Here is a 62,716-nt window from a genome sequence, read left to right on the forward strand (position 1 = left end):
CAACATTCGAATTGTGCGTGTTGCAATACTCAGCAGCTATGACAGATTAACGATGTTCATATGAACACATCGGGTGTTCTTGAACTTCTTTTGAGTGGTGTTTATTGATGTTCCCACCAGACATCACCCGGAAGGGGTTTTAAATGCTTCTTACAAACCTAACATGAGTCTCAAGTATCATTCTTTCAAATATATCCTCTTGGATGAAGATGGTATGTTTCAAGAGCATCAATTCGTCAATTCTTAACTTAAACCAATCGGTATAGTCCATAGTGTCATCCATTCCCCCTCGATCAATGGTCGTAAAATACGTAACATCATCATTAGAAGTGTAGTACCTTCTACCACAACATAAATCGACACATTCATCTTCTAATTGGCATTTGTGGACAGCATCAACCTTCTCCTGTCAATGCACAACACAAATTGATTTTGAGACGACAAGCCAGAAGCATTGTCCGTTGTCGAACAACCTGAAACCTATTAACCAAGTTAAATGAAATCCCGAAGGACTCCTGACGTCACAATTGACGTCATCAAGTGTCAACATCTCAGTAATGGGATTCAAGAATGGCAATCGATATAATATTTACAGTCAAACCAAAACAAATGTGCCTGTGTGACTGAAAAAAACCAACGTTGATCCCCGCCTTCCTGATGTGATGGACTTCGACTTGGCGTTGAAAAGGGCATGCTGAGTCTCCGGAGAAAACGAATTACGCCGGGCTTTGTGTGGACGGATTCCCCCCAAGGAGGAAACAGTGTTGCAGATGTCAAACCTGTTTAACGTATGGCGCAACAGGGAAGGCCGTCACTATTCGTAGCCGCCAGAAGTATTCAAGTTTCAATGTAGAACGGTTTCATGATGTTTTGATTAATTGTAGAGTCTGACTTTGATGTATTTATGTAATTACATGCTCAAACGTCTGTGTGTTATTCGTAATTTCAATTTCAATGACCAATATATTTAATTGCATTCTCAGATGTATAGATGCGATGACAACAGGATATTTCTGTTTCATAACACGCAATGGTTGCATTCATAACGGCGCTACAGTTGTAATTGTGACAGCAGCCATTGGGAGGTATAATTGCGTTCTTACTTTGGATGCTTTAGCACAGGTCTTGAACTACAATATATTTAAGGAAGAGAATTCATGGATATCAGATTCTTTATTATGAGGAACACAACGTTTCGGAGTATGTACTAGTACACACTCCTTCATTAGGTGAATAAAAGGTGTGAGTGAGTGAGTGAGTTGGGTTTAACGCCGCTTTTAACAGTATTCCAGTTATATCACGGCGTGTCAGCTTAATTATAATGTGGGAGGAAAGCCCGAAGTGATGCAGGTCTCAGACGTTAACCACTTCGGTGAAACCCACGAGCACGGGTGCTGACAAACCTAGAAACATAATGGGGCGAACCGGGATTCGAACCCACAATCATAGGTTTCTGGCGTGCCGAAGGGACGCAACTCTGCACAGCGAATCGCGGCGCCTTAGACGACTGGGCCACCCGTGCCCCCGAATGAATGCTGTGATGCAGAGAACATATATATGTACCTGTAAGAACAACAAAAGTGATAAGATAACAAAGGCCAACAGGTAATTGGTGCTGATAGGTGTCTAGCAATGGACACATGGAAGCCAACACTTAACAGTAAATTAGCACTGATAGCTGATAGCGATGGACAATGTTATCTGTTCTCATAGCATTTATTCACCTGATGAAGGCGTAAGTATATACCCGAAACGTTGTGTTCCTCATAATAAAGAAGTTATCCATAAATTCTCTTCCTTATGTGTAACACTTCTAAATGCCTTAAAATATATTTCATTTGGCAAGATATTTAACATACTATTAAACGTAACCGACAGGTAACAGTCACACTCGGGTATCTGCTGAACTGATTCCACTGGCGTAAAAGGCAAACTAGAGTTTAACATGATATGGGTTGATTATATATGCTTAAAATGCAATAGTGACACATTTGAACATGCCATGCATTACGCGACCACAAAGACAAGTGACTTCAGCTGATAGCGAAATCGTATTGTACAGTGGAATCTTTCAAATCGGACCCTTGTGGGTCCAACAGTTAAGCCCCGTAATAAACATAGGTCCGGATTAGTAAGATTTTAACGTTTCTTGATTACTCTCGCGATGGAAACGCTCAAGATCGAATACACGATATAGTTAAGATTACGCCTCATCCCCTTGCCTGCATCTATAATGGTAAATTAAGAAGTATCTTTACAGACCTTTGCTGAAACACGTAATCCATTCTCTTTAATTGACGTCTTGTGAAAAATAGGAGCACTAATTTCGAAAATGTAATTGTTTACAAACGCCTTAGAAATTAAGGGCTCAGCCATGGTTGTTTTCAAGCCTTGCTTATTGGCGCTAAATCATCGGAATACAGATACAGTTTTCAAAATGGTCATTCATTAAAATAGTGTGTATTGGATTAGAAATGAAGAAAACTTTACCAGGCTTGATCAATTGTCATTTGAGTTTCTTGTAAAAGTAACTTCTCCCGCTTCACACGTTGTCTTATTGATGAGAACAGCTCACAGGATGCGTAATACGGATGTTTGTAAAGTTAATCCGGATCACAGAACGCCAGTTACGTGACGGATTAGTCCGGATGGGTGTAGTCTGGATTAGGCGGATTTTACATGATGATAAATTGAAGCCGTGAATTCGGAGCCGACAATTTGGTCCGGTAATGACAGGGATAGTTTCAAAGAGATAGTATAGGTTCGACAACGACTCTAAGTATTTAGTCACGTTCAGTCCCCAACCGGACACTCCTGCATATTCCTTTCCAAAGTAGAGTTATATGTCTAGGTAAGGGGGAAAGTAGCCCATCTTTTGAACCGTTGGCCATAGGTCAACGGCGTGTAATGAGCGGTCTTGTGTCGATGTTCATACGGTTGACCAAAATACTGCCCGCCGGAAGATAAGAGCGGTCATTAGTCCGGCTGATTCCTATTACCGGCCCTGGATGCTTCGACAAAGTTGTATTAAGCCAATTAGGCAGTATGCTTGTCCAATACTTACTGCGAGCGTTGTACAGAGCCAGTTCCTCGTATACGTACGGTTCAGGGTGAATCAGGATGGGTCAGGATAAGTCATGGTGGTTAGGGTGGGTCATGGTGGTTAGGGTGGGTCATGGTGGTTAGGGTGGGTCATGGTGGTTAGGGTGGGTCATGGTGGTTAGGCTGGGTCATGGTGGTTAGGGTGGGTGAGGATAGATCATGGTGGGTTATGGTGGTTAGGTTGGTGAAGGATGGGTTATGGTGGGTTATGGTGGTTAGGGTGGTGAAGGATGGGTTATGGTGGGTTATGGTGGTTAGGTTGGTGAAGGATGGGTTATGGTGGGTTATGGTGGTTAGGTTGGTGAAGGATGGGTTATGGTGGGTTATGGTGGTTAGGTTGGTGAAGGATGAGTTATGGTGGGTTATGGTGGTTAGGTTGGTGAAAGATGGGTTATGGTGGGTTATGGTGGTTAGGTTGGTGAAAGATGGGTTATGGTGGGTTATGGTGGTTAGGGTGGTGAAAGATGATTTATGGTGGGATAGGGTGGGTTAGGATAGATCATGGTGGGTCATGGTGGGTTATGGTGGTTAGGGTGGGTGAGGATAGATCATGGTGGGTTATGGTGGTTAGGTTGGTGAAGGATAGATCATGGTGGGTCATGGTGGGTTAGGGTGGTTAGGGTTGTCGAGGATAGATCATGGTGGGTCATGGTGGGTGATGGTGGTTAGGTGGATGAGGATAGATCATGGTGGGTCATGGTGGGTTATGGTGGTTAGGTGGATGAGGATAGATCATGGTGGTTAGGGTTGTCGAGGATAGATCATGGTGGGTCATGGTGGGTTATGGTGGTTAGGTGGATGAGGATAGATCATGGTGGGTCATGGTGGGTTATGGTGGTTAGGTGGATGAGGATAGATCATGGTGGGTTATGGTGGGTCATGGTGGTTAGGGTTGTCGAGGATAGATCATGGTGGGTGATGGTAGTGCGGAATGGGTAAGGGTGGGTAAAGATGGGTCATGGTTGGTTAGGGTGGGTAAGGGTGGGTGAGGATGGGTAAGTCTGGGTGAAGATGGGTCATGGTGGTTTGGTGGATGAGGATAGATCATGGTGGGTCATGGTGGGTCATGGTGGTTAGGGTGGGTGAGGGTAGATCATGGTGGGTGATTGTGGTGAAGGATGGGTAAGGGTGGGTAAAGATGGGTCATGGTTGGTTAGGGTGGGTAAGGGTGGGTGAGGATGGGTAAGTCTGGGTGAAGATGGGTCATGGTGGTTAGGGTGGGTGAGGGTAGATCATGGTGGTGAAGGATGGGTAAGGGTGGGTGAAGATTGGTCATAGTGGGTTAGGTTGGATCAGGATGGGTCATGGTGGGTTAAGGTGGGTGAGGATGGGATGGGACTGCTATTATTAAGCTATTTTAGTAAAAACATTACGGGTCTATCGTAGTGATCAGATATACTTTCATTGTCAGCTGACCCGTAAAGTTCCGGGGTAGAATTATAGGTCTTCAGCAACCCATGTTTGCCGTAAAAGGTGACTGTGCTTGTTGTAAGAGGCAACTAACGGGATCGGGTGGTCAGATTTTTAACGCTCGCGGGGATACGTATTTGCAACCTCTTGATTTATAGGTCTTCACGTTACCACCTGTGCTGTGGAAACTGTTGTCGTACCAGTATGAGTTTTCTCAGCCACCTTTAGGGGGCACGGGTGGCCGTCGTCTAAGGCGCCGCGATTCGCTGTGCAGACTTGCGTCCCTTGGGCACGCCAGAAACCTATGATTGTGGGTTCGAATCCCTGTTCGCCCCGATTATGTTTCTAGGTTTGTCAGCACCATACCCGTGCTCGTGGGTTTCACCGAAGAGGTAAACGCCTGAGACCTGCATCACGTCGGGCTTTCCTCCCACATTAAGCTGACACGCCGCGATATAACAGGAATTCTGTTAAGGGCGGCGTTAAACCCAACTCACTCACTCACTCAGCCACCTTTAACCGAGTTTGGTTACGTAGTAAATTCTTAGGGTTAATAATGTACCAAGTTCGTTGCGCTCGTGGTAATTGTGTTATGCAAGTGCCCGTGAATCTGATTTGCACATCTTATTTCACTTTATATCATACATTTTGTAAATCTGGATCAAGAACATTGGTCTCCAGCAACCTGTGCTTGTCGTGGGGATCGACAAGATGGAGCGGGTGGCCAGGCACGAAGACTTCATGTCATCTGTACCAAATGCGTGCTCTTGTGTCAATTACTGAATTGTCTGGCCCAGACTCCATTATTTACTACAGACAGACGTCATCTAGCTAGAATAGTGCAGCGTCAAACAAACACAAACAAACTACTATTTCAAACAGATGTGTCTGTGGTAGGAACCACTGGCAGAGTCGTGTATCCTATCCTATCTAAGGGAGACAATCTGTTCATCTGTGGTTCATTACATGGAGTGGGGCTATCCTCAAGGGCCGAATTGCTTAAAAAAAAGGAATGACATGTGTCTCTAAATGTACACCTGATTCTAGCCTGTTTACAGACCCTGATACAAATATATCAAATACAGCCCATGCAAGTCTATAATGTTTGGCAAGTCTAGATCACTGCAGTATCTGAAAATGAAGAGAGTCACTGGGCTCCCTTTACTATATTTTTATTGAGATAACTGAACAACTGTTTTTTTTCTGTACGATGTGTTCGTTTCAGAGACTAGATGTTAGTCTAACCTGATTCTTAATTGAACACATTCCTGTATGCTTTTTGTTTTATTTATATCATGAGATGGATGGGCTGCTGCTGATGCTATCAAAGTGGATAATCGAATCTGGACCAGACAATCCAGTGAATGAAAGCATGAGCAATGATCAATAGGGGTCCGAGACGCATTCAGTCAAGTCGTCGACTTTAAAGTGCTACATGTCTCTGGATCTCATTACCCTGACACGTCGTGATATAATAAGAACATAAGAACATATCGACTGTTTAAAACGTCTTTAAGTACCTCCAAATATGTCATTAATTTAGCCAACAGAGAACATCGTAGTATATTTGCTAAATTTAGATGTGGTACCCTCCCTCTAGAAATTGAACTTGGTCGTTTCTTGAAACCAAAAATTCCCTTACATAATCGTATTTGTAAACACTGTCAAAACAGTATCGAAGACGAGGTTCATTTCTTAACAATGTGTAAACTTTATGCAGATCAACGAGAATATGTTTGGGGTTATGCCTCGTCTCTTTGCCCAAGTTTTTGTCTCATGACCCCTATCAAACCACATTCCTTATGAAGTGCGATAATTTATCCTATTCTGTAGCTGCACTAATTAAATCCATGTACAAACGTAGGTTATATAACAACGTGTCATAAACCCATTCTAGTATTGTATGCCTCTGTATATTTTATAAAACATGCCATTGTATGGCAATGCTTGTTATAAATTTACGAGTATTTTATTTTTATCACGTATTTTGTGCACCATTAATAAATAAATTCATCACTGTCCACTCTAACTATTTTAGCACTTGCAGTGCTTTTAAGAACATTAGTGTCTAATAGGCCCACGCTGGCCGGGCGATGTATATCTTTTGATATATTTTACCTCCTGTGTAAATTGATGTAATTTTATGTATACACCGCTGGACACTTAAATGAACTATTTTTCTTCTTCTTCTTCTCCTTCTATAATCGGAAAACTGTTCCCGTCATGCACTCATACCTAAGGATCACTCACTGACTAGACACTTATAGAAAACAAATCATATTTCGTTTTCTCTTGGTCACACAGCAGATGGAAATGGTTATGTCAAATTGGCTGAGTATTTCTCTGATTGACAGCATGGCCTGCAATAGAATCACCAATCATTGGTAAATAACTGGAGACAGACTAAAACAATAACTTTAGGTCACCATATCACGAATTTAGCACGGCAGAGTGTAAATTCTCATCAATTCATGAACAATCCAATCGTCAGTGTGACCTTATAGCGCGAGTGTTTATCAAATTCCAAGCGAAAAATCCCATTTAATCATCACTGCTATTTTTTCTGTGTTGTCTATCAATATATATTTATGTTTTTAACGATTATGTATCCGCCGGTACAACTCTATTTTTCACATTTATGTTTGAGTGGGCGTTAGGGTAGCCTAAAGGTTAAAGCGTTCGCTCGTCACACTGAAGGACTTGGTTCGATTCCCCACATTGGTAAATTTTGAGACCCCATTTCTGGTACCCTCTGCTGTGGTTGGGGTATTGCTTAAAGCGGCGTAAAACAATAATCAATCAGCCACTGTAAGTGTGAGGCTTGCATTATTGCCATGCTTACATTATCTAGGTAACTGCTTTCGTGCAATTAATTCAAAATCTAAATCATAATCTATTATCTACTGAAACAATGTGTACGCTTTCCCAACTCAGGTTACCGACACTCTTCAGTATGTGATGTCACTGACATCATCTCTACCAGCGTGGGGGGTGGTCGGGTAGCCTGGTGGTTAAAGCTCTCGCTCGTCACGACGAAGTCCCGGGTTCGATTCCCGACATGGGTACAATGTGTGAAGCCCATTTCTGGTGTCCCCCGCCGTGATATTGCCGGAATAGTGCTAAAAGCGGCGTAAAACCTCACTTGTTGATCGAGTCCTCTCCCTTTGCTAATTCTAATTTGATACTTGCAGCACAGATATGTGGATGGAATTCGAGACCTCAGTCCAATCTAGATGTCCTTCGTTCTTAACTCCATAACAGTCACAACACATGAGTGTGACACGCCTAATCCAGCCTTGTTAATGACTTGAGATAGGGGTACTACCTGATTCACTGTTTCTATGTAATAAAAGGAAACAGAATGTCCAAGACGCATTTTCTGTATTTTTCAAATAATACACTTATATAAAATAGTATATAATAAAAAATATGATATTTCACTCATAGAGCCTGTTTTCCTATGACTGGTTATAATTATTAACAGTAGGTTATACATCATACAGCTGCAGTATTTCAAAGAGTTGAATCAAACTTGCCTTGTCTGCCAGTCTGTCTGGTATCAGTCCCCTAAAATAGCATATTGTAAGATTGGATCGACTTTTGAATAATTAATTTATTGGAATTATCTAACAGTTTGCTATTATTTACAGGTATGGTACTTTAACTAAAACATCAACATGCTAACTAATTGCTGTTCTTGGATTTAATTTCCTTATCCTTATTTATTGTAGTATGTATAAAACGCTACGTTTTGAAATGGAAATTGGAGCAGTTGATCTGTAGCAAGGACATGCCCCGTGGATAATCGTGTAATGGCAGTAGAGTACGGACGCCCTGCACAGTGACTTTGATGACATTCCGTCGTGCCTCGATGACAGGGGCTTTTCTTCATGCTTTCAGTCACTGGTTTGTCTGGTCCAGACTCGGTTATTTACAGGCTGCCGTGATAAGTAGGACTATTATTGGCTGCGGCGTTAAACGCCATTCACCCACCCTAATATGTACGTATACATATGTTCTGCGTTATGGGTAAACCCTTAAAAAGATTGCCCCCAGCCTTGTGCCACAGGACTTATGCTATAAAACCGGCACAAGCACGCGCGCACGCATACACGCACGCACGCACGCACGCACGCACGGACGCACACACAAACACACACTCGCGCCGAAACACACAAACACTAACACACGTACATGCACATGTCGCTACCTAAATGCAATAACCAGAAACGCGACGTTAACCCCTATCCCCCCACATGAATTTGCCGCATGATGCATTATAGACATAGTGGTGATTTAAAGTTTGCTCTACAGTGAAAGTGTTAATTAACTGTAAACGGTGGCAAGACACGGAAATTGGCAGTCGTAGGGAGGTTCTTTCAGTTGTTTAAACGATCTTGTTTGCCTGCAAATTCAAATTTAATAATATCGTGGTAGCGACTTATTTGGGACAACCATTGTCTAAATGACCATTTATTCCAAAGGCTAATTACTCTGTAGCCATGACATGTATATGTCTAGAATCACTTATGCTATCACTTACAAAATGCAAATCTCAATTATTAATCCCCAATGTGTTGTACATTGACTGCCATCCTGAACGAGCTGTATGTGGTACAAGGTCACTTCTTATTGTTGTTTATATTTTTGACTTAATCCGTGTCAGATGACTGCAAATATAAGCCTTGGTCCAGATCCAGAGACGAAAAGAGAAGGTCTAGGTCTTAGCCTAGGTGGTGAGTGAGTTGGGTTTTTAACGCCGATTTTAACAATATTTAAGTTATATAACGGCGTGTCAGCTTAATGTGGGAGGAAAACCCGAAGTTATGCAGGTCTCAGGCGTTTACCAGTTCGGATAAACCCACGAGCACGGGTATGGTGCTGACAAACCTAGAAACATAATGGGGCGAACCGTGATTCGAACCCACAATCATAGGTTTGTGGCGTGCCCAAGGGACGCAACCCTGCACAGCGAATCGCGGCGCCTTAGACGACTAGGCCACCCGTGCGCCCTTAGCCTGCGTTGGGTAGGCGAGGTGCTTCATGGCACAGACACAGCAACCACTGCCACTGTGCTGAGCTGGCACATAGTGCTTCTTGTATGTATATCTACCTGGATAAAGTAAACTTATATGCACGGGTGGTCCAGTCATGTTGTCAATTCCTACCGAGAACCGTAAACCGACCCCTTGCACATACGTGTATGCAAATAACATCATCAACATTACGTGTGTCTGTAGCACATGCATTACCTGTTGTTAATCTGCATCAATCCAGCAAATATTGATTTCACAGTGCAAACCCCACTGTTTCACACAAGCACTTTGATACTTAGATCGGGAATCATAATGAACACCAGAGAGTTCAGCAGATGCCCGCTAACCGAAGTCGTTAACATAGTCAAAGGGAGACAACTCTTGCGTAACTGTTTCATTAGCCGCTGAAAACTTGCTCTTTACTTCGGTCGGCCATTATGGAAATGATTAACTCGAACGTTTTTCTTGTTTCGTTGCAGTGACCAGACCTTGAAACCGGAGTATGACCGAGGTAACTTGCCTGTGGCATCGTTCTAGTTATGTAACACGCCGGATCTCGTACTTTCGGTTTGGACCCGTGAAGATCCGGGGTAGAATATTCTTCAGCAACCCATGCTTGCCGTAAAAGGCGACTATGCTTGTCGCATGAGGCGACTAACGGGATCGGGTGGTCAAGACCGCTGACGATGCATGTCATCGTATCCTAATTGCGTAGATCGATGCTCATGATATCAATCACTGGATTGTCAGGACCAGACTCGATTATTTACAGACCGCCGTCATATGGCTGTTATATTTCTGAGTGCGGCGATAAACAAATAAACAAACATACTGTTTGTGGACCTTCCGGTCGTGATGACAAGTTTCAGTGGGAGTTGAGAAACAGACGAAACCGAAACAGATTCTATTTGGCGCAAAGGGCAAATAGCTGTGAAATGTATATGAGTGGACCACTGACACCAGTGATGACACCAGGTGTTCCCGAAAGGGGTAATGGAAATGTAACAAGCTAACAACATCGAACGACTATTTTGAAACTGGCGGGTCAACCAGTGAATTAACAAAATATCACATAACTATAACAAACCACTGAAAGAAGAACATACTAAAGGACTTTAAGTACATTAATGTAGATGCATCCCTAAGTTCCTTGAACACTGTGACGGACCCCTATGTTCAGAAACATCTGCATCCTCTAGCACATCCACCCGGGATCAGATACATACACATCCTACAGCAACCACTGACTCACATCCAGCAAAAGGAAGCAACTGCCCCGATGGCGAGGTCTGTGTCAACGTATCACGTCTCCAATCTCCGCACAATGCAGTCACGACAGGATGTAATCAACTTGACCCGAACACTGCACGAGCTTTCTCTGAAGACTGCAACCACAATATCCGTTTTCTGGGCCATTTGACGTCGGACTGCATCCTAGAAAATGGCGTTGCTTCTCTTAAAAGTCCCATCTGTTTGTCCATCAGCCTCAGTCTCTACCATTAACTATTGTATCCTGTCACCCAGTTTTGAAGAATACATTTTCGATCACTGTTTCAATAAAATGTTTTTGTTTCTGAAAGGGATGTGGCGGTGAGGAGGCCTTGTGGTTAAGCGTTCATGTGCCACGCCAAAGGCCCGGGTTCGTTTCTCCTCTATGGTACAATGTGTGAGACCTTATCTCGGGTGTCCCCACCGAGATATTGCTGGAATAATCCTAAAACGGCGGGAAACCATACTCACTCACTGAACGGAATCCGCGTCAAAATGTAACGTTCTTTACAACACATTTTTCCCATAGTAACAAGCATTTCCATCGAGAAGTTAGTTTTGGGTCAAAACCTGGCGTTATACTGCAATTCACTGTGCAGAGTTGTCTCCCTTAGACATCCCAGAAACCTATGATCTTTGGTTCGAATCCCAGATTTGCAATGCTTATTTGTTTTGGTTCATCAGCACTATATCCATATCGTGGCATTCGCCAACGTTGTAACGTCTAACAACCTGCACCACTTCGATTTTCCTCACCCATCAAGCTGACACGCCTTTAACTGATATACTGTTCAAAGCGGCGTGAAACACAAATCACTCCAAAGTATACAAACTCTGTTATGAAATCATTATCTTCACAAGCTGTAAATCTGTAAATTTGACGTCATTTTCGTGATAAAAAAAGCGCAAATGTCTAAATATATGACCTTACTTAATTTGACAATACATTCTTCAGTCGTTTCTTTAGTAAAATACGTTGCTCTCTCTCTCTCTCTCTCTCTCTCTCTCTCTCTCTCTCTCTCTCTCCCCCCTCTCTCTCTCTCTCTCCCCCCTCTCTCTCTCTACAACGTGTAGGACGTTGCTAATACTATCAGTCATCTGTTTGTTGGGTCCAGATTTGATTGGGTTCACAAAGACCATGAACCCTAACAAAATTAGAGCGACCATTTCAAAGAACACATGTAGCTCCTGCCATGCAACAGTGTCATAACCAGAACCGTAGTCAAAAACAAGTATTGATGTGACTTAACTCTTTCATGCTCCTCTCGTTAACATTCACAGTATCTGTTCTGAACTATTCACTAGTCAGTGGTTGTTACCTGTCGTTCCCAGGTGATCACTGTCCTACTGACGCCTGTATTATCCAGGCAAGGCGAGGGCTGACAAAGGCCTGCTATTTGAAGTGTACTGTTGTGCTTCAGATGGTCCAACAGTGTATGTGTGTTTTGGCGCGTGGTGGGCATAGCGCACGTTCGTCTTTGGGTGACCATATGCATCCGGCATAGTCAGGATATCACCATCTGTCTGAAGGTAATCAGTCATATCCGTGTGTGTAGTGAGTGAGTGAGTGAGTTGGGATTATTGCCGTCTTTAAAAGTATTCCAGTTATATCACGGCGTGCCACCTTAATGTGTGTGGAAAGTCTGACGAAATGGTGGTGTTGCACGTTTACCACTTCGGTGAAACTCACGAGCACGGGTATGGTGCTGACAAACCTAGAACCATAATATGTGTAATATGGGCGCACCTGGATTCGAAATCACGATCATAACGCCCGAGTGCCTAAGTAAACACAATCTGGGTTACACGATACAAGTATAACAGTACATGGTCGCATTATCAGCTGTGTACACTAAGGCTCAACAACTTGCAATTGAAGACGCTCACTAATCTGGATAACACGCCTACACGCATATACGATATACAGGGGCATTGACACAAGGTATTAGAACGGCTCCACAGCCTGAGAAACCCATACACCTGTATATTCAATGCATATGAACATTATCGCCTCTGTAATATAACGGCTCGCAGGTCGACTGTACGACAACAACCTTGGTCTTCTCCTGTTTAGTTTGTTTGTTGTTTAAAACACTCAGCAATATTCCAACTATATGACGGCAGTCTGTAAATAGTCGAATCTGGACCAGACAATCTAGTGATTGATATCATAAGCATCGATCCGCGCAATTGGGATACGATGACATGCATTAACCAAGTCAGCAAGCCTGTCCACTCGATCCCGTTAGTCGCCTCTTACGACAGGCATAGTCGCCTTTTCCGGATCTTCACGGGTCTACAAACATTTGCTACCAAGAAGTACCTTGGTCTTCTCCCTACAAACATTATATTGGCTCTCCACACGACGACAAGCATTTGCCATACATAGCAGGCTGACAACTCCCAGCGTCATGAAACATTTGAAATATACAGAACAAAATTAGGCATTTACACCATAAGTATCAGAACACACATAAACTAACGGAAAACGTAACCCTGATTCATTCAAAGTGGTGTAAATGTTATATTATTGAAACTAACAACATTATTTGGTGATTCGTCCGAACATTCGTATTGCTGGGCGTCGGGGTCGAGTGTTGTGCTTTCTCAACCCTTTGCGTACTGTTCTGCCAATAATTGGTCTCAATCTTGGAATTGTTTGAGCTGTTAAAGTCACAGCGTGGTATCGATTCATGCACCAACGGAATATGGTTGTCTTGTTGCCGTGTCGTACCACGTGGACGACCGGCGCGTGGCAAGTCATGGGTGTTGCCTTGTCGCTGAAGATCACAACCTTCAAGTCGAGGAGAAGTCTTCATGAATACATATTAATAGATGCATTATTTAATCTTAAAATAAGTATGGCGAAACTGCCACCCGAACCCACGATCATGCAACTCTGAATAGGGAATTGTGGCGCACGAAACGAGACATGTGCTCAATATACGTGTTAAGTATATCTCCTGTAAAAAAAATCAAAGAGGTTCCTTCCTCTCTGAAAGTTTCTTGTGGAAGTAATTTGGAAATTTGTCACAAGTGGAATCTCTTCTTCATATGTTTATAAATATATAGATATAATTTCAATATTACTTTCAAGAATTGTTGTAAATATCAGGTAGGGGAACTTACAAGCATGGAGACTCTCGACGAGGAAATGTGGAGAAAAACAACTGAGAAAAATGAGATAGATGTGTTGTGTGAAGTCAACGTGTCGTCAGACGTACAATTCATGTTTGATGCAGGAGTAGAGAATAAAAACAAAAACACGATTCTACACTGTATAACCATGGCAACCGTCTTGAAGGAAAATAAACAATATTACATAGAGCTATTTGACACAATACTTGAAGCCTACATACAATGGAAGCTACGAAGTGAGACGCAAGACAGTGCAGAAGACGTCAGGTATAGGGCGATCCAGCACATCACCACAGGTGTGGAGAACAATGAGGAGCTATCAGTTCTGCATCTTGCATTGGAGAAAGGATGTGTTGACATTTCAAAGAAGATTCTTCAAATGGAGAACATTAACTGCTTCAACTTTCAAAAGGAGATACGTGAATATAGAGATAGGAAACGAGTCACAGGAAAGTTCTATGATGTGACCCACATTCTCCCGCTCGGAACTTGGAAACCATCGCAAGAAATCACCAGCAACAAAGTTGAACCAGAAGACCCACAGTCATTCATGACCAACTTTGGAAGACCAAAACACTTACACGTTTTAATGAACTTCAAAACCTTAGATCTGGATCCCGTGAAAGAAATAATCAGCATTTATGGTTCAGTGATATACTGGATATATGTGCCCTGGACACTCATGCATGTCTTGCACATCAGCTTCTTCACATATGCTGGTATTTCGCTCTTGGGTATGAAGCTTGACGCAGGCAACACCCAATCAGGTTCAGGGACTCTTCTGGAAGACGTTCTGTATTTCTTTGTGCCACTAGAACCTGCCTTATTCTTCATCTGGTATATACACACGGTGATCAGCCTGTCAATCCAGGCATTGCGATATTCAATAGGGTCTTCAAGTTTGATACCAATGTTAAGCAGAACAATTTTCTCGGTCTTCAATTTTGGATATTGTGTTCTGGTATTTGTGTTTTTAGATACATATCGCAAGGATGGTCCCGACCAACACATCCTCCTCTCAATTACCCTGTGCCTTGGTTGGTTGATGACTTTGGAATTTGCGAGGGGTTTTCAACAGTTCCACTATTTTCAAGACATAGTCTGGTTTGTGGTATTCTCGCTTGTAATTTTTATGCTTGTATGTGTCATCTTTCTTCTTGCCTTCACCTGTGCGTTCCACGTGCAGATACAACTGACATCAAGCGGTATGAGTTTTGGATCCTCTATGTTTAAATTGTTCCAAGCCCTTATTGGAGAAGATGCGATATTTTCTGATGAATTTGAAGCATCCATCGCAAAATTTGGGGGTTCAGTCGTGTACTTGAAGATTATGTTCATCTTCTACTCGATACTGTGCACTATTATCTTTCTCAACTTTGTAATAGCAGTTGTAAACGATGTATATTCGGCTCTGGTCAAACACAAAAGACATCTGTGGGCAAGTCATTCGTTGATGCTTGGGGTGTATCTACATCTTTGCTTGCCCTGTCTGGTGAACATGGTTATCAAACGAAAGATTAAACACGGCCCTCTGGGTACAAATCTTGGTCTACATACAGGATTACGCTGGTTCGTTGCTGTCCCGGACGTAAAAAGGGAAACAGGTCCTGAAACCGATATACTTGAACAGGTGGACATTTCTCAGCGACTTGATAAAATAGAAGAAAGACTACACATTCTGGAAACTGTAACACGTCGACTTGACAAAATAGATGACAGTCTTCAAAGAATAATCAATTCCATCCGTCCTGATGAATAAGTATTTTATGACTTGGCTTCTTAAAGATTTATCATACGCATATTTGAACATGTTTAGGTTTTATACATGTTAAAGTTTAGAATATAAACACGTTGAAACATTTTTCGAACTCAAACACATTTAAAGTTAAAACATGTTTAGAATATAAAATGTTAGATCTGCAAATGAAATTCACGCTGTCAGGCACTTATAACAGGTCAGGTCATAACAGATATACCACCAGGTCTTAAACGAACTAAGGACAATATTAACATAAAAATGTACAACTTAACTAAACTGGGACAATCGTGACTTGGTAAAGAGACACTTGTGATGACAACAGTTTCCGTAGATTAGGTGGTAGCGTGAAGGACTAGAGTGAGTGAGTTAGTATGGTTTTACGCCGCTTTTAGCAATATCCCAGCAATATCACGGCGGGGGACACTAGAAATGGGCTTCACACAATGTACCCATGTCGGGAATCGAACCCGGGTCTTCGGCGTGACAAGCGAACGCTTTAACCACCAGGCTACCCGACCACCCCGTGAAGGACTAGAGATCATGAGGTTGGAAGTTCGTATTCCGTGGAGGTTTATAAGTCTACGTGTTCATAAATATGACGTTGCTATATGACCAATTCCCCTACCTAAAGCTGACAATGATGTTATACCTGATTACTACGATAAACCCTTAACTAATATTAGTTACCAACACACACACCCACATAGCTGGTACCCCTCCCACCCACACCCCTCCCTCCCCCACTCACTTCTGTAACCCCATTAAACGCTACTCAACACATAAAGAACACCCCCTTTTCAAATTACCTACAATGAATTTCAAGCGGGGTATTCACATTTAGACCCTACACATGTTTAGCTGTTAAACATAATACTAAACATGTTAAGACCTAAACATGTTCATATTTTGGGACAAGGGACGTGTTTAAGTTTGTGTTTGGGATCTAAACACCTTTTGGACAGTGTGCGCAAATGGACGTTTCTGTTATTTCTAGAAAGAAATATCTCCATCGGATGCAAAAGTGGTATGTCTTCGAAGACGTCGGTATAGATATTCGCCTATTGGTATCTCGTCTCCATTAATTAACATGTGAGACGTTGCAAGGACTGTTGGCTTCAACCAAATACGTATTATTTTACTGAAATCGGTAAGAGTGGCGGGTATACCGATAAAGCAGGACATCCTTTCTCCGAACACATAGTGTTGTGACTGTTGTGACTGTTTATCTGTGATCCATTCGTGTAATGTTCACCATTATTTTTCCTTTTTCTCCCAGTAGAATCTGTATCGCTAGATAATAGAGATAGATGTTCTCTGGTGTCTATGGTTCATGCTTACAGAGACAACACACACAGAGCTTAACAACTTAGAGCTATGGAGACATATTAGGCCAGTCGATTTCTCATGTCTTAATACCCTCTTCTTTGATAGGCATTTAATACCCGTATATGTCCATAAGTAATGAAACGGCATTTAAAGGGGTAAGTCAGATCACATATATTCTAACATATTCAGCATCGGTCCCATTTAATGAATCTCTGTCATTATGCATGGCAAGTCATTGAGGGAAATTTATTACATCCGACGTATTGATCATCTACAGATGAACTAAAATTGACGTATTTCAAATGTTTGAAATAGACGTAGGAATGGTTACATTTCCTAAATAGTTCATTTCACGCTCCATGTTCATATTTTAAATGTTTTTGTACTTATTTTAAACTTATTTTTGATAACTTTTTTTTCTCTTTTTGGGGCACAAGCGCACTCTGTGGGTATTGACACCCTTCAAAGAGTAGAATTGATGGACAATATGATTTCGTTACCTACAACACATCATGAGTGCTGTGTAAACATTGTTCACTATGTCTTACCCATGTCGACAGGTTGAGGGCCAGCAATAGAGAATACTACACTCATTCTCGTTGGATACCCGTTTTTACGATAGACAGATACGATAGAAAGTTCACGAAAAAGGATATCTATCTAGAATGAGGGTTGTATCTTATTTATTACCCACGTTAAATATGTATTTGAGTGTATATAAAATGAAATAAAATGTGTTGGTCACCGGCACCGACGGTGTCCCAGTTGTGCAGTCAAGTTTGTTCTGTGTCCTTCCTCTATCAGCTGAAGTGGTAGAGGGAAATCAGAATGCTCGCCAAAGACGTTTATGTCAACTCTACGACCGAAGACGTGAAAATCAACAAACCCAAGTCTGCTTTCATGTCAGCGTCAGCTTTGAATGAAGGGCAAGGCCACCATCGGAATAAAAAGAGAACCGCGATCTACTCACGGCGTTTGATGCTAGAGATCAATAGGACATGTAATTGTTTGGGATGTTTTGGGCCTAAAAAAACAACAGAAGTTAGGCACATTTCCACGGAGTTATCGAATGATTTGTATTGGAACTGTTGACTCCGAGTGATCTGGTCGTGCAGTCGTGTATATTCATTCATGAACAAACACCTTCGGAATGCCACAAAATACGCTTCGCAACCGGAGCATCCAACGTTAGTGTAGATATCTGTCAAGATAGTTTAAACTGAGTTCAGTTCACCACGCCTAACCTTTTACGTTAAAATTGAAAGTCGCGAAAGTAGTCGGATGCGTCACGATCATAGGGACCCTCGATCTATCGGTCGTCGTACAATGCAAATGGATATAGCTTGATTACTAGCATATAATGTCTGTAGAAGCTCTATAAATAACTAATATCGAATGCAAGCGAATTTGATACGTGTGACTATCGTGTTTGGTTCAGTAAAGTTTTCCTAATTGTCTCTCGCTTTCATGAGATTCCATCAGTTCTGCCTTGAAGTTGTAAAGGTGAACGACGTCTCGTGCTTTTTTATGAATAAGAAAAATAGTTCCGGTGTGAGAGAGGTCACGGTTATCCAATCAAAACGAATAAAACGGTTCAACCTTGTACGACACACGTGTGACGTACGGTTGTAGTATCTTACGACCTGTATTCTGGACACATTGCTAATAAGATCATATAATTTCCATATTTGCATTGTGAATAGACAGTGACCTTGTTGAAATGATAAGAATTTGTGAACATTATCATCAGTCCATTAGTGTCCACCTCTGTGATATTGCTGCAATATTGCTAAAAACGGCGAAAAACCATATTCACTCACTCAGACCATTAGGATTTGGTTAGCGATTCGTACATTGTTTTTGTAGATGTATAATTTAGTTAGAATGAAAATCCGGTTGAGAACGTCTTTTCGAGTTTTCTAAACTTATTGGCATCATACGCACATTGACCATACCAAGATCCTCAACGTAATACTATGTATAACTACTAACCTCAACTGATGTATATGATTGTTTCTGTACTAAACACTTCCGTGTGAACAGATGGTGGGTTGCATGCTTGCACACTGCAGTAAACTACGGTTATAACGAACACGCTTATGACGAACTGACGGATATAAAGAACTTACTTTTTGGTCCCGACTACCTGCTGTAGTCATGCTGTATATGTACTAATAACGAACTACGGTTATAACGAATGAAAATTAGTAGTCCCTTTGAGTTCGTTATAACCGTAGTTTACTGTATGTTTAAACGTCGTTTTCTTCGAACACTAAACAGTGCTGATTTGTTCTAGACAATGATATTTAATCCAAGTGTTCCTACCTATCCGACCCTGGAATCACGTTGTTTTCATATTTTCAAATACTAAGTTTATATATGTTACAGAAAACATACAGAAAGCGTACAAGTGAGTGAGTGAGTTGGGTTTAACGCCGCTTTTAGCTGTATTACAGTTATATCACAGCGTGGCAGCTTAATGTGGGAGGAAAGTCCCAAGTGATGCAGATCTCAGACGTTTACCACTTCGGTGAAACCCACGAGCGCGGTTATGGTGCTGACAAACCTTAAAACATAATTGGGGCGAACGGGGATTCGATCCCACAATCATAGGTTTCTGGCGTGCCCATGGGACGCAACTCTGCAAAGCGAATCGCGGCGCCTTTGACGACTGGGCCACCCGTGCCCCCTGTCTGAACAGGTGATTCATTGGGAATATAATGTATGTTTAATTATAAAGGAATATAAAGAGGATATTTCATGTATCACGTGACACATGGAATATCCAGACCTCTCTATATTATACACTTTTTGTGAAGCTGTCTACCAGATTTTTTCCCATTACAAATGTGAAACCTTGAAACGTAAATTCTCCCTAGCTAACACCCTGGGACGTTTCAACACCCATTGAGTATAGACTTGTCATCTTCTGACAGTTGAGTGAGTGAATTTCACGTCATAACGGCACCAGATCAGTATTATATTGACGAGAACAGTTGATACATAATCAACGAAAGACATAAAACCATTTATCAATACATCATAGATGGAGGACTAAAACATCATTCAGTTCAAATACAAGAGGGATGGTTTCAACTTTCAAAAGGTCAACTTTCCATCTATGTCGGGCAATATTCCTGCAGCTCCAGCCTTTGATGTGTACATTTTACAAGTTGTTTAGGTACCGTCGAGCATGCTCATTCTACAAAGGCAGTACACGACCCTTGCCCAAAAGCTTACAACATTCAAGGACTCAGTAAAACTTTCAAACATTTCCAAAAGTGACACAAATGATGCAATATGTTAATTATACCAGATGTCAATATTTGTTTTTCGGGTAAGCAACTGACTTGCCTTTGCTTGTGTTTGTGCCACCAGTGGGCAGGATACGCTCCCCTTTTCGCGAAGACCTGGTATCATTACGATTCATTATGATTCATAAACACATGCTCATGATATAGTCGGAATGGGACAATCGACGCTGCTTTGTGCAGAGATTTCTGTTGGATATGGAAATAGTTTTGTCTTTATTTTCATACAGGTTTGTCATGATTAGATATGATTGGAAACTCTTTAATTGATCTATGTTGCAACGCTAAAACTTATAAAGGATTTTGAATTGTCTTGTCGCAACACCGAGCAACACGGGGTACATCACGGATATTGCCAGCCGATTTAGCGCTTGTACACATCCTTTGAGTTATAAAAAAGACCTCGGTCGTAATATAAAGTCACTTGGCTCCCCAGGGCGCCTTAACAATATGAGTGAGTGAGTTGGGTTTAACGCCGATTTGAACAGTATTCCAGTTACATGACGGCATGTCAGCTTAATGTGGGAGGAAAGCCCGAAGTGATGCAGATCTCAGACGTTTACCACTTCGGTGAAACCCACGAGCACGGGTATGGTGCTGAAAAACCTAGAAACATAATCGAGGCGAACCGGGATTCGAACCCACAATCATAGGTTTCTGGCGTGCCCTAGGGGCAACTCTGCACAGCGAATCGCGGCGCCTTTGACGACTGGGCCACCCGTGCCCCCTTAACAATACGATGTTTTACTTTAGGGTACAGATAAAGTGAATTACTGCGTATATAGCTCAACTATCTATAGTTGAATATGTTCATCAATTATGTTTTATGTTATGGCTGAGTGGTTTTATCATCTCTCAAAAATCGTCTGTCTGTCTGTCTGTCTCTGTCTGTCTTTATGTGCTCCTCCTGCTCCTACCCCCATGAGATGCTCCCGAGATGAACCAGCTAGATGATGAGTCGCAAGCCAACATGCCCAGGATGTTTGTGGCTTCTGTGTGATGGTGTTTCGTCATCATCAAACGATTGCTCGCTCGGCTGTCTGGGTCCATATGCACTCTCGTCCCCCGTGCGCCTGACCACGTGACCACGTGACCATATGTCAGCGAGACTACGCAGGAAACGGCGCCAGCCGATGACCGATGCGGTTCAATTGATGTCTTCTACTGTATCCGTTATCGTGTTATCAAACTTAATGTATTGACAGTTGTTCAATAACAATGACACAATGGGCCATCACGCGAGTGAATGAATGCGATTTTGCGCCGCCCTTGGTAATATTACAGCGATCTTCACAGTGGCGACCAGAAGAATAATGCCCCCCTCCAGTACCCCATGCTTGTCATAGGAGCCTAGGGGGAAAGGGGAGGGGGTAGCCTAGTGGTTAAAACGTTCGCTCGTCACGCCAAAATCCCAGATTCGATTCCCCGCATCGGTACAATGAAGCCCATTGAAGCCCGCTTGATATTGCTTGAATATTGCTACAAGCGGCGTAAAACCATACTCTCGAACTAATGCAGAAGGGGTGAATACAGTGTGTTTGTGTTACTGGTCTTACCTGCGGTAACCGCATCTCTGATATGCTTCCTGTAAACGATTTTCATTTTTCTAATCGCTACACCAAGCAACGGGCAGTTCCACGCCGCTTTCCATATAGATCCCTGATTAGGAACAAACCGCCCTGATAACCCTGTCATAATGTGCATGAATCTTAATCCCACGAAAACTGCAACACAATTCCTTTTCAAAATCATTTGCCTTCAAATATGTGTACTTCTATTTTAGTCCCGTGAGATCCGGGGTAAAATAGGTCTTACGCAAACCATTCTTGCCGTAAAAGGCGACTATGCTTGTCGTAAAAGGCGACTAACGGGATCGAGTGGTCAGGCTCGCTGACTTGGTTGATGCATGTCATCGTATCCCAATTGCGTGGATCGATGCTTATGATGTCAATCATTGGATTGTCTGGTCCAGACTTAACTATTTACAGACTGCTGTCACACGGCTGTAATATGGCTGTGTGCGGCGTTAAACAACAAACAAACAAACTTCTATTTTAGGCCCTGTGATATGAGACGAATATTGTAGTAAGGTATGTCAACTCAATTCACACAGAGCGGGACAACTCTGCTTCTTATCATCATCATTTGTCATGATACAATATTAAATTGCAAATAATGGACTGAAGCTACATCCACCGAGGCGGAATCTTCACACGGAGTAAAGTAACTACAAAGTCGGAACTGGAACATATTCCTGGGTGTAGTGGCACATCTGCGACTGCTGCAGATACTCTTTGATTCTGCAGGGCGTAATAGTCAAAATAACGGTAACAATCATATGAATGGATCACTGAAAATCAGTGATGACACCAGGCGCTGGCCAAAAGGGTGGAACTCCGCAACTGGATTATATTCGCTCTTAAAGAGCTGAAAGTTACACAAATGAAGTTGAAGGAAGCAATCAGCAACACTTGACATTATGCATTGTACGTGCGTAAAACACTGATCCATTACAAGATGTATTCACAGACATGTGGTATGTGTTCTCTCGTCCATTATAAAAGATAATTCACAATCTGGAAAAGGCACCATGTCAAGATTTGTCATTACAAATACGATGAAAAGTGTCCCGATAGGTTTACAAAACTGCCACTACCAGTTACACAAAGCGATCTTAGCGCTAAGACCAACATAATCTTATATTAAAGTAAAAAAGTGACGACCGTATTAACGCTCAAGTAGCCTGCAGGCCTGACGTTCCTGTGGTCGGATTGAGAAAATCTTAAAACCATAGCTCCATATTGTTATGGGTAGTTTTGTGAAACAACGGAATTTGTATTGAATATCTAATTTTTGAGGTTGTGTCACACGATATGTACTAATGTTGCAAATACAGTAACGTCATTCTGAACATATGCCTAATCTCGCCTTGCATCTCGCGCACGTAAAGCTCGCGTGACTACTAACATATATACAAAGTGTAGACTATATTTCCGGCGCTGTATCTTACACCTAGTTTATGTGATGGTTTAGATATTTGGGGTACAAAATACTGTAAAATCGTGAAAATGTTCAAATTAGAACTTGTGAAACTAGCGAATGCCATGTCTTTAAAGTAAATTAGACCGCCTCCGTGTTCTAGTGGCAGAGCGTCCGCCCGGAGAGCGGAACGTCCTGGGTTCGGTCCCCGTCATACCAAAAGACCTTAAAATATGGTACTTTGTGTTACCCTGCCTGGCTTTCGCCATTAAGGGGCTAAAACAAGGACTGGTCGGCTCGAAGTTAGTATACTGTGTCTGAGTGAGGTATTCATGTTAAACTGCGACATGATATCTGATATCTACACACACACACACACACACACACACACACACGCACGCACGCACGCACGCACGCACGCACGCACGCACGCACGCACGCACGCACACACACATACACACACACGCGCACACACACACACACACACACACACACACACACACACACACACGCGCGCGCGCACACACACACACACACACACACACACACACACACACACACACGCATACAAATAAGTCCCACAATATTCCAGATTTCAGAAACAACCGAAATTTTATTTTTCTATACGAACAAAATTTCAGCCACATTGTTCAATTATAGGAACGTGTTGCAGAACATGGTCTTGGCAAATTTGTATTTTTAGGGGTTTTCAGAGATTTTCACGTTTCATATGTGCTGTATTAAGCAATTAAGATGACGTCACACCATTGTTACAATTGCAGTTGCTTCTGAACCAGGAACTGATGGCCCTCGTAAATATCGGTCATTGGGCAAAATTATATGTAAATTAGTTCAACCATAACAAAGTTTTAGTCAAATCTGTTGATTCCGTAAGTAGAATCAACTCGCCCTTTAGAGTCAATTCTCGATCCTCATGCAAGTAAACCGGTGGCACGGGTTGCCCCGTCGTCTAAGGCGCCGCGATTCGCTGTGCAGAGTTGCGTCCCCTGGGCACGCCAGAAACCTGTGATTGCAGGTTCGAACCCTGATTCGCCCCAATTATGTTTCTAGGTTTGTCAGCACCATACCCGTGCTCGTGGGTTTCACGGAATTGGTAAACGTCTGAGACCTGCATTACTTCGGGCTTTCCCCCCACATTAAGATGACACGCCGTGATATAACTGGAATACTGTTCAAAGTGGCGTTAAACACAACTCACTCATTCACGCACTCAAGTACACGTTTGTATGATTGTTTTATGGGCCATGGCTGTCTGTCTGTCTGTCCGTCTGTCCCTAATCAAGTCTCTTAGCGCATGTGGATCCCATTCGTCTTTGCGCTACATTTCGCCGTGAAGAGTTACGTCCTTCGGTCGTGCCAGGATCCGGTGTGATTATGATAATTCTCTTAATTTTCCTTTTTTGGTCAGCACGATATCCCTCTCCGTGGGTAACAGGCGACACGTTCATTCATCCCCATTGTGTCGACCGTTCCATCCGCGTTGACTAGACAGTGTGTCGCCCGCTATATCCTTCCTTGTATGTGTGTGTTCCTATAGTTTTCCTGGGAATTTCATCATGTATATTTTGTAGTATATCGGAGATCTCAAAATAGGGATGCAGGTGACATCATCTTCTGTGCGAACAACGAGTTACAACCTCTAGCAGAAAACCATTGCTCGGTCTCATCATATACTCATATGAGTAATAATTACAGTGATTTTGTAATCTGCACATATAAAAATCTAAACCACCATTGGGGCCACGGGTGGCCCTGTCTTCTAAGGTGCCGCCATTCGCTGTGCAGAGTTGCCTCCCTTGGGTACGCCAGAAAACTATGATCGTGGTTCGAATCCCGGTTCGCTTCGATTACAGTCCAAGTTTGCCAGACTCGTGCTCGTGGGTTTCATCAAAGTGGTAAACGTCTGAGACATGCATCACTTCGGGCTTTCCTCCCACATCAAGCAGACACGCCGTGATTTGACTGGAATACTGTTCCAAGCGGTGTTAAAACCAACTCACTCATTTACTAATCTATCACAAGATCTCCGATTTTGTGATTAAAAACAACCAATCGCGATCCTAACCCTACAAAACCGCCGGGGTAAAGAGAGTATACACTTGAAAATTGGATTTGAGCAAAACATTCATACGTGTTTAGGACACTCAGAAAACAGCAGATTACTATGAAAAATAAGATCTCTCTCCGTCTCTCAGCTATCACTCTCTTTCTCTCCTCTTAATATCTCTCCCTCCTTTCACCTCTCTCTCTCCCTCCCCTCTCTCCCCGTCTCTCTAGCTATTTCTCTCCATCGTTTCGTCTGTCTCTCCGTCTCTCTCTCAATCTCTTTGTCTATCTCTCTCTCCCTCTCCATATATCTCTCTTAATATCTCTCCCTGTCACCTCAATCTTTCCCTCTCCTCTCTCTTCGTCTCTTAACTATCTCTCTCTCTTTCTCTCTCTCTTAATATTTCTCCCTCCTTTCCCCTCAATCTGTCCTCCCCTCTCCCCTCGTCTCTCTAGCTATTTCTCTCCATCTTTTCGTCTGTCTCTCCGTCTCTCTCTCAATCTCTCCGTCTATCTCTCTTAACATCTCTCCTTCCTTTCACCTCCCTCTTTCCCTCCCCTCTCTCCGCCTCTCAGCTATCTCTCTCTTTCTCTCTCTGAATATCTCTCCCTCATTTCACCTCAATCTTTCCCTCTCCTCTCTCTCCGTCTCTCAGCTATCTCTCTCTGTCTCAGTCTCCTCTCTCACGCAATCTCTTGCCCTCCCTCTTTCCCTTCCCTCTCTCTCCGTCTCTCAGCTATCTCTCTTTCTCTCTCTCTTAATATCCCCCCTCCTTTCCCCTCAATATTTCCCTCTCCTCTCTCTCCGTCTCTCAGCTATCTCTCTCTGTCTCAGTTTCCTCTCTCACTCAATCTCTTGCCCCCCCTCGTTCCCTTCCCTCTCTCTCCGTCTCTCAGCTATCTCTCTTTCTCTCTCTCTTAATATCCCCCCTCCTTTCCCCTTAATATTTCCCACCCCTCTCTCTCCGTCTCTCAGCTATCTCTCTCCGCCAATTTCTCTCTCTCTCTCTCTCTTTCTCTCTCTCTCTCTCTCTCTCTCTCCCTCCTTCTCTCTCTCTCTCTCTGAATCTATACATGAAACAAGCCAGTACAAGGCCGTTAAAATCAAAATTCTTAATTTAACTGTTGGAGACGTAAAAAGATGCATATAAGTGAGCAATGAACTAAACGCTACCTCAACGCTCAGTGTCAGAATATCCATATCAACATATCGACATTTAATAGTCGCAGTGTTGTGTCTTGGTCTGTTTGTGATGTCAAGTGGTACTGAAGTCAGCGGAAACATGTGCGCATCAGATCAGATGGATGTGTGTACACAGGATGCTTGTCAACCACTTACGTCCCACCAGATAGAGGATAAACATAAACATCGTCAAAAGGACATTCAAGTTTCTAAAGTATCGATCTTTAACAGGCCTTTAAAAGACCTCTCTAAACTTGTAAGCAGCTGAATCTCTGCACTGTGGGGCGGTGGGGTGGCCTAGTGGTTAAAGCGTTCGCTCGTCACGCCGAAGACCCGGATTCGATTCCCGACATGGGTACAATGTGTGAAGCCCATTTCTGGTGTCCCCCGCCGTGGTATTGCTGGAATATTGCTAAAAGCGGCGTAAAACCATACTCACTCATTCACTCACTCACTCTGCACTGTGTATATTTGTGTTCCCTTTAAGTGGGGCGTATGAACAAAGAGTTTGTGGATTAACGTAGTTTCACTTTCTGTCTTTATATATAATTCTAAGCGAGTTGTGTTTAATTACTTATTATTGGGAGATGGAGAGAGTGATAGACGGAGAGATTGAGAGAGAGACGGAGAGACAGACGAAGAGATGGAGAGAAATAGCTGGAGACACCGGGAGAGACACGGAGAGAAAAGAGAGGCAGAGAGAGAGAAGGAAGAGAGGGAGAGAGAGAGCGAGAGAGAGTGGGAGAGAGAGAGAGAGAGAGAGAGAGAGAGAGAGAGAGAGAGAGAGAGAGAGAGAGAGAGAGAGAGAGGTGTATACACAGGGAGAGAGGAGTTTTGAGACACGCTATGCTTTTCAACCTATCGCCAACTGCCGTACACATGGAAACAATTAACACATATGAAACAACTCCCTCAATGCGAATGCTCTAAAGCCTAGTTCCTTGTTCTTGCTTCCTGTCGGGTTTCAATGAATCAATACGTCTATGTCGACATGAACGTGACTCACCGCTGCCAGCGTGGTTCAGAAGCATCATCAAGTCATCACTGCTGCCATCTTTGTATCCTCTGTTGTCTATACTCTTCCCGCCAGTGATTACAAGAGGACAACAAATGACCTTTTTGTAAAATTAGTCCAACTAAAAAGTATAGCACAGAAAATGACATGTTATCATTGTTATGTTGAAAAAAATGTCGAGTCGTCGTTGGCTACTGAGGACGAAGACCCCGAGCTGGAATCTGACTCGTACAGACGTTTGCCTCAAACGTCAATGTACAACTGATGGATTCTTACACAATACATACACATTATATTACCCTGTAGGTTTATAAACAACCAAACAGAGAGAGAGAGAGAGACAGGGACAGAGACAGAGAGAGAGAGAGAGAGAGTGAGAGAGAGAGAGGTGGGGGAGAGAGAGAGAGGGAGGGAGAGGGAGGGAAAGATTGAGGTGAAAGGAGGGAGAGATATTAAGAGCCTAAGAGCGATAGATGGGGAGATGGAGAGAGATAGACGAGATATTGAGAGAGAGACGGAGAGACAGACGAAAAGATGGAGATGGGGAGAGGAGAGAGATGATAGACAGAGAGACAGCGAGGGACATAGAGAGGCACTACATGCTATTAAGAGAATCATCAAATAACGCGAAAAGGCTGCAAGAGACACACACACAGAGAAAGAGGGATAGACAGAGAGACAGAGAGAAAGGCAGAGAGAGTCAGAGAGAGACAGAGAGAGGGGTAGGGAGGAGACACCCAGTGTACACCCAGGACGTTTATGAAATGACTGCCTTTAAGCGCAGAAACACAAACATAGAAAAATATATAGAAACACATTTGATGATAATTAAATAATGAATGAAATAAATTTAGAAGTTGTATAAATCATTGATCGTGAGATATATTACGTGCTGTCCTCCCACACAACGATATCCCTGCCCAAACCAGGGAGGGTCACGGTGTCCTAATTGGGAGGAAGTTAAGACTGGAATTAAGTATGGTTTTGCTCATTAGTGCATGGCTATTTGATCCTAACGTTCTCGTGACCCAGGCACCAAGAGCTGAAGTCACGAGGCGAGGGGTTCACGGTGTATAAGTGCCTAACTAACCAGTCTGAAGGACCTGTACTTGCATGGCTACCATCGGTTCATCATACTGCACTCGTGGCCGGTACTAAGTACTATGTTTAAGATAGCATCCCAGTACATGGTCAGCCAGTACAGCGCCTGGACATTGTGTTCTGAGACAACCGAGGATGGTCATACTTCCTGCACCGAATTGTCAATACATGACCTCGACTGACCTAAGGGATGACCATCTCTTACTTTACCATAACGTGCAATTGTTTGGCAGTTATAATAATTATTTCCATTTTGTATGCACATATATAGCAACAGTTATATACATCATTTGAAATGCATTATGTATAATAATGTTGACAGAACAAAACAACACAAGTAGTACAGATGTGAATAAGTTGCTTTGTTTATATTGTGGCGTAATGGATGTCTCACGCAGTAGAGTGACACTGGAAACTCAGTGAAATTCGAACAATTTCCAATTCAAATAAGAAATTGTCACTTGATTGTGATGTATTTGATACGGGTATGACATGCGATATTACATAGTAATGAGTATCGCACAACAGGTGACGTGCAGATGACGTCTCTCTTCCCATATTCACACTACTCAGTAACGATCAGAGTGAAGTGTGGATTTTCAAGTGTATATTTTATTTTGCCTGGCATGAATGCTACTCAATGAATTACCAGGTTAATGAAAATCACGTATATCTTGTTCAATCTGGTGACCGACTTAAGGTAAAAAGTGTCGCTATTAATCGCATTGTGATAAAAATGATCACTTTTAATTAAGAAACTATATAGCGTATCCAATGTCTTCGTGTATTGTATTCAGTCTGCCTTTGTCCCGGGTACGCTTAAGGGTTAAGAACCCAGTTCGAGACACGTTCTAAACACGGGTTTAATTCAGTGTGCTTGTACAAACAAGACATTCAAACATGTTCATCTGAAGGTAGCTAAATTTAGTTTAGTTTGTGGGTCATGCTTTCCGTAAATGCGGTATCACTGTACTTGTTTTTTTGTCCAACGATTACTTGATTGTCTGGTTTGTTTACAGGCCGCATCACATCACAGAGTGGTGATGAAGGGCGTCAGACAAACGACTTACATTTTTATGGACATTGTGTAGAAGAACAGGCGTACCCCTTTCACGAACCTTGGTGTCATAGTGGATTCAGTGGTGTAATTTTCACCACTATTTTTCCTTTTACTCCCAATGGAATCTGTTTTGGCAGATATCGAGACTGATCATTCTCGTCCTTTGACGTTTCATATTCCAAAGCTTCGACAAAACAGAACGGTATTTGTCGTACATTGTGGTCCAGGGCCTGTCTCAGACGTACTCAAGCGTGGACATACTTCCATAAATAGAAATGTCATGGTTGAGTGGAGATTGAGAACGAGTGTAGGGGGTAGATCATGTAACTACCCATCCTGGATATACAGTCACTGACACCCACATCCAATAAAGTTTAATTGCATTATGACTTATTTCTCAGGTTTCAGGGTCAGGAACGTAGGGTCACCTATATCTGGGTGAATGTGTGTCTTCCAGTTTTGTGAGAGACATTTAATGCCAGATATGTACACAAACCAGTATGTCTACTCTTCAGCAGTGTCAAACAGGCTGCTTGGACTAGAGGTCGATAGTGTCTGTAAAATACATCAAAAGTTATTTAGAGAAACCTCATTATCATCAGACAAGGAACTGTTATCATATTGTATATGTATTTATATACACACATATATCTATCTGTCTATATATATATGTATATATATTACTTCTCATTTAAAAGCATTTATTTTAAACATATATATATAGAGAGAGATTTAAACTCCATATAAAATATGATAACAGTTCCTTGTCTGATGATAAGGAGATTTCTCTAAATAACTATATATTATTACTTCTCATTTAAAAGCATTTATTTTTACGTTTATCTCATGTAATCATTACATGAACACTTGCTAACCTGCTTAGTCATTATCCCGCTTGACTCTATATTAGTCATAGTTCATAAGATATTGAAATCATAGAAATAATTACATGTTACATTAACATCGATACTAAAGTATATTACATGCTGTATCCCCATCAACCTGAATATTTCTCGTTCCTAGAATGAGAACTGACTTTTTAAAAACTTGTACAAGTACACAAACACAAATTCAACGCAAAAAAAAAATGCCACTGAGTTCACCAGTTTCAGTTAATAAAAAACCCAATGGGATCGTTGAGTTTAAACGAAAGGATAGTTCAGTTTAACATTGTTTCTTTAAATTTAAATCGTTTTTCTGTTTTTTCCTCCACACCACACTCCTTAGCTAACTAATGTCGTATTTCGTATGTCCCTGCGCAACACGAATGACGAAAGGATATCCCTTCCTTGAACAACGCTCTGATTGGCTGTACGTGTTAGCCGTGAGTCATCAACGGGATACCCTTCTTAAGAGAGTGACGACCGCACGCCGACTCAGAAGAAACAAGACGACCAGTATCACACAGGCACTATTCTGCTGTACAAAACGCGTTATTTATTCGTATGTGTGTCACTGGGGCAATATGAAAGGATACATTAAGTGTGCGTGCCTCTTTGTAACATGTGTTGTTGTTACTGTGCAAGGACTTTCTGTCGACAGAGACAAACGATCCAGGAGAAGACCTATCAACCTTGTTCATGATTTCGACGTGGAGGTAAGACTCTTAAACGATTTGTTACTGATTTACTATTAAATGTATTCATGTTTACCTATCAATTTTATTCGATGTAATTAATATAAGTGAGTTAGAAACAGATATGTAATAAGGGAAGGTTAAACCAACCCATCTACATCCTCCTGACAAAGGCATATTACGTTATCAATGATTCATGGTAATTGATATAGCTATGAATCGTATTGACTCAATGAATCATAAGCGAGTTCGCAGTGATTTAGCTTATATATTAACAGCACCATCCCAGTCACATAGGGAGGCACATCATTTGGAGGGTTATCGATTTTACCCATGTTCTGGAAGCAATATTGCTTCGCCTGGATGAATCATAAGAGCATTTTCTGATATTTTCAGGGATTTCTCAAAGATTTCGGTTACATGGATAATATCCCAGCAGGAATCATGGGCGATGAGCTGCGTTCAGTATTTGACAGAGATTTGCAGGTTAAAGATGCGATCAAGTAAGTGGATGTGTTCAATCGTTTACATAATAGTGAATATCGTCATAACTTTACAACCATGTGCAGTAGAGTTGTTATAATGCTTATTTATATTATATGAATTGGTATGTTTGAACAGGGCTTTACTAACGTCACCATCAGTGTCTAAATGTCCAACGTCACCATCAGTGTCTAAATGTCTAACGTCACCATCAGCGTCTAAATGTCTAACGTCACCATCAGTGTCTAAATGTCTAACTTCTCAGCCTCTGGTCTTCTTCTAGTATTCTGTAATGTTTAGTGACGTGCGCAGGTGGGTCGAGGACACTGTTTGTCTAGTACATCAATGTGAAGGTCGAGCGTTGTACCTTTGCTTGAATACACTTGTATGAAATAATAAGCAGGGATTGTGAACATAAACCCTCTTCTCGCATGACTGGTGCTGTGGTTCATTGTGACGGCGGTGGCGGAATGTGGCCTAGATTCACACTTCAACTAGAGTCAGCTGTCGGCTTGTGTGTTGTAACAGAAGCACTTTAACACACTAATACCATGCTGAATAATTCATTATCTTTATCGTGTATCAGATGTAGGCTTACAAGATGGGTTCATAATTTGGATAACAATATTTAATCACGTTCTGAATGAAATACAGTAAACTGCGGTTATAACGAACACGCTTATAACTGACGGATATAACGAACTAACTTTTTAGTCCCGACTATTTGCTGTAGTTATGCTGTATATATGCTTATAACGAATAACGGTTATAACGAACTAAAATTAGTAGTCCCTTTGAGTGCGTTATAACCGTAGTTTACTGTATTGAACTCGAGGGGTAAAGGAAATGATTCGGGATGGATGAAAGTACTGTACCTTTGTGTCATTCGTAATGATACGAACGCAGAGACTAAGACGGACGCACATACACACATATGTGATCGAACAAATATATTGTCAAAATGATATTTTTAGTTGTTTTCTCTTTACGTGGCATTTAAGCGGTATGATGAGCAAGGAAAAAAGTTATATGGATATACAACGTCTTTGTTGCAATGAATGCGACGTTACGGTGAGATATTCGTCGCACCCAAAGCATTAAGGAAGTTGTATATCCATAGAACTATCTCCCTTTTTGCGTGTTATAACCTTGTCACGCTATGCCTCTATCAGAATGTATCTTTAACGACCCCACGAGCCGACAGCATTCCAATTCGCACAAAACAACTACCCCTAGGTCCTTAAATCCCTTTGTGAATATAACACACAGTCACTCCTATCAAAACCGCAGTATTCAAGACATGCATAACACTGCGCAGTTAAACTCGGCATACGGCAAGGAGCGCCTTCACGTCTACACGTTTTTATATTAAAGCGTGTGTGCACAACCTATTTAAATCAAGTGGATGTTTGAGGACACTATGGCCGACGTACAAGTCAAACTGCTTTTCTATTTCACAAAAAAACATATTTCTAAGATCTATAATATTTGTGATAAATGCAGTAGCTATATCACAAAAATATGAGCCTAACATATCAGGCAACTATAACCATGTTATCGGTTGCAAGATGATTTAATATGTTGGAATTATATCAGTGTGCTTCCTCGAAATTTAAACAAAACATATATTAGCATAATCAGTTTTGAAACTATATTTAAGATCTAAATACCTTATAGTCTGAAAATATTTCTCGGAAATTTACATGTGGTTTAGTTTAATAATATTAATAGCAGTCTCTTGAAATCTACTAAATATTTGTAGCATAAACGGTATGGTAGTTTCTTTTAAGCAATTCTCAGGACTTATAGTATTTGCAAAAACACGTGCGCACGTTTATAAATAGTGAAACTACCAAATAGTTTTTATTCATGCAGTTATCTGATTTATAAGTATTGAATAAGCCCCTTATGGTGTGGCAATAGGGAATCTGTCATATTATCCTTCAGAAACAATAGTCCAGCCCTCATAGAAGTTCTAGAAGAATACGATTCGTTCCATGTTCTTTTGTAGGACAGGCCATTCTCACACTTTGCGCGAACACCTGGTGTCATTACCGATCTTCACTGATCCATACAAACAATTTTCAGTTTTGTCTTTTACTGCCATTTGCGTCGGTTTGGGCGGATAATCGAATCTTGTTATTCTCTGATGATGACTTTCTAGTTTAACCACAGAAATGTACGAAATATGACACCAATAGTAAATATATATAGGTGTAGGTGTTTGTGCGCGCACGTGAGTGGGTGAATATGGTTTTACGCCGCTTTTAGCAATATTCCAGCAATATCACGGCGGGGGACACCAGATATGGGCTTCACACAATGTACTCATGTCGGAAATCGAACTCGGGTCTTCAGTGTGACGAGCGAACGCTTTAACCACTGGGCTACCCGACCGCCCCTGCGCGCACGTGAATTATTACAAAAGTTTTGTCAAATATCCACACGCCGTTATGTATGTGTACTTTTTTTACCATGGCGGGGTGGAGCCCGTTGATGTACAAGTCACTCATTGTATGTTGTGTGATTTCAGAGACTTCCAGTATTACTATGGTTTGAAACAAACCGGTGAAGTTGACCATAAGACGATGCGGATGATGAAGTTACCGAGATGCGGAGTACCTGACAAGGAAAGAAATGTTGACATGCGCAGGAAAAGATCGACTGCCTACCGATACACGCACCTCGGTATGGATCATACCATGTTTTAACATTTACTGCATCTCTCGGGGGTCAGGGGTGGCCCAATCGTGTAAGGCGCCGAGGTTCTGTATGCAGAATTGCGTCCCTTGGGCACGCCAGAAACCTATGATTGTGGGTTCGAATCCCGGTTCGCCTCGATTATGTTTCTAGGTTTGACAGTACCACACCTGTGCTTGTGGGTTTCATCAAAGTGGTAAACGTCTGAGACCTGCATCAGTTCGGGCTTTCCTTCCACATTAAGCTGACACGCCGCGATATAACTGGAATACTGTTAAAAGCGGCGTTAAACCCAACTCACTCACTCACTCACATCTATCGATAATGTTATTACTGTTATTTACATTGTGTTTGTTGTGTAACGCCGCGCTCAGCAATAGTCCAGCTTTATGGCGGCGGTTTGTAAATAATCCAGTCTGAACCAGACAATCCTGTGATTGACTCAATGAGCATTGATGAAGATCTGTTCTACCCCGGGTTTTCAGGTTTTTTTTAATGTTAAATGTTAATGCCACAATGCCACAGCTTGTCCTTGAAAGATGGCAACTTACTTCATCCGCCAGATAAACGCGGTGTCTAAGACTGGACACCGGTTGTGTTCGCTGTTCAAACGGATTTCGACTGAAGTAGTTTCACTCTATATACTGCCCCGTGACGATCAGGTGTAGAATAGGTCTTCAGCAACCCATGCTTGCCGTAAAAGGTGACTGTGCCTGTCGTAAAAGGCGACTAACGGGATGGGGTAGTCAGCCTCGCTGACTTGGTTGATGCATGGCATCGTATCCCGATTGCGTGGAATCATCATGATATCAATCACTGGCTTGTCTGGTCCAGACTCGATTATTTACAGACCGCCGTCATATAGCTTGAATGTTGTTGAGTGCGGCGTAAAACAACAAATAAACCAAAAAATACACCGTTTATACTGTAAATGAATTATTAAGTAGTGTTGATGGTTTTCTTCAGGATCGAAATGGGAGAAAACTTTCCTCACTTGGAAGCTGACGAGGCCCACCCACAAGCTGAGAACAGATGATCAGAAGTAAGTGGAGACATTGCTCGTGGTTAAGTCAACTGTTACCAAATGTCTGTACGTTGTGAGGTGAGAGGAGGTGAAATAGAGTTTAACGTCGCGTCCAATATTAATGCACATATATAGCGACGGGCATGCGCGCGCGCGCGCGTGCGTGTGTGTGTGTGTGTGTGTGCACTAGTGATGACTGATGCCTGTTTTATAGTGCTAGCCCACTGAGATACCATACCGCAGTTTAACATGAATATCCCACTCAGACACAGTATACTGACTCCGAGCCGACCAGTCCTTATTTTAGCCCCTTGATGCTGAGCGCCAGACAGGCTAACAACAAGTACTATTTTTTAACGTATTTTAGTATGACGCGGCCAGGGATCGAAACCCGAGCGGACATTCTACCGCAACACCACAACGTCTCTTTTCGTTGACAATGTGTATTTCAGTGTTACTATGATCCTACAGTCATGCAGTCATAATTACTTCAACCAGTAATTCTAAAGCGGCAATTTTTTATAAAAAACAGTCATCCATTTATTGTTACTACCCAATTTTAATTGACTGCTACAGCGGAATTCTTGAATAGCGAATAATTGCCATTGAACTATTGACAGTGGCTCAGCTCAGCAACTGTTCTCTTGTGGTACAGAACCCGGAGCGGATACCAAATTCGGCTCAAAATGTAACGTCGATACCGGGTGTTATAATCTTGGAAAAATGACGTACCAAGTTATAGCACATCTCACATACGTGTATAATCTTGGAAAACTTGTGTACCAAGATATAGCACTTCTCACATACGTGTATAATCTTGGAAAAATGACGTACCAAGATATAGCACTTCTCACATACGTGTATAATCTTGGAAAACTTGTGTACCAAGATATAGCACTTCCCACATACTGTATAATCTTGGAAAACTTGTGTACCAAGAACTAGCACTTCTCACATACGTGTATAATCTTGGAAAACTTGTGTACCAAGATATAGCACTTCTCACATACGTGTATAATCTTGGAAAACTTGTGTACCAAGATATAGCACTTCTCACATACGTGTATAATCTTGGAAAAATTGTGTACCAAGATATAGCACTTCTCACATATGTGTATAATCTTGGAAAAATGACGTACCAAGATATAGCACCTCTCACATACGTGTAGACTTTTCTGTAAGGACGATGTATCTGACGAAACATTTCCGATTCGTTTTTCAGAAGGACGATACGAGAAGCGTTTCAGATATGGGAAAATGTGGCACCTCTGAGAATCACGGAAACAGCCGGTAACCCTGACATGGAGATATTCTTTGCTCGTGGTGAGCACGGAGACGGCAAGGCCAACTCGTTCGATGGAAGAAGTAAGGCATATCCTGATTTATTGATTTGTGAAATGACAACAAGGCAGATTTGAATCTACTGTTTGTATTTTGAGATATAATGTGAAATTCACAATGTGGTAACATGTACCAGGACAGGCTGTAAGTTGTGTCTGTTGTTTATGGCTGTAGTCGGCAATATTCCAGCAATATGACCGCGGTCTGTAACTGAGCAAATCTATTCTACACAAACCAATGATTGATAATGTGAACATGATACTCCTCATGGTGTAAGTCAGTTAAGTGGCAGTAAAATAAATGTATTATATATTTTTACTGAATATTTGTTATGATTAAAGTTAAATTCATTCAAACAATTGAAACCCTATTCTGCTTATTTAATTGTATTTTATGAAAGCATTAAAGAAAATTATGATGTCCTCAGGTCGAGTCCTCGCACATGCGTTTGGTCCGGGCAAAGCGCAGATCTCAGGGGATGCACACTTTGACAACGACGAGGACTGGACATTGAAATCAGACCATGGGTCGGACATGTTGGTCGTAGCTGCGCACGAGTTCGGCCATTCCCTCGGTCTCGGACACTCACGAGACCAGGGGGCGCTTATGTTCCCTGCGTACAGGGGTCAGGACGCACTGACTCTCGGACAAGATGACATCAGAGCAATACAGATTCTTTACGGTAAGTTGGAGGTGAAGGGGTACGGTTTTGTTTGTTTTTGTCTTATTTTATTATTATTTGTTTTTTTTTGGTTTTTTTTTTTAGGGGGGGGGGGGGGGGGGGGCGGGTTGAAGGGGCGACGGGGGGAAGAAGGAGCTTTGTTTGGGAGTCAGGGACGTGGTTTCGGGGGCAAGGGCCTTTTCGGACAGGGACGCGGTTGAGGGGTACAAGGGTCTGGGTGGGTGGGTGCAGGAGCGTGGGTTAGGGCAGGGAGTCGAGGGCTGGGGAATAATGGGCGTTATTTTGAAAGGGGCATTGGGTGGAGAGACGGGGGAAGGGGGGGGGGGGGGGGGGGGGCAGGGTTATAACTGATTTTGTGCGTGCTGAAATGTATTCTTTAGGTTGCTGAATTTTCGTCGATATAAACAAACTCGCATCTGGTTACAATTGTTCTTTCGTGTGTACATATATTTCTAACAGTTTAATAAGGAGGGTACACTGTTTCACATTTGTCGAACGGTATGTAAACTTATGTCATTTTCCAGGTTCCCGTCCCGGATATACAGTGAATCCTCGACGGACCCGCCCGCCGCCAGCCACCCGTCCTCCACCCCGTACCCGCTCCCCACCCCGAACCCGTTCCCCATACCGCCCACCAACCACTCCCGCCCCCACCACGACTACACCGTCACAGCCCTGCACCGTAGACTTCGACTTCATCGTAGCCGGTGAGTACACACAGAAGACGCCGCTATATTGTAACTGAAAAAATAGCATATATTTTACCAAAATAAGAAACTTGATATGAAAATCCAAACCCTCACGATAATGTTAAGGAAAACATGCACTGTAAATCATAAATTACGAGACCATGTTTTCTGTTTTTGTATTAGTCCCGTGGTTTAAAGTTCCAAGATTCACCGTTATTAGCCCATGTTTGTCAAAATCTATTCGTGTGCGTCTGGTTTAACAATTCTGTTTAATGTCTACGACATGTTTACTCACTGATCCCCCACATCAAGCTGACACACCGTGATATAGCTGAAACGCTGTTCAAAACGGCGTTAAACTCAACTCACTCACTCCCGGGATGACGACCCGCTTGTCAAGGTTCTGCTCCGTCGTGTTCCAGGTCCAGAGCGGTTCTACTACGCATTCAAGGAGGGGTCCGTGTTCAAGTTCAATGACGACGGCATGGAGGAGGGCTACCCCAAGCGCGTGCATGAGGTGTTCAAGGGTGCTCCAGAACAGATTGACCTTGCTTTCTCAGTGACAGAACAGAAAAAATCTACATCATTAAAGGTGAGTTGTACATGGCAGACGGTAATTCAAAATTAACATACCGTGTATATTAGTTTCAACAAAATCAGTATTGGTACTCTCGTGTCACTGGATCTTCTAGTTCATCGATCATTGATTGTCTGGTTTGTTTACAGACTGACGTCGCATGGCAGGAGTACTGCTGTGCTGCGTTCGGAAATAAATACTTTTTATGCAAAATGTATCAATGGCGGTGATACCGGTAGGGCAGGACATGCTTACCGTTTCGCGAACACCTGGTGTCATCACTGATTTTCAGTGATCCATTCATATTATTTCCACAGCTATTTGCCCTTTACGCCAAGGGAATCTGTTTGGGCAGAATATCTAGGCTGGTTATTCTCCTGCATTGACAATTTATATTCCCTGGTTGCCTGTCCATAGCGAGCAGTCAATAAGACGATCTCCCACACTGGTTCGAAACCGTTAACGTTTGAATCTGAAGCTGACAGACACGTGCAATATGGAGTATAGGACAACCCACCATAACAATGGAGTAGCGTTATGGTTAAGCGTTTGCTCGTAAGAGGCAACTTACGGGATCGGGTGGTCAGGCTCGCTGACTTGGTTGATACATGTCATCGTATCCCAATTGCCTAGATCGATGCTACGTTGACTTGGTTGATGGTTTGTCATCGTATCCCAATTGCCTAAGATCGACGCTACGCTGACTTGGTTGATGCATGTCATCGTATCCCAACTGCGTAGAACGATGCTCATGATGTCAATCACTGGATTGTCTGGTTCAGACACGATTATTACAGACCGCCGTCATACAGCTGGAATATTGCTGAGTGCGGCGTTAAACAACAAACAAACAACAACAAAAACAACAACAACAACATAAAGCGTTTGCTCTTCCAACCAAGGGGCGTGGGCTTGAGTACAATGGGCCGTCAAATTTCTAGAATATAGCTAACAGCGGCGTGAACTCATACGTTTCATTCTACTGGAACTAACCCCAAGATATTCTGGTTTCAGACAGGCAGGTGTGGCGGTACACGGACCTGACCCTTGACGAAGGCTTTCCATTTGAGTTCCGACGGGAACATTTCCCCGAAGCCCCCGCTTCACCATGTCCCTTGTTGATGACAGAGGCAAGGCGAGGGTCATCATGTTTGGGGTAGGTACAATCAAATCTACGTTCACACCTCAAGACCCGAACATATCCGATTAATTATATATTGATATCGTTTTCAAGACATGAGACCAATACCATAGTTACGAAATGCATCAAATGTCTCCCAACAGATTTGAGTATGTTCTCTATCACTTGTTTTAAATATCTACCCAACCGTTTTTGACAAATGTTGTCTGTTGTCGTATGTCAGACACGTAATGTCAATATGTATAAGTTTGCATTCAAAGCAGCATGTTGATTTCATCCTAGTTTAGTAGGTCATTAAGAAAGAGTGTGTTTTAAAATTAAATTTGATTTTGACTTCCTACTTTTAAAAAAAAATCCTGAGCTGTGTAATTAAACTGAGTTATGATCTATAGAGAAGGGAATTGAAACTAATACACGTAGAGATATACATGAATTGGGGTTTGTCTTCGTGACCCAACACGGAAGTAAAATGGTAGGTGATAATGCAGTAGCTACAGACCTTAGTATTGTTTCACTCAGATTGCTTGTTGGACCTTTAATAAATCGCGTGGACTAATGGATTAAGGTTTAAACTTTCAGAGTTGCGTCCCTTAGTCGTACCACGATCCGCTGATAATGATTTCGAATCCAGGATACGCCCTAATTATGATCCGTAGTCATGGTGTTCACTGAGATCATAAATGTCTAACACCTACTTCATTTTGGCTTTTCCTTCTTAAAGCCTTTCCCCAACTCACTCACTCACTCACTCACTGAACTCACTCTTTTAGGTGATAACAGTTGTTCTTGTTTATTCCTTCAGGCGACACAATGGTGGTTCTACAATTTCGACAAAGTTCAGGACTCGAGGCCATTTCCCTACCAGATCTCGAAAAACTGGCGCGGAGTTCCTCGCAATGTCCAGTACTCGGTCAGGTGGACTGACAACAACTACTACCTGATCACGTCCAATGGGTGAGCGATGTTTGCTAATATAAAGTTTGTCTGTTAATGTAAAGCTTTGTTGGCCAATATAAAGCTTATTTGTTAATATAAAGCATTGTTTGTAATGACATACATGTATTTCAACACAAATATATCAGACCATGGTCAAATGTCTGCAATCCACTCTAGGCTAGGTGTTAGCGTTCGCTCGTCACGCCGAAGACCCGGGCTCGATTCCTCACATAGGTACAACGTGTGAAGCACATTTCTGGTGTCCCCCGCCGTGATATTGTTGGACTATTGTTAAAAGCGGCGTAAAACCATAGTCACTCAATCACTCACTCTAGGACAAGATATTTTTAGAATGTCTGATGTTAGAACAAATTGATATTTACGTACCCCTGACTTCCATAGTGAAGTACTTATGTTCGTGCTTGCGTCGATGTGACAAAAACATTATGTAAATTTAATTTTTGCTGTCATTTTTAATAACGTCCTTCATTTCCTGTTTCAGTCACGTGGTATTTGACCACAACAGACGCGTAGCCTCACAGAATGGTTTGGTCAGTGGGATTCCACCATGGATGGACAAAGCCTGTGTTGCTATCATGGCTAGTCCTAGTGCCAGGTATGTTAACCATAGTCTGCAATGTTCTGGGAAAATAACACGCCCTGGTATTGAGGAATGCAGGGTTGATTGATTATAAAGGATGACAAAAGCGAGCGAGAAAAAATTCGTCTTATTTCATTCCCATAACTAGAGAATAGAAAATGTCTAAAAATATATTAAGGATAATTATATGATAGCGAACTTTCGTAAATTATCGCGTATCGCATGATTATCATAGAAGTTTAAGAATATATGTGAACTTGATCTTATAGCTGATATATATTTTGATGTAACACCTCACATATGCATTGTATGTTATGTTACTTATAACAGTATACACTTTATATGACTTTATATCTGTCTATGTATAACATAGTTTATTATATTAATCTTCATATGTTTGAGGTTAACTGTTCGTAATACAACACTTGTGATTCTGTATACGTGGATGTACCGAAACATAAACTTTGACATATTTTGTGGCATTTCTCATTGGATCTACCAAAAAATTAAGTTTCACATATATTTTGCCATTTTTCAGCGGACACTTGGAACCATTGGCGCTCATCACCATAGTGACCATGATGATCAGTCGGCTTCTGATGTGATGATGAGGTTAGACGCGAGACTGGTGTACATCCTCGAGTGAACCACAAGATCTTGTATCATCTCTGACTGATCAAAAGTAGGCGGACCTCAACGCAAGCAAATAACCAAGCGTTTTGTGCCTTATCGAACTACATTTCTCATGGTGCTTTCAAACGCCAAACAAAACTCAGGAACGGGAAATAATGGAATACTCTTTGAATATTTCCAAGATTAGAGTATAAATGCCGGTATTCCAACTGGTGGGATATAACTTATTATATGATTTCCTATATGTATTTGGAAGGATGTCAATAGTTATTTTCACGTCGCACAAAGATTATGTGATGATATTGTTTCGTTCTTCCAACTTATACCAGCCAAAACAGAGAGATTTTCTTTCGTTTAATGACTGGTTAACTGAGTATGTTGATAATCATAACACGATAAACATATTATCATTGGCCCAGGCTGTCTTTACATTGCTTCGGCTAACATTAAGTTTCGAAATCAACAGTCAATGGCAATGGTAATTGAAAACAGAAACCAACCTCTTCTATGTAGAAATGGTATAGCCAACTCTAGGTTATTTCAGGCCTATTGCCATATTCAGAATGACACAAAGAAAAGATTCTTTTTAGATGTTTAGAGCATTTTCTAGGATGAACCTGGAAGTAACAATTGTTACCTCTGTTGTATGTCGTTGTAGCGTGTGTATGGAGTGTGTGAGTGTGTGTGTTGTATATTTATTGTTCTCTCTGTGATGGGAATATGTTGATGATACCCCTACAAACATCTCCCCATGTCTGCTGTGTCGCTATGGTAAATATTTACTTTTGGTGCGTAATTTGGTTGATCTAAGTTTCATAACGGAATACGAAACAACACCACGTGGTATGAACAACCTTTTGTCTGAACGTTTGCTCAACTTGGTTATTACAACTGAGGCCATTTCCGAGAGTTGCGTCCCTTGGACAAGCCAGGAACCGATGATCGATGGTTCGAATCCCGGTTCGCCCCGATTATGTTTCTAGGTTTATCAGTTCCATACCCGCGCTCGTGGGTTTCACCAATGTGGTAAACGAACGTGACCTGCATCACTTCGGGCTTTCCTCCCACATTAAGCTGACACGCCGCGATATAACTGGAATACTGTTCAAAGCGGCGTTAAACCCAACTCACTCACTCCAAGCTATTTAGAATATGACATTAACATTCCATGCAAATAGATACCAACAAGCTGTGATATTAACTGTGCATTTAAGAACACTCTTACATTCAGACTGAAGACTAACATACATATATAACGTATATACTTACCAAATGTATATCACAACAAAAGTATCACAATACACGCGGTTCAAAGATGACGAAAACGTATTATATTGAAGGTTAATATTGTAAATATCACCAAGTGCTCAAATGTATCTTTGTACAAATATTTTTTGATATATATATATATATATATATTTATGTATGTGCAAGTGAATGGACGCTTTACACCTTTCACAATAAAAGAAAAAACTTATTTTTGTGTGATTGTGTTACATTTTGTATGATGTCGTCACGTTCCTCGTCCACGTGGTCTAGTGGATGCAGCGTCTGACTAGAGAGCGGAAGGTCCGGGGCTCGATCCCCGGCTGCGTCATACCAAAAGACGTTAAAAAATGGTACTTGTTGTTACTCTGCCTGACGCTCGTCATTAAGGGGCTAAAACAATGACTGGTCGGCTCGGAGTCAGTATACTGTGTTTGAGTGGGGTATTCATGTTAAACTGCGGCATGGTATCTCAGTGAGCTAGCACTATAAATCGGCATCAGTCCCGAGTAGTACAAGCAGCCACACACGTGCAGGCATGCGCTATGTAAGAGACGTTAACACCATTTCACCTCACAATCTGTAACCATATTTTGATATATCTTTAAGTCAAAATGTTTCAAGAACGGGTTACATCGTTGTATGTAATTTAGGAATCGAACACACAGTCGCGGCATTATAGGCGAACGTTGCGACCACTATACTACTGACCGAAAGGATGGGTGAGTTAATATTTAATATTTAACGTCACATCGGCAATCAGCCGAAAGGATGGGATTGGGGAGGGTTGAAAAGAGAAGCACAGAGACGTGTGGCGTCAGAGACGAGTAGGGAAGTAGGGACTAGGCCTCGATAAGGGGAGATAATTAAACTACTTTTATAACGAACACGCTTATAACGAACTGACCGATATATCGAACATATTTTTAGTCCAGACCATTTGTTGTATATATGCTGTATGTATGCTTATAACGAACTACGGTTATTACGAACTAAAATTAGTGGTCCCCTCGAGTTCGTTATAACCGTAGTTTACTGTATGTCATCTCCACTACGGTGGATCCCATCCAGGTAATTCATGATGGCTGATGAAACAGAAACACAAGCATCACAGTATTCTTTACACGACTGTCATTTAACGCTCAATTCTAAATTCAGTTGGGGGCACGGGTGGTCCCGTCGTCTAAGGCGCCGCGATTCGCCGTGCAGAGTTGCGTCCCTTGCGCACGCCAGAAACCTATGATTGTGGGTTCGAATCCCGGTTCGCCCCGATTATGTTTCTAGGTTTTTCAGCACCATACCCGTGCTCGTGGGTTTCACCGAAGTGGTAAACGTCCGAGACCTGCATCACTTCGGGCTTTCCTCCCACATTAAGCTGACACGCCATGATATAACAGGAATACTGTTAAAAGCAGCGTCACTCACTCACTCACTCACTAAATTCAGTTGAAAAACGTAAAGATACATCCATAGACATGAGGGAATGCACCACGACACAAAGACCGTTGAACGCGGGCCATATGTCGCTATATAATATTTACCTCTGTAAATCCATTTCACATATTTCTCTAAGCTAGTGATCACTGACCCCCTATTTACATGTCAGATCTTTTAAAGGTTTCTGTCGTCGCTCTCAAAAACATTCGATCTATATTACGGCGCCCCATGATGTCGCCACAGACGTACCAATGTGAATATTAATATGTACGAAATGTCATTAAATGCTAAAAATAAATAGGTGAGGTGAGATGAAATTGGGGTTTAAAGTCGCGTACAAGATTGTTTCATTTATTGGTTCCACAGCTGGCACGCTTTGTTATCGAAAAACTTATTGTCGGTTAAAATAGGTCCGCAGCAACCTATGCTGGTCGTGGGGATCCCTGTTTAGAATATCTCCCCAGAAACATGTGCTGGTCGTGGGGATCCCTGTTTAGAATATCTCCTCAGAAACCTGTGCTGGTCGTGGGGATCTCGGTTTAGAATACTTCCCCAGAAACCTGTGCTGGTCGTGGGGATCTCGGTTTAGAATACTTCCCCAGAAACCTGTGCTGGTCATAGGGATCTTGGTTCAGAATACTTCCCCAGAAACCTGTGCTGGTCGTGGGGATCTCGGTTTAGAATAGGTCCCCAGAAACCTGTGCTGGTCGTGGGGATCTCGGTTTAGAATAGGTCCCCAGAAACCTGTGCTGGTCATAGGGATCTTGGTTCAGAATACTTCCCCAGAAACCTGTGCTGGTCGTGGGGATCTCGGTTTAGAATACTTCCCCAGAAACCTGTGCTGGTCATAGGGATCTTGGTTCAGAATACTTCCCCAGAAACCTGTGCTGGTCGTGGGGATCTCGGTTTAGAATAGGTCCCCAGAAACATGTGCTGGTCGTGGGGATCTCGGTTTAGAATAGGTCCCCAGAAACCTGTGCTGGTCATAGGGATCTTGGTTCAGAATACTTCCCCAGAAACCTGTGCTGGTCGTGGGGATCTCGGTTCAGAATACTTCCCCAGAAACCTGTGCTGGTCGTGGGGATCTCGGTTTAGAATAGGTCCCCAGAAACCTGTGCTGGTCGTGGGGATCTCGGTTTAGAATAGGTCCCCAGAAACCTGTGCTGGTCATAGGGATCTTGGTTCAGAATACTTCCCCAGAAACCTGTGCTGGTCGTGGGGATCTCGGTTCAGAATACTTCCCCAGAAACCTGTGCTGGTCGTGGGGATCTCGGTTTAGAATACTTCCCCAGAAACCTGTGCTGGTCATAGGGATCTTGGTTCAGAATACTTCCCCAGAAATCTGTGCTGGTCGTGGGGATCTCGGTTTAGAATAGGTCCCCAGAAACCTGTGCTGGTCGTGGGGATCTCGGTTTAGAATACTTCCCCAGAAACCTGTGCTGGTCGTGGGGATCCCTGTTTAGAATATGTCCCCAGAAACCTGTGCTGGTCGTGGGGATCTCGGGTAAGAATATCTCCCCAGAAACCTGTGCTGGTCGTGGGGATCCCTGTTTAGAATGTCTCCCCAGAAACCTGTGCTGGTCGTGGGGATCTCGGTTTAGAATAGGTCCCCAGAAACCTGTGCTGGTCGTGGGGATCTCGGTTTAGAATAGGTCCCCAGAAACCTGTGCTGGTCATAGGGATCTCGGTTTAGAATATCTCCCCAGAAACCTGTGCTGGTCGTGGGGATCTCGGGTAAGAATATCTCCCCAGAAACCTGTGCTGGTCGTGGGGATCCCTGTTTAGAATGTCTCCTCAGAAACCTGTGCTGGTCATAGGGATCTTGGTTCAGAATACTTCCCCAGAAACCTGTGCTGGTCATAGGGATCTTGGTTCAGAATACTTCCCCAGAAACCTGTGCTGGTCGTGGGGATCTCGGGTAAGAATATCTCCCCAGAAACCTGTGCTGGTCGTGGGGATCCCTGTTTAGAATGTCTCCCCAGAAACCTGTGCTGGTCGTGGGGATCCCGGTTTAGAATAGGTCTCCAGAAACCTGTGCTGGTCGTGGGGATCTCGGTTTAGAATATCTCCCCAGAAACCTGTGCTGGTCATGAGGATCCGGGCTTAGAATGTCTCCCTAGATACCTGTGTTGGTCATGAGGATCCCGGTTTAGATTGTCTCTCCAGAAACCTGTGCTGGTCGTGGGGATCCCGGTTTAGAATGTCTCCTCAGAAACCTGTGCTGGTCCTGGGGATCCCTGTTTAGAATAGGTCCCCAGAAACCTGTGCTGGTCGTGGGGATCCCTGTTTAGAATGTCTCCCCAGAAACCTGTGCTGGTCGTGGGGATCCCTGTTTAGAATGTCTCCCCAGAAACCTGTGCTGGTCGTGGGGATCCCTGTTTAGAATGTCTCCCCAGAAACCTGTGCTGGTCGTGGGGATCCCTGTTTAGAATGTCTCCCCAAAAACCTGTGCTGCTCGTTGGGATCCCTGTTTAGAATGTCTCCCCAGAAACCTGTGCTGGTCGTTGGGATCCCTGTTTAGAATGTCTCCCCAGAAACCTATGCTGGTCGTTGGGATCCCTGTTTAGAATGTCTCCCCAGAAACCTATGCTGGTCGTTGGGATCCCTGTTTAGAATATCTCCCCAGAAACCTGTGCTGGTCGTGGGGATCCATGTTTAGAATAGGTCCCCAGAAACCTGTGCTGGTCGTGATAAGCGACCAAGTGGGTCTTGTGGTCTTGATCGCTGACTGTTCGATCGTCGTCGTCCCAGGACGGCGTTGCTCACAATATCAACCATAAGATTGTCTCGATTACAGATGGCGTTCAATGTCGATGAACAATCTGACTATGTGAGTCGGCGACATGCATTCAGACATATAATATTTCATCCAGTTTCTAGTAATAGCGAACACTATATCACGGCGTGTCCGATGGATGTGGGAGGAAAGCCCGAAGTGATGCAGGTCTCAGACGTTTACAACTTTCTTGAAACCCACGAGCACGGGCATGGTGCTGACAAACCTAGAAACATAATCAGCGCCAACCTAGGAGTCGAACTAAGAAATGCAACTCTGCACAGAATATGAAATAGGCATGCCCTTAATGGAATAGGTATAAACCTGTTTATATATTTCGCATGTTTCTATGAAGGGAAAGGGCCGACAAGACTATTGTCCTGTAGGAAGCGACCGTACAATCAGTCTGTACGGGCTGTCTGTAGGATTGTGGCTTATAATTAAAGCCCAAAACATTTGTTTTGCTTGGCGTATAGGTCCGAGTTATTGTCAACACTACACCGGTGTTTTCCCCGAACCATCAGACTCAGAACAATATGATGCAAATAAACAACAACAGAAATCATTTCAACAATCATAAGAATTTTCTACCAAAAGCAGTCAACTGTACGATTCCAACTGTATGACAAGCATGTGTTTATGAATCACGCTCAAATACTGATGAAAACCTCGTGTTCGCGAAAAGGTAAGTGTATCCAGTCCCACCGGTCACAAATGCATGCAAAGGCAACTCACTTGTTCACCTGATGAAAACGGGAAAACATGGTACAAGTCAAAATAGGCAAATGCTTCGCACATCAGTTATGTCACCAATGCGTCAAATTTGGAAATGTCCTCTATATGTCAATCATAAAACGTGTTTAAAGCTTTGCTGAAGCCTTTACGGTTGCAACCTTAATCAAACAACTTAAAAAGAGCCGTGTGACGCTGTTTGTTAACTTGGTAGAAAGAGCATGGTCGATTGAACCTCAAATGTTGTGAATTCTACCATGCATTGAAGAATGCTTGATTCTGATTGGTTAAAAAGAGGTTTCTTTTTTGCTATGGAGACCCTATTTAAATATATTAAGCCTTTTCACACAAACAACGTGCGCATGAATACATCGATGGCCAACATATTGATTCATAAAAAAATGGCTGCCGATCGATAACCCATAGGAACTGTAAAACGCATAGATATTTCCTCTATTATACGTTGGGTCTCTAATACGACACAGCTCTCTAACACACGCCGGGGCAACGGCTCTCGCGAAATTTATAGACGGCAAAGCGTCTAATAGGGGGAATGCGCTAGTTTGACATCGGGTGTTTTCAGCGCCGCTAATATGATGTTCTAGGCCGAAACCATGATGCTTCGATGATGAGATTACAAAACTTTACGAAAGCATATCTTTTGCATGGCGAACAGACTCGGAACAGGCAATTTCGTCATTGCAACAACCGACAATGAATGTAAAATGTAACTTTATAAAAATGTGTTTGAAGAAACTTTTTTCATGACAACATGTTGTTTACAAACCTTTCCGTGATCGATGTTCATTGTCATCTCCGTCAACCAGGAGGGGATTTGAAAGTCAATCAGAAAACACTCGAAAAAAATGTTCCGACATCAGAAAAGTCACAGTTTGATTCACAGTATATCATCAAAATTCAGTGTGAATGTCTTCAGAGTGAATGTCTTCAGTGTGAATGTCTTCAGTGCGGATGTCTTCAGTGTGAATGTCTTCAGTGTGGATGTCTTCAGTGTGGATGTCTTCAGTGTGAATGTCTTCATTGTGGATGTCTTCAATGTGGGTGTCTTCAGTGTGGATGCCTTCAGCGTGAATGTCCTCAACGTGAAGGTTTTCAATGTAAATGTCCTTAGCGTGAAAACATGGGGGTAAGACATTTAGGCAAAAAGTAGGCATCCCCTTCTCGTGGATCTGTTTCTTTATGCCAATGCATCGGAATTTCTGTCCGGATTGGGAAAGTCAAAGCAAGGTAATATGGCCCGGAAGTGTATCTTAATCTTAAGGAATATCAATGATCTAATATATTTCAAAAGCAATCAATTAGCCAATTCTTTCTACTGATATACACCCCCCACCCCCCCCACCCCACCCCGGAGATTAGTGAGAACGCCTCATCTGCATCATATTTAGATGCATGCATAAAGATTCAGAGTGACAAAACACTCTCCCCAAGATTGTATGGCAAGAGGGATGACGTCAACTTTCCAAATGTCAACTTTTCATTAATGTCGAGCAATATTCCATCAGCTCCAGCCTTTATTTTTTACCTTTCACAACTTTTGGGATACAATCGAGCATGCTCTTTCTACCACGATTTTAAAGAGCGCCATACGACTCTTGCTCAGAAGTCAATGCATCAGTAAAACTTACAAAAAGTTTTATGGTAGATTTCTACTGAATATGGAAATATGTCGCTTTATTTATTAGTGCTAGTACTAGCATCAGCAGTTCAGGTTTTGGTTCGTTTTCCTTCTTGAGATCAAGGGCTCGGAATACGGGTAGGGGCCTCGATAAAGGAGTGGGGTGTACAGTGAACGGAAAAAAGTTACTTGGCAGAAAAGAAGGAAAAAGTTTTGTTTATTAGATACAAGAACAACAGATTTAACATTTTCTTCCTGCTTGGATCCTATGTCTACGAACACATGGACATAATCAAGGATTTTCTATTCAATTTGCGTGGGACAACAGATTTAACATTTGCTTCCTGCTTGGATCCTATGTCTACTAACACATGAACAGAATCAAAGTTTTTCTATTCAATGTACGTGGGACAAAAGATTTAACATTTTCTTCCTGCTTGGATCCTATGTCTACTAACACATGGACAGAATCAAGGATTTTCTATTCAATGTACGTGGGACAACAGATTTAACATTTTCTTCCTGCTTGGATCCTATGTCTACGAACACGTGGACAGAATCAAGGATTTTCTATTCAACACATGGGACAACACATGGCCTAATGAGAGCCATTATGAAGGATGGATGTGGATTAAGGATGGATGTATGGTGTTGGATGTAGATCATTAGGGCATATATCAAAGCTGAATCGTACTAGACTGTGTAAATTGCTGGAGAGTGGTATTCACCGCAAGGTTATGAATGCTCATGACAGATGTCTGGACGCCTTCTTTACATCAGCTGATGATGCAGAAATTGTAACAGATTCCATACCTGAGAACGTATTGCCTTTCTAAATGGATCCATCAAAAGATGAAGTTTATGAAAGCCTCATAAAGTAACCAGACCTCGATGATGAAACAGTCATCATAACACAGACCCTCTTGAAAGCTATGCATGCCCTCTTGTAGAGAAAATGTGCAGATCAACTTCTAGGTGAAGGTATTTTCAAGTCTCAGAGCTGAACTCCTTGCCTGAAGATGAGAGAAACAAGAACCTGGCCAAGAATGAGGGAAACTAACACTGAGAGAAATTCCAGAATCGTCTCAAGATCATAGCAGAAAAGAGGAAAGCAATGCTTCGGGAGCAATAGAGACAACTTGAAAACCAGCGGAGGATGGCACTTGAAGGGAAAGTGAAACTGACAACTAAGACAGTTATTGTGGCCTTTGGAAGATATTACTCGGAACCTTGAGGAATTACCCAATGCAACCTAGATAAAGAGAGGCTCTTCAAGTTCAGCTAAATTTAAGAAAGAAAGTCTTGTACCAAGTTGCTCCTGATCCGCCAGTGTTCTCATTCTCATCAAAAGCCAAAAGCACAGCATACAGACACTCACAGACAATCTCAAGAAGCTAATTACAGCAGCGGTTGTGGACCCTAAAAGGCAGACAGAGAGAGCACTTCCCCAGAAGCCCCTCTTCGTTGGAAAGCGAATTGAACATACCTTTAAGGAAGGGAAATGGGAAGGACAAGTTTAAATTTGGTAATTTGTTTACTGTCACCGCCTGAAATCATGTCGAAGTTGACATTCAACTAACAGAGGATTGCACACTTTGTCAAGGATGGAATGTGTATTGTTTTGTTATTATAAGCATTATTGTTGAGTTGTAGGGAAGACGTGTGCCACATTTTACTTGTGTTACATTTTATTTTACAATCTCATGATGGTTTTACGCCGCTTTTAGCAATATTCCAGCAATATCACGGCGGGGGACACCAGAATTGGGCTTCACACATTGTACCCATGTCGGGAATCGAACCCGGGTCTTCGGCGTGGCGAGCGGACGCTTTCACCACTAGGCTACCCGACCGCCCCTTCTCATGATTGTGCTTTGTCTCGAGTTTGGTTTGTGTTTGATGTTGTTGTCATGAAATTTGTCAGCATGTATTTTGCATGTGCAACTTACATGGCATTACTCAAAACATGTACCATATTTGTTTGTATGAGCACTTCAATTACTGACAGTTTACTGCACAATTGTCAAATCATATTTTATCAGCAAATCATGTATGTAGTTTCATTTTCATGTTTTATATCATGTTTTACTGAACATAAAACTTTCTCCCACATTGGGATAAATGAACTCTAATATATGTATCAGGTTTATAACACACAAAATCTGATAGTTACAGTCTGTTGGCCTTCCTGTGAATTTTACATTAATTTTATCTTGTTTTCCAGAAGTTCACCCGTGTTTGAAGTTCCAGCCCAGTGTGTGGCAGATCATTTGAAGACCTTCTAGTGTAGTTCCCCCAAGAACATTCATAACTTTTGCTTTCAATCTATCTTCAGAGCAGAGATGGAGATTTTCCTGTATTTTGACATACATTTCCTCCTATTTATAAGAGCATTTTCTGTGTTATGAAATCAGCAATGGTTCAGGTAGATGTAAAAACTGTATAACTTGATGCTGAAAGGAAATAATACAATTGTGGTTTAATTCAAACATGTTTGTTTCTATGTTATCAGCATGATAGGTTTTAATGTATACTGGTTACGTCACTGACGCTCATGCTATTTGCTGTTGTTTTGTGCACCCAATTAAGCGCTTACATAGGTTTTCATGGTTGACAATGCCTTATGGGAAATGGGGTTTATCGTCGCGACCAAGATTATTGCACTTATATAGCGACGTGCATGCACGTGTATGTGTGTGTTTTGCTGCTTGTACTAGTCCGGACTGATGCCGATTTATAGTGCTAGCACACAGAGATAATGCATACCGCAGTTTAACATGAATACCGTATACTGTATACTGACTGAGACACAGTATACTGACTCCGAGCCGACCAGTCCTTGTTTTAGCCCTTAATGCCGAGCGCCAGACAGGGTAACAACAAGTACCATCTTTTAACGTCTTTTGGCATGACGCGGCTGGGGATCGAACCCCGGACCTTCCGCTCTCCGGGGGGACGCTCTGCTATTAGACCACAGAGGCGGTCCTATATATAATAACAACATTTGAAAAATATTAAATTCACAAATAAGCTGACCAATGCTACTACTTGTATTTTGTCTTTCGTGAAGAGGTTGGCACAGCACGAAAAAGCCCATTGTAGGCTTACTGTTGTATTCTAAATAATTTGGTTCTATTACATGTATGCCAAGATTTGGAATGTTTGAAAATGATGTAGAAATGCACATATATACATCACTGGTCATACCCATCCATTATCCTGGACCCATACTTGCCGTAAAATGCGACTATGCTTGTCGTAAAAGGTGACTATGCTTGTCGTAAAAGGTGACTATGCTTGTCGTAAAAGGCGACTATGCTTGTCGTAAAAGGCGACAATGCTTGTCGTAAAAGGCGACTGACGGGGTCGGGTGGTCAGGCTCGCTGACTTGGTTGATAGATGTCATCGATCCCAATTGCGTGGATCGATGCCTATGATATTAATCACTAGTTTGTCTGGTCCAGACTCGATTATTTACAGACCGCCGTCATAAGAGCTGGAATATTGCGGCGTTAAACAACATACAAACAACGAACCAACCATTATCCTGGCAGGTGTGCTATGTCATACCTGCCGGGGTGTTGGGACACACAGAACAAATAATGACATTTACGGGGGTGTGCATACCTTTTGGAATAATTTAGACAGTTTACAATTTCAAACCTCATTTCAAACGTTAGAAAGTCTCTCAATGTCCATATAAAGTAATAGAAAATTGTATACTTTTAAATGTTTTAAGCACGTTTGGCATGTATGAGTTAAAATTGGCTCCTGTATGTTTAAAAATACTTGGAGAAATACAAGGCTATTCAATGAGTTTTGTGTCATTTGTTTTTTCTTTCATGATCATATAAGGGCATCAATGCTTCATCAAACAATATGAAATACATCGGAAATATAAGGACATATAACCATTACAAATGTCATATTTGGTATAACACTTTCTGAGTAAAGTACAGATTCTCGTATTTTGGGGGGTTGAGTCCCGTCCGTTAATACGAACATTTTAAGTGTCTACTTTTATGAACAACTCAGATATATTCCTGGATAGATAGCTTTAATTTGAACTCTTTTGCTATTACGTTAAAAAATATTACCCGGTAAGTCAAAGTTACAGTATGATTATACATATAAGACCTACATCTAAAACGGTACACTACCTACGATACTAAACGCAAAATGTTTTTTTGTCGGTTTTCATTGTCTTGTTTCTGTTTTCCTTGACACATTTTCCTTATGCATCATTTAGTTTGTCAGTCCTTATACAGTTATCATATTTCTTGCCCTATTTTGTTGCAAAACATTTGTGAAACTGCCGGAGAAGCTAGTGGCTATTTAGTATAGCCAGTCTTGTAATAAAGATCCCTGTGATTACAGAAATTTCCGCTAAAGATATTTCTATATTTTTCCTGTTTAAAAATGAATAGTTTTCAAAATTCCGACCGACTGTAGTTTTCTAACCACTGCCACAAAGGCAATCATTCGCTCATCCTTAATTCAGGTAAGTTTGTACAAACAGTCTGGTTCTACTAGATGGCTATTGTAAAACAAGGTTTATAAGGATTGTATGTACTCTGAGATGTGAGATTAACTGATAAAACATATCGTGAATAAAATGAAAGCGTGCTGATATTTTGTTTGTCGTTGGACTAATGACAAGGTGTCATTGATGGAGGTCACATGGTAACAACAGCCTCTGTTCCGTACAGCAGGTTATTTAACCTTCAAGGCAATGCGAGACATGTGCCGGAAGGGAGATCTTTGCTTTGGACATCAGTATGGCTGACACCAGTATGGCCAGAATAAAGGGATCGCGATATTATATCATTTAGCGGTTAATTTATTGTTTACGAATGTTTGTCCTGTGAAGTCAGATGATCAAGTCACCATAATTTACCAGCTTAAGGTCACATGCCACAGTAGATAGATCATATGTGTTAACAATGAAGACAATATACACGGAGACATGTTGAAGAGTAACAACATCTAAATGAAAATCTGTTAAGTTTCAAAATTAAGAATATTTTTATACCGTTATAGATGACACCTTTAGAGGAACATTTGTGTTACACAACCACTTCAGTATATGGAAATCGCAATCTTGTGAGCGATCCGTCAGGATTCCTAATACGCCTAAATTACAAATGGAGTTACTACAATAATTAAAAGCACTACTACTGCAATAATTACAACTACTACAGCTTCAACAACAACAACTACTTCACAACACGACTGCTACAAGGACTGTAACTACTTCTACAACTACTATAACTACCAACGCTACTACTGTATATAGAGAGTCGACTGGTCACGTTAGTATGGTTTTACGCAATGTCATGCAACCAGTATTGACTTCACACACACATCAGTGGTTAGTGAGTGACTGAGTCATTGAGTGAGTGAGTATGTTACTTTTACGCAATATACTAGTCATGCACAGCACGGTAAGGGCAGTCATTATTCGTTATATTCACAAGGATTTCTTGTCTAACGTTAACCTGGAAGAAAACAAAACGGGTGGACATTTCGAGCTCACACAAACACAGACGCACAGTAAGCTCTGTCGTCATGTGAGAAATACAACTATGGTGTTTGAATTGGTTGGTGTTGGTGTTGGTGAAATAGTCCCCATATGAATCTTTGGTGCTGGTATTAGCATGTGTAAAGTTGCAAACATGCAATATTTCAAAGAGTGAAAACTCACGAGAACTCTAATATGTTCTCCTTTGTCACCACAAATAATGCCGGTGTCATCGCCGGGCGTGAGACACGATCTGACAGAAACACACATCAGCTAAAGATCTTCAGCTTTTAAAAAGGAACCATTTCAGTGATTGAAATACGAGTAATATGTGAACGTCATGTCTTTTCAAATACATTTGAAATGGTTCGTCCTATTTGAATGTCCACTCAAGTTTATGGTGTGCTTGTAATCCCCCTAACAGTAAGAGCGCAACGTCGAAATACCTGAACACTGCAAGCATACAGAAATACACGTGTATTGACATTTGAATTAACTTCAGAAAGTTTTGCCCATGACGGACTAGCTAAATATAGCACCTTGTAATAACACATCTAATTTGGTGAACACTGAATTAATTTGATTTTACTTTGGAAAGTTTAACGATGCCCACCTTAATCCGGATTAAAGATACCTGCATGCACTGCGCGCATGACTGCACGACGCCCCAGCAGATGATTTGTGAAAAATATGTTGGTCATCGCCCGGCGATTGAACCCTTATGATACGTATTTATGTCACTTACGAAATGAAGGATACAATATTAAATGAAGTACAGTTGATTCATAAATATTTATGACTAATTCTGAGACATGGCTAAATGATATTGCAAAAATATATTTCCAATGCATATTTGTGTCTAGTGGGTTTTTCGTATTGCCACGGAGTAAACAGTTGAACAATAAATTAATCTGCAGGTCTTATATGGCAATAAGTAGTTGAAGCCTGACTCTCTCTGGGGATGGTTTCATCAATTAGTATATATTATGAGGTTACAATCCCTGGATACATTCTGTAAATATAAAATGTCAATGTAAGAAAATAAATAACCAGTCTGAATTATCCACCGAAACAGGATACATTTGGCTTAAAACGAGTTAACAGGAAACATAAATCCAAATACACATTGCTCTGCTGGGTTGGACCCTGTCTATCTGTGTCATTAATAGGTACATGCATCAGATTCAGAACAACGGAATCATCAATAAAGTAGCCTCACCACGCCCACAATCACCAGTACTACGCCCTCTCCACGTCATGCTGTACCACTTGTGGATGGTAACACGATACAATGTACATAAACACAATCGTGACTTCAGGACACTTTTAATGGATATCAACTTATTTTATTCTTTGTGACGCCGTTTCAGAGTTACTTCTTGCGCCTTGATCAGGTGAACGCTGAGTAGGTGCATATTTGATATATATATATACAAGGTGGGATTAATGTACACAGATAACAATATAATGGCGAAGCATCATTTTTCCATAGGTGATGTCGTCTTTGTCCATAGATCTAACAATTCCAAACATGAGGGCACAAATTGAACTGAACTATTTCATGCAGTTTTGTGTGTACAACATGATGTAGAAATGCACACCTTTACATCATTGTCCATACCCATCCATTATCACAGGAGGTGTCATTTATGCCAGGGTGGAGGGACACAGAAACAAATTAATGATATTTACATGTGTGTGTATATCATTTGGAATTGTTTGGACAGTTTACTATTTCGAACCTTATTCCATACGTTTGAAATGAAAATTTCCCTTTATATTCCCAGGTCCATAACCTAATAGGAAATACAATGCTAATCAGTTAGTTATTATATTTCCTTTCATGACCATATACAGGCATCAAAACTTAATCAAAGCACATGAAACACATTGGAAATATAATGACCCGTTTCGTGTAACCAAGGTTTACAATTACACGTCGAGAAGGTTGTCATGTCTCTTATGCCACATTGTATCTCATGGGACTAAAAATACATTGTGATACATCTCTATCGTCGAAGGGTCAGGACAATTTGTCTGAAATCTTACATTTACTGAGAAAGCAACATGTGAATTGCTGGATTTCATCATAGATAACATACAGTGTATATGTGACATTTCGTGACAGGACATTTAAGCAAGAAGTAGGCATCATAACGATCACTAAATGTGTCCCTCCTTGCTTTACTCTGTTTGGCAAAATCAAAACAAGGAAATTTGGCAAAGACTTACGTTTTAGGTATATCCCTGACCTGATATCGTTTCAATAATGGTCAAATAGCCCAATCGCTTAAACTGATTTTATTTACATATTAACGTCGATCAGTTTGCACCTATGCCACATTGTATCTCACTGGACAAATACACCGTACTTACAGCTAGACGTCGACTGGCTAGCCAGGCCATTTTTCCACACTTTGTATCTCATGTTCTTTACAAAAGTTGAATACTCTTGATATAGACAAGTGGATATCCGTTCGCTTATTTTCAACTTCCTTTGTAAACTTTACGTCTATTCCTGTGATGTTTCTCATGTCAAACATAATTCTCTTTTCTAGACATGTAAACATGTCAGAAGACGCCAACAACTGTTGTTGTTAGTAATATGTATTGTACTAAACTCATATTTATGAGATACATATATGGGTATAAGGAGTGTGCTTCTTGGAACCAATCGTTTCACACCAGCAAGCGTTGTTAGGAATCAAGGAGATCACGTGCACAAGTCGCGTTGTTACCCCGTCTATATAAATCAGAGAATAGTCCCCTTGGATAGCAAGACATAGTCATCGTCATGTGACAGGTAAGAGTTTTCTGTATTTTGAACTTACTATTATCTATAAGATTGACGGTAATGAATAATAATGTCATTTGTGTACCCATGTGTGCAGTACCGATGAAGTATAATGGTTCGGTGTTACTTTGTTGAAGTATATATATTATCAAACTATTTGATGATGTAACTATTCTGAATATTACAAAATGTTAGGTCTTTTATATAAGGATACAATACTCAAAATAAATATGTGTCGGTTTGCATTGTAAATATCATGTTTGATTTTTCATTAACACATATTTTTTTATTCATCATTTTAATTTGTTAGTGCTTAGGCAGTAAGCATATTTCTTGTCATATTTTGTAACAACATGTTTGTGAAACTGCGGGAAAGGTTAAGGGATACATAGCATCGTCAGCCTTGTGATGAAGATCCCTATGTACGATTCCGAATGTTGAAATGTCCTCATAGAAAATAGTACCAGACAAATTATTGAGTGTAATGCCGTATGGTCCATCGGAGAGATCAGTTTTCATTAATACATGAAAATTAACTCGACCTTGAACAGAGTATATATATATTTATCTTTATATATTTAATACATGTTTTAAATTCATTGCTAAACATTTGATAACATCTTCATTGTTTGAACTTAAATTTGTCATTATCGTCTTTGTGTCTAATATTCAAATTTGATAAAAACGTTTATCACAAAGTTTTATATTTTTCACAAATCAAAAGAACATGATACTCGTTTGGTACGGTTAGTACATATACAATTGACAGAATCAATATCCTTGGCTTTACGACATTTATTGACATGGAAGTTATGGAGAGAGATTCTAAATTTACAAAGATCTCTCAATAGAGATGTATCTTGTAATACAGTTAAATATTATTCTGGTTTTAACAATGATTTGATACTCGCATTACTCTTGTGAAAATTGGAGGAGGAAATTCGTTGGAGCCAGTTTTTGTAAAATATATAATTGTTTAAATGTATTTAAAACAGTTTTTCATTACCGACGTTTTCTGAGATACATACAAAGGAAACAATTGTTTTCCCCTAATCATGTAATTGCTTTAGCATTTTATAACATTGAAATGGGTACCTGAATTCTTTCATTTTTAATATTTGTATCCAATATTGAACAACACGCAGCTAGCTATGAACATATAAACTACAACGATCAGTTTCACCATGTAATGCCTTATTTGATGCACAGAAATCGGTTACAATGCAAAGTATGAACCTCTGTTAATTGATTCATAATACTTAATGGCGCCTATTTCCAAGTCGTATATCAAATTGGGTTCAATTTTACCATCAAATATATAAATTTCAGTAGAAAATCCGGTAAATTTGTATTTCTTGAATAATTTATAGACAGGATTCATCACACTTATAATTTCTGAACTTTTTGAGGTGTAAATACTTTCTAGATTTCATATTCTGACACTAGCTGTCAAACCAGGCTGCCTGGGACTTGACGTTTACTGGACCAAGAGCAAACCGCACCAGCACTTCTAGCACAGCATATCATAATGTCAGTGAGCTTAGTAACTGCTGCGTTAAGGTTATCCTTCAGAATAACTGCAAACTATGGAATACTGTAAGGGACATTCTCGCGTTCTCGCATTCTCGCGATCTCGACCTTTGGAAACGAGGTAAATATGCCAAAAACACGAGAATGCGAGATCGCGAGAACGCGAGATTTGGCCAAAATCTCGCGTTCTCGCGATCTCGCATTCTCGTGTTTTTGGTACATAGCCATTTTTGTCAAAAGTCGACAACGCGAGAATGCGACATTTGAACATGATGCAAAATCTCGCAATCTCGCAATCTCGACTTGTCAAATTAGGCCACAAAAACACGAAATCGCGAGAACGCGAGAATGCGACATTTCATTTTCTCGCGATCTCGCGTTCTCGTGTTCTCGCGTTTTAGACGCTGTCCGTGCGCATGCGTAATATCATAAGGTCAAGGCCCATGCGCACGTTAGTAATCCTTTGGTCATGCTTCTTTCATGCTCTTCATTCTCCAAGTAGCATTTCGCAAACTTATGACTTGAGCTTGAAAATGCTATGTAATTTAAATACACAAAGTCTGAGTCATCTCCCGTTGTTACAGTTTCCTATGTACTTTATAATAAAACCCTCAACATGCTCAATATATTTTACAAAAGAAATTGTGTGCATGAATGTCCAATGATGGGGAAAACATTAACTATCACCGTCAGTGAGTGAGTGAGTAGTATTGCTTAAAGCCGCATCAGCGGTATTGCAGCTATTCGCGGCTACACTGTGAGTTACAGAAATAATCACCAGTGGTCCGGTGAGTTTCTCAATGAGGCAATTTTATACACGGCTAGAATATTCATTAAAAGAAAATTCTCACAGACCAAATTGTAGCATTCGGATAAAATGATATTGTCCGATGTTTTTTTTTGTTTGTTTTTATACGATACCTTATTCGCTACTTTAATAAATTGATGTTCATCCGCGCCCGCCTGACAACAAAACATCCTGCCTTACATTATTTTAATGCCCTCAAATTCCTAGAAATAGAAGTATCGTTAATATGAGTGTTTCTACTTTCTTTACCTGATAAAATACTCCGCAACACGTAGCCCTACTGAACACACATGATGCATGTGAATCGCATCCGTCGACAGCAATTGTACACATATGCCTAAAGTAGGTCGATAAGAACAAAATAAAACGTTAAATTTAAATGTCTCCTGTCTCCCATGTTTTTAAAAAATCAATCAAACTGTAACTATTAATTTATTGCGGCCATAACATCCAAATGACAGGCATGCTTATACTGGAAAAGTACCCCCAATATCAAGCCTGGGGGACCGGCATGGCTCTGATTAAGTGAGAGAGTTTGGCTTAACACTGCTTTGAACAGTATTTATATTTCAGTTATATCCCGGCTTGTAGGTTTAAAGGGGCACTAATCTTCTTCTCGGCTGTCTAACACTGCCAGCTGGGGTTCACTATCTGCCGATTTGCTCGCTGACGCAACTGAGTGTGACAAGAGACTGGACTACTGTGTTCAAGAACACTGATTGGTTACCTGTAATCTCTGAATTTCAGACACAGGGCGCATGTTAATTAATTTCGTCAGCCTAAACAAACGGAAAAAAACAACGATGGAAGCTCATCGGATGTCGTTATTTGGAAATACCCCAGATGGTTATTTCACGAATACAGCCTTCATGTTCTCTGTCGTTCTTTACACGTGCTTTACGGATTTTGGGAAATTTTGGTGTTTTTCAGCATTTTTATAAAACATTCTTTCCCAAATTATCGTGCAATCCCGGGTATAAATTACGCACGGATATGTTCCCTATCAATGGTTGCGATGATTAACACCAACGAACATGCCAAGACTGACCGCTGTCCAGAGTGAGTGAGTGAGTGTGTTTGGTTTTACGCCGCTTTTTGCAATATTCCAGCAATATCACGGCGGGGGACACCAGAAATGGGCTTCACACATTGTACCCATGTCTGGAATCGAACCCGGGTCTTCGGCGTGACGAGCGAACGCTTCAACCACTAGGCTACCCGACCGCCCCACCGCTGTCCAGAGGGAGAGAGCCATATGTATGCTGGAGCGACACAGAGAGCGGTTGCCATTAACATGAACTGCTCCAGACTGGTCGCACGTCTCCGACAGACTGGCAGAACCGCAGACAGACCACGGAGTGGCAGACCAAAGGTCACGACCCCGCAGGATGACCGCTTTTTACGAGTACTTCATCCGAGGAACAGATTTCTTACTGTGACGTCATCAGCTGCCAACAGCTTAGGACATCCGGTCAGCAGACAAACAGTGACCAGACGACTACGACATTATGGTCTCCGGGCTTATCGCCCTTTCAAGGGCATGACCTTGACCCGTCAACATCGACGTGCAAGATTGACGTGGTGCAGGCAAACTCAGCGATGGCAACAAAGGGATTGGCGGCGAGTGCTGTTAAGTGACGAGAGCAGGTTCCATCTCTTCAAACTTGATGGGCGGACGCGAGTTTATCGACGACGTGGTGAACGTACGGCTCCTTGTTGTGTCCAGGAGGTTGAACCTTACGGGGGCGGAAGTGTGATGGTCTGGGGCGGCGTTTGCGGGGACGAGAAGACGGAACTTCTCATCATCGAAGGCAATCTGACAGCACAACGCTACATTGACAACATTGTACGGCCAGTGGTTCTTCCTTTCATCCAGCGTCAACAACGGACGGTGTTCCAACAAGGTAACGCCACACCCCATAAAGCCCGTATTACTAGAGACTTCCTCAACGCCAACAGCGTGACTGTCCTGCCATGGCCAGCTCGATCACCAGATCTGTCACCCACAGAACATCTCGGACCAGCTGGGGCGTCGTCTTCGGAAACGTCAACATCCTCCCTTCACGAGACAAGC

The 62,716-nt window shown here is 41.8% G+C and overlaps 1 pseudogene; it reads left to right on the forward strand.

Annotated features, from left to right (window-relative positions):
• Positions 1 to 31,117: 31,117 nt before the first annotated feature.
• Positions 31,118 to 42,169, forward strand: LOC139456122 (macrophage metalloelastase-like; annotated as a pseudogene).
• Positions 42,170 to 62,716: the final 20,547 nt, after the last annotated feature.

This window comes from Haliotis cracherodii, unplaced genomic scaffold (genome assembly GCF_022045235.1).
Source record: "Haliotis cracherodii isolate W230 unplaced genomic scaffold, xgHalCrac1.p SCAF_11, whole genome shotgun sequence".
Taxonomy (NCBI): Eukaryota; Metazoa; Mollusca; class Gastropoda; order Lepetellida; family Haliotidae; genus Haliotis; species Haliotis cracherodii.